The sequence below is a fragment of the Phaseolus vulgaris genome, chromosome 2 (assembly GCF_051622355.1).
Source record: "Phaseolus vulgaris cultivar YP4 chromosome 2, ASM5162235v1, whole genome shotgun sequence".
NCBI lineage: Eukaryota > Viridiplantae > Streptophyta > Magnoliopsida > Fabales > Fabaceae > Phaseolus > Phaseolus vulgaris.
Genome location: NC_143499.1, coordinates 41,963,785 through 42,016,265, shown reverse-complemented (window position 1 = coordinate 42,016,265; position 52,481 = coordinate 41,963,785). Strand labels below are relative to the sequence as shown.

Genomic DNA, 52,481 nt, shown 5'->3' with positions numbered 1-52,481 from the left:
TTTGACCTTAACTATTTTTTTTATAAAAATTGAGACTATTGAAAACTCATGAGAAAACTTCTCATATAAAATAGTTTTAGAAAAGCCTATTTTTTTTTATAAAAAAGTTATATATGCAAAAGACACGTAAAAGTTTGAGATACAAAAAGAGAAAAAATATAAAAAAAAATTATATAGTCAAACCCATTCTATTTTTTCTTCTCTAAAAGCTTTTACGGAGAACTTCGTATAAACAAGTGAGTTAATTTTAACTTATAAAAGAAATCTTTTTCTTTTTGAAGTTCTTATGATAAGTTTAATATAAATTTCCTGAAATAAATAATAATTTACATGCATACGAACTGGTTTAATAATTAATTTTTTTTATGGATAGGAACCATAATGAGATTTTATTATAAGTTTAATCTAAAAGAAAAATAGATAAATTCAAATATTTTATAGTTTAAAATCTGTTCTAGAGACGAAAAGTAGTTAGATTCAGTAGTACTAGAAAAATGCTGTAATAAGCAATGAAAATGTCAAAATATAATACTAAAATTAGCAGTAAAATATAACAAATCCAATAATAGAAAAAAAAAGTTAATTTAATATCCAATAAATTATACTTTCTCTAAAATAATTTTCTTATAAAACATATGTGCATTAGAAGTCCTTTCTTTGAAATATAAAGTGTACCATGTCAAGAAAATTATTTGTTCAAGAGAATGGGAGTGATGAAACATAAGTTAAAACCAAGTTAGTAGCCCCAGGGCTACTCTGGCCAACTATACATCCACCTACATTAATTTTCACATAATATGTAATTAAGTTTTATTTTTTCCTCATAATTTAAAATTTAAATATATACTGAAGAAATTGAGGTTAATAAATAGTAAATAATTTATAGTCTGGTATTAAAAGATATGAATGATTTAGAGAATGTAATTATTGAAGAAGTAGAGAAGAAGATGAACAAAAATGAAATAAAAAAACAAAATTATGAGTGAAATAATAGTCACAGGTGAGATAGCTATAGAAATAAAATAAAATATACCACATTTGTACACTAAATCATTATTGATTAGGATAACCGCATAAAATATGATTACGCTACATAATCACTTATGATAAAAGATATCAATTTTTCAATTGTTTCTCTAACTTTCAGCATAATAAATTATGTTATGTAGGATTCATAACTTTTTGGAATATAAAAAATATTCTATATTAATTCATTTTTTATTAAAGGATATGGTATCAGATTTAATGTCCATAAAATCAGCTTATAAAATGAAGTTTGCACCGATTTATATATTATGAAATTTTTTAATCTTTAATTGATGTAGGATCTCCAACACATTCTCTCAGTGACAGCTCATGCGTGGACTAACATATTATGGGTAGTCCGATAACGGGCCGACGAATGATAAGTCCAACAAACACCGATAGAATAGGTTTGAAATGACTCTGATACCATATTAAGAAGTAGACTTTAAGTCTAACTCAATCCCATAAAATTGACTTATAAGGTAAGGTTTGTACACACTTATATACTATGAAATTTCCTAATTTCTAATCGATGTAGGATCTCCAACTTTTTTTTTATAAAAAAAAATGTTTTTGTTGTGCTTCAAGCATTCTACTATTCCAGTGATAATCTGGCCTTCAAGCATTCTATCATTCCACTGATAATCTGGCCTTGAAAATTTCACAAACAGGAAATAATATTGTGGAAGTTGATTCCACAGCATTCCTTTCAAGTTTCAAACTAATTGTTGTTGAAACAGCGAATTTGTGTCACGATATTACAATTGTACAGTAAGAAGCACATGTAGTGGTAGTGTAGGTATTTAAATTAAGCATACTGAAGAAGAAATTGCATGTAAAAGAGGTTGAAGTCATAGTAAGTGAGATGTGAAGAAGAGTATGTTATGGAAAATCAAGAACATGGTGCAATCTCTGTATTCAGAGCATGAGTATACATACTAAACAGTGATAGAAGCTTTGACATGGTTACACGGTAGCTTATTAAAGTCTACAAAGTCACAACATAGTAGATAGGGGAATACTTGAATGAATTCCACCTATTCAGTTTCTGCATATTTCCTAGGCATTAGCATTCCTATAGAAAATCTTAGTATTTATCCTTCGCAACCTTAAACTCTTCAACTGCACAAGATAAAGGAACAATATTAACTCAAATGATAATTTATGTACAAGTTACATAATGAATGATGTTAAGCCTATTGCAAGAGAGAAAGCTTACACAAATTGGAGGGACATGTGGTCTTGTCCAGCATATTGGTTATTATTGGGTTGTAATCCAGTGACTTGGAAGAAGCCACGAGAATCAAACTGAGATTGCATTGATTCGTAGCTTGTGCTTCCAGACAACACATTAACATTATGCTCACCCCTTTCCCTTTCTGCCATCTACACTCTCAAACCAAAACACAATCAATAATTTCACAGTCCTAAAGATCCATGAACTTTACTGATGCTGTTCATTCTAACACCATTAGTGTTACCAATCTTCAAAAAAACAAACAAACTTTCTACTATAGTGAATCAGGCTTAGAATAGTAATAATTGGTGCTTGCATGTTACTAGAATTGAAGATTTTTTTTATCACCAGCATATTCCTTGCTGGCCTTTTAAAAATCACCTACTTTTAACATAAAAAGTTACATGTCTATTTTGTCATACTGATATTGTTTTTCTCCTCGAGGTGAATAAAGTTAATCTCTTGAGGTATCCACCTAAATTGAGATACTACGATTTCAGACTAATACATACTATGTTAGTTTTATTAAAAAAACACAAAAAAAAGAGTGAAAATTAGTAATAGAGTGACACTGACAAACCTTTGCTCTAAGAAGCTGGTTGTTATTGTGCAAGTCTGTCTCCTGTAACGTAAATAGAAGGAATAAGTACTATAGTCAGCCACACTTTCATTATACAAATTTTCCAAACTGCAATCCAAAACCTAAAAAACAATCAGTTTCACAGAAATGATAGACAAAAATAATTAACAGTGGCCAAAGATTACTGCTGTAATTTGTTTTTTGATCAGCAATAATACTGCTGTACATACGAACATCTAGTTCATATTATATATCATTAATATATTTTATGTAAATGGTCATATAAAATATTCTTATATGAATTCGAATGTGCAAAGTTCACAGCCTATTTTCCACAAAGGATTAGTTTAGGAAACCTCCAAAATTGACCAAATTAAAAGGAAACTGAACAATAAATGCAAAACATTTGAAAAGACCGAATAATACAGATATTTGTGAAACCTATCTGACACCACTGGGCTAAACCTATAAATTATAATAACACTCAATTTTGATGTGGAGCCAAATTAGAACGCAATTACAAACTAATATATTATTCACCTTTCAAAACCAATGACTTAACTAGTTATGTCCCACATGCAGAAAAAGACAAATTATGCAAAAAAAAATAACCTTAAAATTTTGAAGATGAGTACAAGGAAAACATTTACCCTCTTCTGCATGTACTCAATTTCTGCAAATAGCAGCTCATTCTGATGTACGTGTTTGGAAAGTAGCACAAAAAAGAAAAGAAGACAAAATTAGATCAACACACTAATAAGCTAAATATAGATCACATTTAATTCTTTAAAAGGATGCAGAAAGAAACTTCTTGTTACAAGAAATACCTTCTTGGAACGAATTCTGCTGATTCCTTTTTCTAATTTAGTCTCTAGGTTTTTGAGATCCTTGGCATTCATATTGCTCAAAGCCTCACCCATCATTTGCCTGCAATTGCAAAACATATTTGAATAACACTAATTATAAATAAAAATATTGATTAAAGTACTTGAGATATCTTCATTTTTTATTATAATAGTGAAACTTTTCTTGTCGTAATCTTAATATACAGGAATGACTAGTTCAACTTGCCTATTGTGATTCTGCAGATTGCTAATTTGAACTCGCAGTTTGGCAGCTTCTTGCTGGTAGAACTGAAATTATGAAATAATGGTTACAAAAGTTAGTTTACTCATTTCAATTTCACTCAAAATTCCTTTTCTGCAATATATTTGATGTATCTATTCTTTAATTAGGTTCAAATAAAGCTGATGGGTTCAGTTTTAGCTCTCTTGAAAAAGTTTAGAGAAGGAATTAATAATACCTGAGCATTAGCCTCAGAAGCAGATCCACCACTAGATGAATCTGAACTTGCTTTCTTGTATCTCTCAATTGAAGCTTTGACACTATAATAACAATAATAGCTTACAATAACAATATGAAAATGACATCTAATGAACAAAGAACTTTTTACTTTTATTTAATAATCTGCAAGATTATGACCTCGTTATGAAAAAAAAATCTTATATGCATTCAAAAACTTTCCTGTTACAAGATTATAAATGTACAACCCAAAAGTCAAAGAGCAGGTTTCTTACTTTGTGCATAAATGAAAGAACAGAAAGGGGAAAAACAAAAGTGTGTTGGATTAGTTTGAGATTAACCGTAGGGCTTGGCCATGGATGATGTCAAATCATCCAACTGGTTCAGTCAACTAACCCCGAACGCAACTTTTCACAAAAGCAAAATCACACTATCTATTACTCACAAATCTCCATGTCAAAGTCTGATTGGATGTGATAAAAATAAAATCTTAAAATAACAAAATAAAAACTTGTGATAAGAAGAAAATTAGAGTAGAAAAAGAAACTTTACAGTTTTCAATGGACTGATACCTTAATATCCTCGAGCCATGATTGGGTGCTGCTGCCACGGTGGCACAGGTTTCCACAATATGATTGGTTCAACCACTTCTAGGCCTAATTTTTCTCTGCCACTAAAAGGAAACCCATCTCACAGTGGATAATGCCCTCAGCCACACCTCATTGCACACCTCGATTCTAACTTCTAATTATTTTCCGTGTTAGCCTTAAGAATATTTTCCAATCATGGATAATAATTCCTTGATGTAGATAAAAAACAGTGAAGTACGTTCCTTTTTTCATTTGACTCACATTATAGTTAAAGAACACAACTCTATTATAACCATTTAACTCTACCGATTGAACTAAACTTTAGTATAACCATTTAACTTTTGGTGCACGCTTTTGAAGTCATATGGTACAGCATATTATGTTATAAAATATGAACTTTGTGTTCTCAGTTTTTTCTGTGTGAAAGTGTGTGTCCATCACAGCCGTTCATTTCAGCTACTGCAATTATCAACAAGCAGGAGCAGTAATTGTACGCTTCACATTGCATGGAAGAAGCCAAAACGCTCAGAACTCTCTCATTGGCTATCTCAAATTGTCGTACGTTGTCTCTGCCCTCACTTGCACTCTCTCTCTCATTTAGCCAAGAAAACCCTTCTCTTTCTTTTTCTTTCTCAGTCTACAACTTTCACAAATATGTAAGTGTAAGATCTTGAGCAAATGCAGACGCTCCAACAGCTAGCAGTGAAATTATGACGACCCAGTTTGGACCCTCATTGTTTCTTCACTCTATTTAATTGTCTTTTTCTGTTTCGAAGCTATGTAAAAGAATTTTTACTCTAAGATGAGGAGAGAGTTTCCCAGTTGTAGAAGATCCAACTTTAGGGTTCAGATGCACGAGTTAAAGAGATACCAATTCCAACTTCCAAGTATGACTTAGTTAAAATCTTCTGCCAAAAGTCAAGAACTGAAAAATCCCGTGTGACGTGTCCAAAGATTCTTTCTACAAAGACAAACAAATCCTTGTCTAGCCCCTCCTTATTCCTAAAAAGCCCTAACCATAGTTACCCAAACTTCATTTCCTAAAACAAATCAGCGACAAATAAATGCAGTGCGATTAACTTTGAATGTTTTCAAGTTTTTGTCACTCTGAGATTAGAAAACAGTTTCTTTTTCCTTCTCCCTATGCTTAGTTATGATAAACTATGTTTCAGTCACTAGTAAAACCCTAATTTCTAGGGTTACTTTTAACCCAGACTGGGATCTTGCAAGTGGGTGTCAAATGCCGATGTTTCAGAGAAGATTTTGCTGTAATGGGTTAAGCAATAACCATTTTAATTTATTTTTACTCGTTTATTTATTTCAGTTTAAGTCTTTGACTCATGACAATTAATTTGTTGAGACTGTAGTGTGATATTTTGTTTTTGTTTAACTAACTGGATTGTTATTAAGGAAGTGTGAAGGTGCTTGGACTTAGGCTAATGGAAACATGACAGCTTTAGCTGTTAGATGGGTAAAGAAAAAGAGAGAGAAAGAGGCAGTGGAAGTGATAGAAGGAGAAAAAGGAAACAAAAAATTCAAGAGGGAGTAGTTTTAGGGATTGGCTGATATCACAGACCTTCATAGCATCCCCGGATCCTTTCCTCTTGCAACAAGTTAACAACCAATGCTTCTATATCAATCTATTACACCAGATCTGTGTGCCCACCAAATCAAGAACTAGGAATATAGTTGTCATAACAGAAAAAAAATAGAGAAGGAGAATGAGCTTAAAAGCTCATAGAAGGAAAAAGGCCAAAATAAACAAAGACAAGTGAACCTTGGTTACAGATCAGACAGACGAAGAAAGAAAGATGAAAAATTAATTCTACCCTAGCTTCTTCATCACAAAAATAATTGGTTGGTGCATATCTATGCTTCAAAAGATTCTTAAGCAAGAGAAAAATTACAAATTTAAAAATTCCCAAAAAAAAGCAGCAAAAACTGAAGGGAAAAATTGGGAAGAACAACTAAAGGTTGAAATAGGGCAGGGTATCAATTAATGAAGAGATTGAAAGAAAAAGAAGAACCTGTTATTAGCATATTCATAGAGGCGGCCACGGTTTGAAAAGACTATTAGAGCAACCTCTGCATCACAAAGGACAGATAACTCATATGCCTTCTTGAGCAAGCCATTTCTGCGCTTGCAGAAGGTAACTTGTCGACTGGTGGTGTTCTCGATCCTCTTGATCTCAATCTTTCCCCTTCCCGTCTTTCTCTCGGGAGAAACTGATGACACGGATTGGTTTGGAAAAGCCATGGCTGGAAGCTGAATCAAGTAAAACATCATTATTAATTGTCCTCAGAAAAAAAAAACACTTCAGAAAATACTAAGCAAACTTTGATCGTTCAGCTACTTTTGTGTGGTTAGGAAGAATCTAAAATGTTAAGAACAACAAATGGAAGCACCCCTAAAGGCCTCAGCCAAACTTTTAAATCTTTAGCTATACGTATGCACATATTTAGCTTCAAACTTTCATTTGCTTGTAGTAATAGTTCACAATCTAGCTATAGTTGTGTTACCAAATCTTGGTATCAAGGGAAAATGTGTTTGATTGACCCCAAAAAGTGGTGAACCATTGAGAAGGGATTTTAGATGATGTTTGAGTATTTTGCTCACTAACCTGGTGAGGAAACAAAATGGAGAAGTTATATTCAGGACAGGAGAGCAGGTTCAAGACATTAGCAGAATAGTGGGTATATATATATGTGTGTATATATTTTTTTTTTTCTCTCCCTTTTTTCCACTTAGCAGATCAAGCAGATATCAGAAAATGCAAGCAAAGTGACCAAAGATGGGTATTTATAAAGTGAAAAACAATCTTTCATAGTATAATGGTTTATGCATATGAAACAAAGTGTTTATACACTTACAATCTCATCTGCATCTGTATATATATATATATATATATATATATATATATATATATATATATATATATATATATATATATATGTTCTATTCACTTTTGTTTTTCTAATTCATTGAATCACTTGTGGTGAATCAAATTAACTTAACTTTGTTAACAATATTTTTCACTTTTAAAAACCCGATTCACGAGTGAGGGAAGTAGGGCATGAGAGAGAGGGTGTGGTGGAAGCGATTATTAATGGGGTGAAAGGGACGTGGAGCGAAGTTTCAAAAACATAGCATAAGAGATATTTCGTGATATGATTCAGTGATTCAGTGAAACAGTCAGTGGAAACTCTTTTAATTTCTCCGTTTACATATTTGTGTGAGGTTTTAAATTGTTGTGATTTTTATAGGAAAAAAATTGAACAAAAATGACTCAAAACTCTTCATGTTGCAATTGTGATTGTTGCAAAATTTCTTATTCATCTTAATATAAGATCGGTTTTTTCATATTGATCTTGGATTACTTCTAAATTATTTTCTGTTTGTTTTTCATTTTTGATTGGTATCTTAATCCGTTTGTCTGTCTTTATTGATAAAAGATGTTGTCAGGATTATACTTAGAATAGATGTCTGGAAAATTTTATATTGTTAAAGTGTACTTGATTTATTTGTATATGAGTTTGATCATCCTTAAGTGGTCCATATGAATATATCATTTTATTGTTGATTAATATATATATAGAAGTTCAATTAATTAATTATTAATAAAATTGATAAATAGTTTACATTAATAGCATGATGATTAAGAAATAAACTAAATTTTGAAACTTTTTCCAGAATTAAAATTACAATAAGTAAATATATGGTTTTTTATGCCTTAACAAAATGCTAGTCAAATAAAAAAAATTATAAAGTTACAATGTTACAATAGTTTTAAAAAACAGAAACAAACAACTACTTGCAAACAGTAACGCAAGTCAGCATAGAATAATTGTACTCTAAGTAACAAACAGATACGCAGTTTTCATTTGGCAAAAGGAATCAGTGTCGTTTAGAACTTTGTTGCATGTTTTTTATTTTACTTTAATTACAAAAAATCGTTTTATTTTATATCTTGTTTTTAAAAAATTCATATGAGAAATATAATTAAGTAAAATTTTAAAAATAGGGTGCATTGAATAATTAGAAAATAAATAAAAGAAGTAATTAATAGGAGTGTTCCTGTTGGAAGTAAAAAATTGGTTGAAGTTGGAGATATTTAATGCATGATGTTGGTAATTTTCCATTTAGGGCAAGCTACAGCTACATAGAAGTGCGTCAAAGAATTCTCATTCTTGGGAGTATTGTTGTATTAACTTTTGTAACAAACTGACAATACAACAAAGTTTTATTCATTTTAGTCCTTTTGAAGGTTTTCTATATCTTCAATCAATGTCATTAACCTCTCCTTAATTAATATGTTGGTTTGATGTTGGAATTGTATTACTTATAATTCAGGACATTTTTTGTCACTGTCACGTTTTTATTGTACCTCAATGCATTCAAAGGCATGTGACAGCTCATCTCCTAGTGTGCTTCTTTCTTTGCTGGCATGCAATGTAGGGCACCCTTCTTTATTATATTTTACTTTTCTCTTCTTAACATGCTTCATTTTTATTATAAATCAATCACTGTCATTATCCATATTTTTAAATCAACTTAAAGATGTAATCAAATTAGTATATAAAGATCTCAGCTAATTATAATATGCAAGTGAGTTGCTAATTTTACATGAGTTTTAATTAGACTTAAAACTTCTTTTTCTAACATGGATTCAAAGCTTATTAGAATATATCTTAATATATATAATAATAAATTCATTCAAATCATTTTTTTTAATATTTATTTGTTCACGAAAGAAAACATTTTAGTCATAAAAAACTATCTTTAAATCTTAAATTTTAAAAAAATATTGTTAATAAAATTAGTAACTCGCTTGTCATAAGATAGTTTGGCGGATCCACCACTTTTCAAATTTTTTTAGTTTTTTTTATCTACTTACTTGATTATAATCATTAATATCACTATTTAAACAATAAAAATATAAGAAAAAGCAATAAAATTGAATTAAACTTTGATAACTAATCAAAGAAGATTTAATGTCTAACAAAATAAAGTAAATATCAACAATACAATGATGTATAAAGAAATTAATGTAAATAGAGTTTTATATACACTACAAGAAAATTATTAAATAACAACCAAATTTAGGAGACAAAAAATAATTAGTCACTATATTGATTAAATTAGATATTATTTTAGAGATTAAAAAAGTATTTGTATCTAAGTGGTTTCTATTGTTAATAAAAATTTATAAAATGGTTTCTAAATTGGTATCTAAATTAACTACCAAAGTTTTAGCTAATAATATATATCTTAAATTATAAATTAGTCTCTAAAAGACTAATAAAGACTAATTTAAATAAAAAGTAGTAAGTAGTTAAAACCTTGGTAGTTAATGGTTAGATATCAATTTAGAAATTATTTAATAAATTTTTATTAATAATATAAACTAGCTCAAATACCAATAACTTGTTTATAAAATGATTTCTAATTTAGTCAAATAATAATTAATTATTTTGGTGTGTAAAAAATAAAGAAGAGTAGACTGATAGACTAGCTTGCTTCGCCTATGGTCCTATCGGATTAGACGAATTGAATCACGAGTTCAAAAATTTGACTTTTCTATCTAAATGATAATGGTTTGACAGATCGGCTTACTAGGCCTGACCTACTTTATCATTCCAATAATAATTTAGTTAAGAAGAAAAATTCATATTAAAGTATTTAAGTGGTGTATATATATATAAAACTAGGATGGATTGTAGTAATTAGTTTTATTGAATGGAAGAATAAAGAGAAATTGAGTGATGTCTAACAATAGTTGATTTGATGATAGGTTGTTGAGTGAATTCCTTTTTGGTGCATGGTTTCAGAATAGCTTATCTCAAGCTGAGTTTACCATCCATGCCCCAACTAGGCATGCAACTCAACTCTCACATATTTGAGTTGATTGGACATAGCAAGTGAAATTGTCTAGTGGGTACAGATTCGTCTATTCATGGATTCTGCTTCATCACTCATTCTGCCACACAACACCTATCCACCTCCTATTGCCAACACATGTTAGACATATATAGCATTCATAATACCAAGCACATGCTCCATCAACACCCACAAATCACCATTGCAATTATACTTCATAAGCTCAAATTAATTAACTACTACTTTATTATACTACCACTAATCCAATCTGCACTTTTCTTTATCTTAGTAATTGCTACTTCTGTGATCTTCTAACTAAAACTGGAAGCGTTCAAACCGTATCAAATACTCTTTTTAATTGGAAAACTGTACTGATATAGTATTTAAGTTGGTATCTATTTAATTATTTGTTTCCTCCCTCTTATTTTTCCCTTTTCCAACTTTCTTGTTTTAGGTCTGTGTCATCAATATAGAATTTTGCTTTTCAATTTTAAGAGTTTAAATTTGGATAAATGTGGGTTTTAATTACTTTTTTGTCGTTTAAAAAAATAAATCAAGTTCGTTTAATGTTTGCCTAAATTTGAGCTACTGGAGTAGTCACTGTAACTTTCATTCATATTATATACTGACATGACTATGGTCAAAAGGATTGGAAACTGCCATTTTATTTTCTTGCCTGATTGATTAAGTTTTTATTGTTTTATTGCTTAAATTTATCAATTATTCTAACATTTAAGAGTTCTCTTCCTCTCCCTTCCACGTGCGTGTGTGGTTATTACTTTTAACTAATTTGATAGTGCCATAATTAAAGAGGATTTGGTAGTAGTGAGTCAGAAAGAATATTTGAGTAGCTGATAGAACAAAAATGTTCTAACTGTGTCAAAAAAAGTATGCCATATTAGAGAGAGATGAACACTAATTATAATATAATATAGGAAATATGTTTTTATCCTTGTAGAATAAGATAAAATTATTTTTTTTTCTCAAAATTTATACCGTTTAAATACTTATAGTATACAAATGATTGAAATGAATTTATATATGAAATAATTATTAGTTTTTTTCAAAAATTAAGTTTTAGTTATACATTGATGATTACTGTAACTAGTTTTAGTGGATTAATGAAAATGAACTTCAAATTCAACAAATTTTATATATAAATCAATCATTTGCAAAATATGAATAATCTAAAGTTTGGAAAAAAAAATTGAAATTATTTTGATGTTATAATACAGACAAAAATATATATTTAATTCTATAATATAATATGATTCGATTCTGTTGGAAATCCCATATCAACTAGAAATAAGGACATTTCATTATAAATAAAGACATTTCATTATATATGTGAATGCAAATCTCAATTTCATGAATTAGTTTTATGGAGTTGAGTTAACCTTAAAGTCCATTTCGTAATATGGTTTACTCTTTTATTCATCTCTATTTTATTTTGTAATAGATTCAAAACTTACAAACTGAAATTTTAACTATAAGAACAAATTTCGATGGTCATACGTCCGAAAGTTCATAATATCATATATTCACCAATGAGTAGATTACTCAGTTTTTGCAAAATGAAAATATGCCAAAACTGCCAAAGAAATAGTAGAGGAATATTTGAAGTTTTATGAGTAGAAAACTCAAAAATTAAAGTTGTAATATCTCCCATTTTGGTGCTTTTGCTTATTTTTTTACGCATTACGAATTTGGTAAATATCATAAAGGTGTATGGAAAAATATTCTTGCTCATAAAGTATTGGAGAAATTTCTTGGAACGATGTTAATGAAATTTGATTATCCGGTGACTACAATAATTAAGTTTTATGACACAAAAACCATAATTGTAACAGATTTGCAAGAAAGCATTGAAAATCGCGTAAACAAAATCCTAGAAATGACAGAAAAAGTAGATGAAGAAAGATTAAATAGTCAAGGGAATCTCAACATTATTGCAAAATGCAGGAGGAAGAAGTTGTGATAATTTTAATAACCAACAAGGAAGAAGAAATTTTAAAGTTTAAGGTGAAGAGAATTTTAGGGTAGGAGGATGGGAAAATTTTAACCAAGGAAAACACAACAATTTTAGATAATTCAATTATGGAGTTGCCTTCCAAAGAAGAGGATATGGTACATATCAAGACCAAACAAATTTAATTTGCTTTACTATTGAAAATTCTTGTCATATGTGGTTAAATTTTAATTGGTTTCACTATTGAAAATGGTCAACCTTCTATAACTTGTCTACCTGCACTTGAAGAGTGTTTTTGCTTCTAGTTTCTATGGGAAGAAGAACAAAAAATCTATTCTTTATTCCATGTCTCCATCACAACCATCTAAGTTCATGGAGATTTCTTGAAATGATGAGTACATCCTATTTATGGGATCAATCAAACACGAGGATAACTATATGCAGCTACTAGAGACCATCAACCATCTAAGGTCATAAATATGTTTATTTTCAATCTCTTTGTTATGATGCTTTGATGTTCATTTTATACTTATCTTGTAAACATTCATACCTCTTTTAGAAGATTATGGTATATTTTAAGTTGAAAACTAATAATTCTTTTACAACATAAAAATGAGAAAAATTGGTAGATCCAACCTCAATAAATAATATTTGAAATTTTGATTATTGCAAATAAATATTAATTAATCACATTAAGTAAAAATAAAATTTGTTTCATGCTTGTATGTATAGTATGTTGTTGCGTCTTGTTTCTCTAGGGAACAACTTTTGCATGTTCTTGTTTAGCAACATATTCTGTGTAATAAGTATCAAGACTTATTATATGTTTTAATTCTTTATTTAAGAATATGGAAGCACTTGATTTATCTATTCTTTTATGTTGAAAATATCTTTAAGAAGAAAAGTAAATCAAAAGTAATTTTTATACTAAAAGAATGCGATTTAAAAAGTATTTATATAAATCTCTACATAAAAAGGTGTGCTCGATAAAAATAACATAAATACGTTATGAAAAACTTATTCGTTCGGTATAAGTTCGTCCTGCGTTTGACCTGCAAAATATGGGTTGGATTGGTTCGTCTCGTGCAAGGAGTGCGAACTTATTTCACTTATCCACTTCGCATAGACTTGTCCCGCATTTGACTTGCAAAATGTGAATCAGGTTAATCCACTCTGTGCAAAGAGTGCAGACTTATTTCATTGGCTCGTCCCACATAAAGCGAGCCTGCAGGCCAGCCCGCATAAGAAAAATATTTTTTTCAAAAATTAAAATTTCATTAATTATAAAAAAAAAACTTATTTCTATTACTGAAAAAATTATAACTTTATCATGTTTCAATTCATTCAATTAAGATAAAAATATAAATTCAAGTACAAATGTTGTTAAAATGCTTGATTAAAAATAACTAAATTTTTACTTTGCATCTATTTTTTCTATATATGTAGGTAAATGTATAAGAGTATCTTATCAAAGTTTTCTACAAAATATTTTAATGAAGATGACTAATTTTTTTAACTATCATATTAAAATCTCTTCTTTATATTTTTTTTATTAACAAATTTTAAATATAAGACTTTACTTAACACTAAATTTAATATCCCTCTTAATACTAACTTTTTTAGATGATCAAAATAAAACATTCATTTTTTTAGTACATTAAATTCAATTTTTTAAAAATAAAATAAAATATGTCATATTGCAATAATGAATGAATGAGATATGATTTTTTTTTACAAAAAAATAAAATAATTATTCCGCCCCACCCAACTATTAGGTCGTGCGGATTACGAGTTATGCGGGTCGAACCTAAGCACACTTTTTGATAGCGGACTGTGGATCATCTAGTATGGCCCGCCCCGTATTGCAAACCCTAAATTCAAGTACAGTGCCATACCACACAACTCACGAATTGAGTTTTGAACACTTTGTTGATATTTAAATTAATTGGGCAAAAGATGTAAGAATGATATAAGAAAAAAAAAACCACAACCCTATTTTTCTCTCTCCCTTTCTCTTTTCTCCCTTCTCTCTTCATTTTCTCTCTTATATATCATTTATTCCAAAATCTGATCACTTCATGTTGTAGCTGAAGAGTCGGGATACATTTCTACCCAAATCAGATTTTCAAACCAGATAAGTTCATTTTTTACTCTAAAGATCCTTTATTCTCTATTTTTTTCTATGATTTAGTCATCAATCTTAGTGAGGCCAGATGTTAGTCTAAAGATCACTCGATATTGAATGTTTGAACTTATCCTGGTCCTTTCTTTTGGATTCGCTGATAATCTCTAGGTCAGATGTTAGTCTCTGGTAGGGGCATACTTAATGAGTCTTCCGGAAGATGATGGATTCATGTGTAGTCATTGGGATTGAAATGAAATCCAATGATTGTAATTGAAAATATATTCATGAGTGGTCTATATGAATGATGGAATTGGTATTGAAATTTTATGACAACATTTAAAGAAATGTTTAGAAATGATTAGTTTGATTAGTTCTTTTTGCATGAATTAAATATGTTATGGAATTTCTTTTTATTAGTTTATCCTTGCTTTTCTTGTTTTGTTGTGAACTACTGCGATGACTATACTGTGGATACAAGCATATGATCATACAGGTGTCAAGAGACTCGGGAGGGCTTATGATGTAATTTTGAACCTTATATTGTTAATATTTATACTTCTATAAGTCATAATCTTGTAATAAAAATATTTTGAAAAATTCTAAACTTGTATAGGAATATGTATATTGTAATAGGTATATGTATCTTCGGAGTGTTACAAAATAGGATTATTTTTTATCATAAAATAAAAAAGGAAAAAAGTTATAGAATTGTTTAATAAGTCAAATTAGTTTATACTTTCAAGAAGATCGATTCTATTCAGAACCTGAAACATGCATAAACAAAACAGAAGCATGAATGGGAGAATATGTCCAATGGGATATTTTGAAAATAGCTTTACTCTGTTTTGTGCTTTGACTCGTCCATAAGAACTACTGCACATAACTTATTCATGACAAGCTGGGTATAATGGACTGATAAGACCGTGTTAGGAATTAACTGATAAATTAGTGTTCTAAAATAAAGCCATGAATCATAAACCATTGAACCACATACGGAGCTTTACCCTCATCAAACATCACTGCAACTGCTCTCTCACTGTTGTTCCTCGGCGACTTCCTCTTCATCTAATTCATACTGAAACCTTTAAAAGAGAATTTTAATACAATACAGGTTTAATAGTTTTTTCTTCAGACAAAAAGATCTCGTGGAAACATTTTTTTCTCTTATATTAGTCCTGCCCTTGGAGTATTTTGAGGAGAGTGATACTCTCCGGAATACACATTGGTGTATCCAGCAGTACCTAAAGAGAGACCTAGTATTACTTATATTAAGGCTCTTGGGTAGCGTACTTTAACTTGGGTCTCAATAGTTTGAGAATGAGAACAACCAAATGCCAAATGAGATGCATATATTTGAAGAGACTTACATGAATGTGCCCAATAAGAAGACTATGTTGAAAATAGAACATAAAAGATTGTGTTCCATTCCAACTTCCAAACATTTTCTCATGTTACAACAAAATGTAATAGTTGCCTAGAGGAATCATGTGAAAAAACAATCTTTTGAAGAAGGATGAATGATGTTGCCACGGCAAAACTTCTGCAGATTAAAGGCTTCACAATCATGGGCCACAAAAAAATAGACAGCAAACACATTTTTAGTTGTTATTTTAAATTTTTACATTGCTGCATAGGAGAAATATTTGAAGTATCAGTGCCTTCGTTATTATGTATGGAATATGGAAATTGCAAAGCAAAAAGCATAAGAACGAGAGAATAAAACGGAAATGAAGAAACAAGAAGTAGTACTGGCATTGAAGTTGAGAAGCTAATTTGGAGTGAGAGTGCATTCAGCAATTTTCTCCCAAGATTTGAGCGTTTTGTCTTCAGTGTCGGTTTTGTACAGGGCAATACGAGATACCTGAAAGGTCAACCCAGCGAGAGTGTGGTCGATGGCACTAGCCCTCTCTTGAGCCTTTCGCTTCTCCTCATCGCTCAAATCTCCGTAGAGAAGACTCAAGTGCGGCATGTAAGCTGCAGAAACAGGAATCGAATCATCAATATTTCAAATTACGAAGTTTCTTTCTCTAATAGGAGAGTGAAAGGAAGAGTTACGGGTGGAGCTGGCGTATCCGAAGTGCGTGCAGGAGTGGGCGCTGGCTTCGAGGAGGTGAGGGTCGGGGCGGAGGAGGAGATAGACGCACTGGTAGAAGAAGGTGCCGGCGGCGACGCGGTCCACGGTGACGTGGAAGGGCTTGAGGGCTTGGGAGGCTGATCGGAGCTTGGCGAGGGCGTCGTCGGCGGTGAGTTTGATGGCTCCGACGAGTGTGATGTGGGGTTGGAAGTGGGGCCCGCCGAAGTCGGATCGGAGGGCGGTCATGAGGTTGGCGAATCTGGCGGCCACGTCCTCCGGTGGAATCGCCCACACCGAATACACGGCCTGGCTTGCCATAATCGAAGTTCAATTGAATGAAAGTGGAGGAAATTGATTGGGATTGAGATTTAGGGTTGGTTGATTTGGATTTGCAAACCGAGCTATGATAAGGTAGGAGAAGATTGTGAGGGAGAGCGATAAGGGGAAGAAACTTGGTGAAGTGAGAATACGAAGAATCATATAACAAAATGGGAACTCTACACGCAGGTTCCACAATCGATGAAAAAATACAATTGGTATGTTTTTTCTAAATTATTTACATAACTGCAGTTCCTATATATGGGTAAGAATTGGCCATTAGCTCCTAAGTTTACAACAAATAGCGTAATGTCTTAATATATAATTTAATCTCAAACATGTTGTCAGTATTTAATCTAAATTAACAAACCTGACAGAGCAAATCATGTTCATTAACATAGTTATAAGAATATAATAGCGACATATCAGGCACAAGAACTGGGTCAAAGTTTTCGTTGTTATATGAAGATGTATTACAGAGCTTCTTGCTCTTGTATGCAGAATGTAACATTTGGGTTGGGTCTATCGATGTATACCTAAACCCTTATACGTATTAAATCTCAATGATGCTATTCATTCTTAATTATAAAAACATGATACGCAGTACATCTTCTCAAGAGACAATTGGAAGAATTCATATGGAATTCTCCATGACAATAAGCGAACACGTGAAGAATAAAAAGAGAACAACCTAGAGAGTAAAAAGAAAGAGATAGAAAAAAAAGAGAACAAAACAAAGAATATATCTATTTTTTTATGTTACGACAAAGAATATATATACCATTAAAAGACAATCAGTGAAAAAAGGTCGTCTTATTCTACTAATTTAAAGTATGTGGCCAGAAAAAAACAATTATCTTGGAGTTATGTTCACAATTGCATACTTTACGACTAGAAAACTGTGGCCAAACCATTGTTTAAATTTTAGGCCACAGTTTTTATGTTTCAGATTATGATTTTTGTTATTGCATAAAGTAAAAAATAATATAGTACATGAAATTCTTCATGACAGCAGATAAAGAATAAAGAGAGAAGAAAAAAAAAAAGAGAACAAACACAAAGAATATATGTGTATCATTTCAAGTTATCAAAATCAAAACAAAGAAGGTATATATAAAGCGAAAAATATAAGCAAAAGAAAATTTAACTTACAAATAACAAATAAGATGGTTTAATCAGCCTATTAACAAACTAGACGGTCCACGGTTAAATACATATATTAGATGGCCCTATATTAAAAATGCATATGAGACTATTTAGTGTGAAATAAGAGGGTTTAGAAGGTTTGTCAACAAACTAAACAATTTAATATAAACAAATAGTTTAGACAAATTTATTATTATATTGTCTAGTCTGTTAACTCAAATTGACTAAACTAATAAACATGGTTTAGCGAAAAATTGTTTATATTAATACTAGACGATCTAAGGATAATTATCTAATACTAAACAATTCAACGAAAAACTATTTATAAAATCGTTTATAGTAAAAGACTATCTAGACAAATAAATTATATCAAATCAAATAAAACAAATTTCATGTATTTTGAATCTAAAATTATAATATTTTAATTTATGGATCTTTGACACTCATATCAGGCAACTTTCATATGTGCATACAATGTTCAGTTTAGCTTCCTTAAACTTTAAAATCTCAATAAAATTTGATTGACACTTTTTTTCTCACTTATATTTGAAAGTACTTTTCATAATAAAATATTATATTTAACTAATAAAAATAAATGTAAACAAAATTTTAAAATAAAGTAATAATATTATTGGTAGTGATACGAGAATATGAAAGAAATTAAAGTTTCAAAATAAATGATTGTCCATAAAACCCACACATCTAGTCTCATCCTACACCACCTATCCAAAGCACTAATAAAAGATGATTGAAATAGTTGGATAACGTCTTGAAACCTGCACTAACAAGGGCCTACAAGTAGAGCCTAACGAAATGTTTCTTTCTTGTCACTTTTCATACTTTTGATGTGAAAAAGACATACGTTATTATTCTTACAAACACCAACTAAATCTCCATAGGATTGGAATGTCTTCTTCTGGACTGCTACATAGTGCTTTCTTCACAAGTGCTGATATTTTGATATTATAAAACAAAAAACACTCACTTCACAACTTAATATATATATATAAATTAATTTCTTTTAATATTAGTGTATTGCAAACTATATGTTGGGGTAAAACACTTTTCTTAGAACACTATAGTTAACCATAGTGGTATTAGTATACCCTAAACAAAAAAGGCAACAGTAATTTGCAGTTTTTATCATTAGGAAATAAGCCAATTGTTAGTTTATTTCAATGGAGATTCTCATATTTATAGGGGGGGAAGATAAAGGTTGACATGAATGAAAAAAAAAGTGCACTGAGAAGAGAATCTACTGTAGTTTGTGTCAAAGGTTAACGCTGTCATGATTATTCTGTCTAACTTCACTAACTATCTTAATTGTATATCAAATTTGAAATACATTTTGAGCTACACCCCACCTCTTAAAAAAACTACAAAGGGCATTTTGCCTGTGATCGGGATAAGAAGCAATTGCGCAAACTAACTCATCCCAATAAGCCTTAACATTATTTCAAAGGTTAAACCAGAATAGTCATTCCCCAAGAACTGGTTAAAAAGGCTAGTCTGATAGGCAAAACTCGTTTTAACAACCATTGTGAAAATGAAGGAAGATTAAAACAAATATTAAAGAGGTGAAAATAGAACTAAAAAATGTCCAAAGGCATGAGGTAAAGTAAAAGTTTGATATAGATTTCTTGGAAACTATAGCTCTAACTAAAGCCGTTACAAGGAAAAGAAATGTGAAATCCTATATTTTCTAGCATTCATTTGACAAACGATGAGAAATACAATGCACTAATTTTTCACTCCTTATAGATGATTTATGATATCTCATCTTAGTATTCAGTCCTCTGAATTGCCACCGGTAACTACAGGGTGTTGAGGCCTGTACTTGTACCTCTTTGAAACCAACAAATAGACAGAGAAGTTGGTCAAGCTCAATATGGAAAGGAACAAATAGAACAGGTTAAGATGGTTTCTGTTAATATTGTTCCCTGCTAACCAGCCTCCACTTGTAGTAGTATTCTTGGTGGCAATGTTCACGATTTTTACCAATATGGAACTTAGGAAATAGCCAGTGGCCATAGAGCACCAGAGGAAGCAGGTTGATGTGGATTTAAGCCCTTTTGGTGCTTCTGAATAGAAAAACTCAAGTAGCCCCACGTAGGTAAACATGTCTGCTATGCCAAATATAAAATACTGAAACGAAAGCCAGAATATACTCAGTGGCAATGGCTGCTTTACTGGCACTGCATCAAGCATGTTGTTGTCTCTTGCAACTCCTTTTCTTTTCACCTCTATGATTGCTGCAATTGCCATGGAGATGGAGGAAAGTATTAGGCCAATTCCTATGCGCTGCAAGTGTGTAATGCCGGTGGGAATACCAGTGCATTTACGTAGAAAAGGAACACAGATGCGATCATAGAAAGGGATTATAATGATTAAGAAGGCAACTGGGATGATTGGTAGGGATGCAGGTGGGATGTTAAAATGCTTGGTGATCCTTGTGTCCATGGTGGAGCCTTGTTGGACAGAGAAGGTTTGGAGTTGTGCTAAGCATAGGGTCATTATAATTGAGCAGCAGAATACAGGGAGCATGCTTAGAATGATTTTGGCATTTTCTACTTGTGTCACTCTGCATAGTTTCCATGGGTTTGAGGCCTCTTGCTTCTCATGTTGCTCATCAGATTTTCTTTGAATAGCTGCTTTGTCCAAGAACCTATGCAGAAGGAACCTCAATGTTAGAACTAAATGCACTGGAATTGGAGTAATATAGTTGGCAGAAGAAGCTTTTTTTGTTTATAAAAGATGAAATCTAAGGCCTTTTACTCTAACCATGTATCAAGTTTAGTGCTAAAGCTATCATGAAGTAAAATATATACATATCACTAACTTCAGTCACAACTGGGATTAAACCTGTAAATATCTCTATGAGGTTGATACTCTACGTCCACTGCAGCTTCTTTGTCCTGTTCAATCTCGTATAATTCCATAGGATCTTCAGGAAGGGGAAGGTTTCTGTTGCGAGTGGCTGCTATGTAGACCTGGAAAATAAAGCGAACAATTTAAAACAAACAGTTTGATCAATGCAATGTTGAAACATTAATTTGATACAAGAAATAATCTATAACTGAAGGCTCATTATATAAAATTCATGTGTGTTGCCATTGTGTTCAGAATTGAAGTAGTGACATAATATTTGTATAAGCACTAATTAGTAATTAGAAATAATGTACATTAATGAAATCTAGACAAAGATACAAGAATTTTTGTACTGATACATGCAGAACAACTTAAAACAAGAAGGTAATTAGTAATTGAAAAGGGTGTGTTTATACCTGTATGATCTCAATGATGCCGTTTTTGGCATGTGCAACATGAATTCGGTATAGTGGTAATCCAAAGGCAAAGATTATGGTGGCCAGAACAATAGCAACAGTGGAGATTCCAAAGCCCCAGTCCCAGCCATTGTGGTCTTGAACATACACATTAAACGTTAAGCTCACTGCTCCACCGATGCAAACTGCTAACAAGAGACTGTTGAAGAAGCTTGACATTTGTTTTGCTTCTCTGGGGTCTCTCTCATCGAATTGATCAGCACCATGTGATGGCAGGGAAGCCTTCAAACCTGAACTGCCAAAGGCCAACAAGTAGAGCCCTATGAACAGGAATGCTTCTTTCTTGCCACTCAGCTTTTCACAATCTGCATTTTTCACATACACGTTGCAAATAAGGGGCTTCAGGCTTTTCATGTGTGCCTGAATTGTAAGCAGTGACAGTCCCTGCAACACAATTCACAACATTATTGCATCTGTTTAAGATTTTAATAAGCCATAACAGAAGAGCTTTTTCGGTGATCCTCAAAATCGATTTCGAAACTATACATTTATATATACATTTTGGCTCACTTTCTATTCAATTATTTTTACTTCAGCATAATTTTTTCTTACAAATACTTCTTATTTGATATTTCTTTATCTTTTTAAATTACAAAAAATTAATTGAAATACATTGATTTTGATGAAATGTGTTTCAAAATTAAAAGGATTCGAGCTCTGTTTCGATGAAAATGTTAGCTGTTGGCTATGACTTCTGTTCTTCTGCTTAATCTGGGATACGCTAAGACAAGCATTAAAGGGTGGGTTTTTCTTTATGCACCCCAGATTTTTTTATCCACCACAGGTTTTTCTTCATGTACCTCTCTACCTTTTAAAATTCCCATTTAATCTTTCTCATTTTTTAATAAATATAAAGTACTAAAAGTATCATTTTAGATTATATATTTCAGATTTGTTTTTATTCGGAATTATGTAAAAATAATACTTATCTTGCATAATTCTGAAATAGACTTTTAAAATGTATTATCTCTATTCAGGCATGATTATTTTAAAAGATATTTGATCTTATTTTGAAGTGTATAAGTCAAAATGTTTGTGATACTACTTTAGGTTATATATTCTAGAATTTCCTTCACCACTATTCTAGAATTAATTTTATAAGACATTATTTGATTCTATTAGGAATACATAAGTTGCAATGTGTTAGATACTATTTCCTGTTATATGTTTAGAAACACTCATACGGCTTCATATTTGTAATCTAAAAGCTTTTTAATACATTTTTGGATAATAATTTTCAGAATGTGTAAAGGATTCTAGAAAGACATTTAAGGTTTTTGAAATTAGAGTGAGGATCATAAAAAAATATAAGAAAAAATTATTTGAACTGATGTATGCAGTTATGACGAAATTTATCAACTCCGATGATCCAACAACAGTTCAATAAAAAATGATATATTTTATTAAAAAACAAATTTTAATTTTAATTCAATTTTATAAAATTGATTGATAAAATAAGATTTATATTTTTTTTTTAGAAAGATAAAAATAAAGAAAAGTTTGCAAAAAGAAGTATGTGTACATGCGAGAACAATTAATGTGTATAGAATCCACAGTAAACAAGAAGAATAAGTTCTATTCTACACTAAAATCCACTTCAAAATCCAATTCGATTCGATACGCATTTCCTTAGTGATGCTACTCACTGATCACTGGCTACATATCTTTTCACACTGAGGTTTTCATATTTATAGTACACTATTTTTATCTTTATTCTCCTTTCCAATCATTTTATCTTTTATGTTTATCATTTTTTCTCTTTCTCTTCCCACTATACACTCAGAGTCAAAAGACGATTATTCCTTATCAAAACTTGTAATTTCACACTCACATATGATGCTTATAATGAATGACTAATAACTTGTATTATTATGCAAAGGAAAGGTAATTTTGGATCTTACCAGTGACTCAAAAAATCCAGAAATAACAACGCATTTGTATCTGCCAATCCAAGTATCAGCAAGAACAGCAACCACAATGGAGAGCATGTAACTAACACCCATGTAATTGGTGACCATGTTAGCTGCATCTGCTAGGTCATAATGCATGTTTCGATTGAAGTATGATACCAAGTTCACTGCTAGTGACAGAGTTGCCATGTTCTCGATAGCAATTGCGGCTGCATCCAAACCCAAATAACACTACGTACAATTAATTAACCGATTTAAACATTAAACAATCAAAGTTACATGGTTAGTGGTCACTAAATTAAGGATTTCTCCTTTTCTGTTTGTTTTTTTATTAGTGGTAATGCTATCACTTCACCAATTCTCAAACTAGACTTTGATTCCAAAAGGAAAAGAGAAAAAGTGAAAATGGTATTCATGTTTCTTTCTCTTACTTTGGGATAAATATATAATTAATCCACTCACCTTAATTTGTATTGTTACATTTTCATGTTACTCTTTAGGAAAATGTTCATGAACTTACTGCATCCGTTTTAGCTTACCTAGTATGAGCAATGAAACTTTAATCCCTCCATGTTTGTGCTTCAAAGCTTTTCTTCCTTTCCAATCAACCTTTCCATGAACTACCTCTGCTCTCTCCTCCTGCATCCACTTCACATTCCCATCAACAACATGATTTTCCTGCATGCAAATGATGATCTGAATAAGTGGCATGCAAGAAACTTAGGTATATAAACAAAGAAAAAAAAATGAAATACCATGGTTATGCAGAAAACTTTTGAATAGGCAATTGAAAAGAAAGAGAAGTATAGTAAAATACTATAGGGGATAAAACCATTATCTTCTTTATATATACTTCAACCTTAGCGATTTATATGTATGAAAGATAATTATGCACTCATCAAATGAGTGATGGTGACTCGTAACAGGGTCACCATCATTAGTTGGCTGATGACCAGTTCTACGGAAGGAGAATATGCACTGTTCTTGGTTGATAGCAAATTGAGTTACATGGAATTTGCCGACTCTGCAACAGTAAGATTCTAAACTGGTTTCAAACAGCATCAACACAAGAATCATAATTACGAGTACAAAATGCTAATTTTAGAACATATGTTCACAAGTCTGAGTTCAAGTTTTTCTTCTAGTTTTAACTTTTGCAAAATGTCTTAATTGGTAATATACATTTTTAAAATGCTAAAAGTCCCTAGTATTATAACATAGAGTTTATACAATACTTTATCTATGTAGCGATATTTTTGAAATGTTGCTAAAAGGATCTTTGTTGTTGACACACAGATTTAAGAAAAAGTTCTTGAGTTTTTTTTATTGTTTGACAGAAACACATCTCATTTGTACCAAATAAAAAACATATGTTAATGGAAAAGTAATTCAATCTATACTACAATAAAATCATTAAATAGTAATCAAAGTTAGAGACAAAAAATAATTAGTTTTGTATTAACTAAATTAGATACTAATTTAGAAATTAAAAATTATTGATATTTAATATGGTTTCTATTATTAATAAAATATTATAAAATGATTTCTAAATTATTATCTAAATTAGCTACCAATGTTTTAGATACTAATATTTTATATTCTCTTTTTAGAGACTCGTTTAAAACATAAGTAGGTAGTTAATAATAGTTAGGCACCTATTTAGAAACTATTTTATAAATTTTTATTAACAATAGAAATGATTTTAGATACCAATATTTTTTTTAGTTTATAAATTATCTTTAATTTAGTCAATATAGTGACTAATTATTTTAGTCTCTAAAATTAGTTTCTATTTGATGATTTTCTTGTAGTGTTACATTAATTTTTCTAATGAGATGTTTTGTTAGTTTCTCAATATTATATTAATTACACTTTCTTAAAATTTTATTGAGTTAAATATGTTTTTCTATTTTTATACAAAATTGATTTTCATTCTTAATCCAAACTTTATAGATACTTGTAGTAAGGAAATTATTAGATGGATCATTGCCAGTTTTTCTTTTAAATGTCAAACAGATTTTCCGTATGACTTAAAATGTTAAAATAATTTCATGTTGATTCATGGTTGACGTGAATGTTATAATATTATAATATAATTCACGTTATAAATTTATTACTAAAAAAACACGACTTATTATAATAATTTTTTTACTACAAACACACAATAAATTTAAAATTTGTACTAGAAACAAAAACGAATATAGTATTATAGTATAAGAAAAAAAATGTATGTCATCCATTTTTATTATACTTTTAAAATGTGATAATTTCATCTTGAATTTATTTTTTTATGGAGGTTGCACAAAGAGAGGTTCCCTCTTAAACAAATTATAATGTAGGCTCTCTCACTTGGACAGATCTTAGAACAACACCCCTTCAAAGTGCAATGAAGATCACTGCTCTAGGCCATAGGCCTTCATGATCACCATTGACCCCGTCCATCGTGAATTTTATAAAGCTTCATTTTGTATTAAAATATTTGTATTAGTAAAATTATTTAATGACTAAGATCTCATGTTCCAGGATATTTGGTTCTCTTTGTTTTGTTTATCATATGTTACTATCAATTAAAGCTGTTTTAAGTACAAATAGGGAAGCAAAATGGAGGGAGCTGTTCTGCTGAAGTGGAATGTGGCATAGCAATATGTGAAGTTCGATTTAGGCAAAGCAAAATTCTGGAAGCGACGATGCCAAATTACCAAAATGCTCGGTTTTAATTTTCTGCAGAATTGTAATGCATAATGATGCAGAATTTTTTGGAGTTAGGCAAAGCAAAATTCTGGTTTTATTCTAATCCTTAATGTTGCAGAATTTTTTTATAGGTAATACATATTCCAATATGTTTTGGTATGTGTTTGTCTGTGAAGATAGTTTTATCTATGTCTGGTCGGATAGTAGATTTTTATATAAAGATTGAAACATTCGTAAAGCATAAAACTATTATGATCCCATAGAAATATCATTATCATTATGAGGTATGAGGTGGATGACACTAAAAATCACATAAAATCAAATTTAACAAAAAAAAAAGTTAATGCTTAACACTTGAGTGCTTCTATTTAATTCTTTTCCTCCTTTCTTGGACAAACTCAGGGTCTAACTAAGCAATAAATTAACTTAAAAACTCGGGTATCATGAGTGTCATCACACGAAAAAAAAGTTTTGTTGCTACATTTTACATAAAATCTAAAAGAGTAAATCATCAAGTGTTCACATCATAGTATATATATAAACTTTGATGATGGTGAAAATTATACAATAGTAATTAAATTTGGTTTATTGACATATCCATTTGTTTGTTTGTTGGAGTCACTTGTTGATGTCTCAATCTGACACAAATTCAAGCCGGCTATGGCTGCTAAGACCACTTCACTTTAATTCGTTGTCTCCCCACACTTGATTGAATAAATTGCCTTATCATTGTAATTTTATTTTTCTGTGTTTTGTACGAATATAATGAAATATTTTTAATTTTTTTATTAGTATATGATTATTTATAAATAAAAACAAATTAAGAAGGAAGAATAACACGTATTTTAATTAATAATATTTTTATTATATTAAGGTTGCATGTAGATTTTTTTTAAATGCAATAACCTTTATTAAAAATATTATTAACACGTATTTTAATTAATAATATTTTTAATCATAACTATCACATCAATCATATATTTTAATAAAAAGTTTCATACATCCAGTATTAAAACATACACAATTTCTTCACATTTTTATTTTAAAAAATTTTACACTTATATTTTCTCAAATCTTCATGCTTTCACTCTTAAATCTAATCCAATATTAAAAAAAAATTATAAATAAGTCATTATATCTTAAATGACTACTACTGACTTTTTTTTAAATGGAAATTATTTTTAAGTGTTATGTTTTATGTTGTAGATAATATATATCTTGAGGATAGATGTTCTCTTTTAAGGAAAAAAAAAAACTGTTGATCATTATAAAAACACGTGTGTATAATAAAAGAACACATTTGCTTTACTGAGTTATTAATAATTATTGTAATTTACAAATAAAAAATATTATTACACGACGTTAATTTATACACTACAAGAAAATGATGGATTTGCGTGGGCCAGAAACGGACGCAAAACTTGAAAAACGGACGCTTATGCGTCCGTTTTGCGTTCGCTAAGCACGCAAAAAGCGGACGCACAATTTATTTTTAATTTTCTTATTATTACTAATTACTATTTATATTAACCCAGGAAGGCATTAACCACTAAACCAAACAAATTCTTTGGTTATATTATCATTTTTATTATACTTATTATTAATATAATTTATACATATTAATATAATTATTATTAATAATAATAAAATAAATTATACTCATATTATTAAATTATTATTAATATTATTATTAACATTATTATTAATAATATTATTAACATTATAATTAATATTATAATTAACATTATAATTAATATTATAATTAACATTATAATTAATATTATAATTAACATTATTATTAATATTATTATAAATATTATTAATATTATTATACATATTATACATATTATACATATTATTAATATTATTAGTATTAATATTAATATTTAATAAATTTAATATTATTATCATCAATTTAATAAATTTAATTTAACTAATTTATATCATAATTTCAAAAATAAAATAGTTATGACAATATATAAATAAAATAAATTTAAAATAAATAATATTTAAAATAAACAAATATTTTATATAACATTTAAATAATTTAAATATATATTTTATTTTAGTCAATTAATTTTAAATCAAACGCTTATTTAATTTAATAAATCTAATTTAATTAATTTATATTCAAAATTGATAAATTAAATAATTTATTATAACATTAAAGAAATAATTCTAAAATAAATATAATAAAGAATTCAAAATTAAAATATTTATTATACATTAAAAATATTTAAATTTTAAAATTCTAAACATGCGTGGGCTATAGCGGACGCATATGCGTGGGCTATAGCGGACGCATATGCGTGGGTTCTGTGGGCAACGCAAAACGGACGCATATGCGTGGGCCGCGGCCGACGCAAAACCGACGCCTATGCGTGGGCCGCGGCCGACGCAAAATTTTTTTTTTTAAAAAAAAAATTAAATCAATATATGCGTCCATTTTGCGTCCAATGTACATCTTGCGTGGGCTTTTACTCATTTTGGCCGACGAGAGTAGCGTCCGCAAATGGCCCACGCAAAAATTTGGAAGCTAAATCAAGTTTTTCTTGTAGTGATATATGACAATTTATTAGTATTGTGATTTTTTTCCAAAGGTTATACAATTGTAATTACAAGAAAATAAATATTTAGTGTAAATAAAATTCAACCCTAAATAGAATATTGATGCGACTCTAAAGTTATATATGGTACTTCAAGTCAACTTTAAGTATTGTTGGTTAAATTAATATTAATTATTAATTGAAAAAATTTAGTGTTAATTAATCTAATTTTAAAATGTAAATGCATTATCGTCAATTAAGTTGATATTTATCAAAAAAAATATTTTAATATTAACGGTTTGATCGAAGTTTAATACCTTCTCATGTAAGACTTCCATTTTTAACAAAAATAAAATACAAACGAAAATTAAAAAAAAAATGTAATTGATGAATGAGATGACTATGAATGAAAGTGATTGGTGTTGGTGAAGAAAATGAACATGACGTCTAGAGCAGATGAGTATCAAGATATTTATGAGTCTGGATGAAAAAGATAGTGTTAAAATATTTATATAAAAAGTGAGAGATAAAAATTGTGAGTGAAAAAGTTTATCTTCTTTAAATTTAGGTCATTAGATTAAAAATATATGAGAACAAATTCATTAAATAAAAATTAATTTGAGATATCAAAATAATTAGTATGACTAAATTAAAAATCATTTTATAAATTAGAAAAATTATTGATATTTAATTTTTTTTTATTATTAATAAAAAATTATAAAGTAGTTTATAAATTATACTCTCTTTTATCCGATAAATTTTTTTCTTATAATATTTAACTATGAATAACATTATTTAGCTTTTTAATAGTGTAAACTTTAAATTTATAATTTTATTAATTAAATTAATTTAAACATTAAATCTTATTAATATTATATTGTAAAGATCACTGGAACATATTCATGATTATGAGTGTGCAACAAAGAAAAAAAAAATATTGAGAGGAGGTCCTACAACAAAGCTAAAATATGAGAATAGAAAAAAAATCAAAGAAATTTGCCAAACAATAGATTTTAGATTGGATACAAATTTTACAGAAATGGGTGCAATAGGGTAAAATAATGAATCTCCTTCAGAAATGAAGTTTCTTGTTAATTATATTTTGCATAAAGTACAATAAATTTATCATAAATTTATCATCAATGATAGTTTATCTTTTAACATAAAAGAAACTAATTAACTTTTGTGTTTCTATGGAATATTTGTACCATTTTTTTCTGCCTGCAAGTTAATTTTATTTACATATTATTAATGAAGACATATTATCTTTAAAACAAGACGTCTCTTATAACCAACCTTTGATAAAGATATACAGTTTTTCATGAAAAACACACCATGTGAATGAATATACACACTTTTCATGAAAGATTTAACTCACGGATTACATTTTACAAACAAAGAAAAGTACAAACCACTGTAATTTTCACTGGTTACACATTAACATATTTAGGTTAAATCTTATCTTGCAGTATCATTCCTCTTAATTGGCACCAGTAACTGCAGGGTGCTGTGCCCTGTACTTGTACCTCTTTGAAACCAACAAATAGAGAAAGAAGTTGATCAAGCTCAATATGGAAAGTAACCAGTAGAACAAGTTAAGATGGTTTCTGTTAATATTGTTCCCTGCTAACCAGCCTCCACTTGCAGTAATATTCTTGGTTGCACTGTTCACAATTTTCACCAAGATGGAGCTCAGAAAATAGCCAATGGCCATGGCGCACCACAGAAAGCAGGTTGATGTGGATTTAAGGCTTTTTGGTGCCTCTGAGTAGAAAAACTCAAGAAGTCCCACGTAGGTAAACATGTCAGCTATGGCAAATAAAAAATACTGAAAAGAAAGCCAGAATATGCTCAATGGCAATGGCTGTAGTACTGGAAATGCATCAAGCATGTTGCTGTCTCTTGCAACTCCTTTTCTCTTGACCTCTATGATTGCTGCAGCTGCCATGGAGAGGGATGAGAGTACTAGGCCAACTCCTATGCGTTGCAAGTGCGTAATCCCAGTGGAAATACCAGTGAATCTGCTTAGAAATGGCACACAAATGCGATCATAGAAAGGGACAAAAAGTATTAAGAAGACAACTGGGAAGATTGGTATGGATGCAGGTGGGATGTGAAAATGCTTGGCGATCCTGGTGTTCATGGTGGACCCTTGCTGAATAGAGAAGGTTTGGAGTTGTGCCAAGCAAAGGGTCATTATTATTGAGCAGCAGAATATAGGGAGCATGCTCAGAATGATTTTGGCATTTTCTACTTGTGTCACTCTGCATAGTTTCCATGGGTTTGGAGTCTTTTGATTCTCATCTTGCACATTAGATTTTCTTTGGATGGCTGCTTTGTCCAAGAACCTGTGCAAAGGAAAATTCATGTTTAAAACTAGCTAGCTAGATTTACATTGGAGCCAGAAGAAGCATCAACTATTAACAATATATGCATATACCATCATAAATTTTTTTAGGCACTAGGTGAAAATTCAGCAGTTCATTTGGCATTATTCTTTAATACTTAAGCTACAAGACACAAAGTAGGATTGAACCTGTAAATATCTGTATGAGGTTGACACTCTATTTCTACTGCAGCTTCTTTATCCTTATCAATCTCATATAGTTCATTAGGATTCGGTGGAAGGGGAAGGTTTCTGTTGCGAATTGCAGCAACGTAGACCTGGAAAATAGTAGCCAAGAATTTGAAACAAACAGCTTGATCAGTGCAATATATATTGTATCAGATCATAACTCAATAAACAAACCGTTTAATTTATTATGTTCAAATTCACTAATTTTTGTAAAGATTACTTTGAAAGACGTTATAAAGAAAAAAACTATTCACAACACCTATATAAAAGCTTTTACAGTGGCAATTCATATATACCTGTGCGATCTCCATGATTCCGTTTGTTATACGAGCAACATGAATTCGGTAGAGTGGCAAACCTAAGGCAAAGATTAAGGTGGCGAAAACAATAGCAGCTGTGGAGATTCCAAAGCCCCAGACCCATCCATTATTGTTTTGTATGTAGACATTAAACGTTAAACTGACAGCACCACCAATGCAAAGTGCTAAGAAGAGAGAGTTGAAGAAGGTGGACATTTGCAGTGCTTCTTTGGGGTCTTTCTCATCAAACTGATCAGCACCATGTGAGGGCAGGGAAGCTTTCACACCTGAACTGCCAAAGGCCAACAAGTAGAGCCCTATGAAGAGAAAGGCTTCTAACTTCCCACTAACCTTTTCACAAACTACGCCTTTCTCATACACGTTGCAAATCGGTGACTCTATGCTCGCCCTGTGTGCCTGTATTGTAAGCAATGCCAGTCCCTACAAACACAATTCACTTCATAAATTTTACTTTTAAGTTATATTCAATGTCTGAATATATAACAGTGTTTAGATAGAGCTTGTTGTTATTGTTTCTCTTTTCAAAAATCAAAATAACAATATTAATGGACAAGAAAAATCACTAAGATTACAATCAATTTCAATGGAGCAACGTATGAGTTGTTAAAATTAATCTCAGTATTATTTTTTCACACTTTCTCCAACATATTGTTTTTTATATTTAATTAATGTCATTAATTTTCCACTCTATACATAAATTAAGGCAACAATGTGGAATGGATAGTGTGCTGCAATCCTAGAAACGCACAGACATAGTATTTTGGTTTGATGAACTTATATTTATCTCTCAAAACTCGCAATCTTCCATGGATATGTACAGAGTGGTTCAACCCGCTAACTGTATAATAATAAAAAAAAAGTGTTTTTTTCTTGCATCTTTCAAATTTTTTCTTCCACTCAATCAATTTCAAAATTGAATTTCACAAGTTAAAATAATTGTTCTAAATTTAAAATAGTTGTTTTGGAAAGATTATTTTAATTTTTTTTTCTCCTCTGAATTTTTATTTTCAAAATTGATTTTTATGTTATGAAAATTAAATTTCAAAATTGAAGTGTTAGAAGAAACTTCCTAATAAAAAAATACAAAATTGACTCTTTAAGCTTTTGTTTTCTATATATATTACAAGTATATTAATATTTTTATTTTTAATAAAAAATTAATTTTCTGTTTACATTACAAGGAGAATATATTGTTTTTATTAAGATGTATGTACATTATATAATTTCTCTATCAAATTATTACATTGAAAATTAAAAATTATTTTCTTAGTAAGATTTAGATTTTAATTTTTTCTTAATTTTTTTAACTTATTCTAAAAAATAAGTTAAAATAACTTACTAGTCGTATTATAGTATGAATCTAAAAGTTAAAAATTTCTAAAACAAATCAAATCAAATCTGTATACAAATTTAAAAAGTGATTCTTTTTAAGGATGATGATACAATAAATTTATACATCCAGTTGATATTTGCCAAAACAGTATATGTCATCTTCCACATACATATATTTTACTCTTTTCTTTGTCTCTCCACCAACCAACTATGCACAGATAATCAGTCCAAGGTTTGTTATTCCTTATGAAAAACTTATAATTTTGGCTTTACCAATAATGATTAATATAATAGTTTGTATTATGATGTAATGAAAAAAAGGTAACACTGGAGCTTACCAAAGACTCAAAGAATCCAGAAATAACAACAGATTTGTATCTGCCAATCCAAGTGTCAGCAAGAACAGCAACCACAATGGAGAGCATGTAACTAACACCCATGTAATCGGTCACCATGTTAGCTGCATCTGCTAATTCATAATGCATGTTTTGATTGAAGTATGATACCAAGTTCACTGCTAGTGACAGAGTTGCCAAGTTCTCCATACCAAATGCAGCTACACCCAAACCCAAATTAATTATGGTTAGTACTCATGTATAATTAATTAATCAACACCTTAATTAATAATATAGTTACATTTTCATGTTAATCTTTAGTAAGTGTCCATGAACTCATACTGTGTCTGTGTTAGTCCTAGCTTACCAAGTATGAGCAATGAAACCTTCATCCCTCCATGTTTGTGTTTCAAAGCTTTTCTTCCTTTCCAATCAACTTTTCCATCAACCAGCCCCTCATCTGCTACCTCCCTCTGCATCCTCTCTACATTCCCATCAACAACTCCATTTTCCTGCTTGCAAATGAAGTGATGAGATGAATATGCAAGGAGCATGCAAGAAACTTGAAAATGCATGTAATAATAGTAAACAAAGCAAAAATAGTACCATGGCTCTGAATGGGAATAGTCTATAGTAAAATACAGCAGGGAAAGACCATTATCTTCCCTTATATATACATCATGATCCAACTAATTAAGCAATGTATTATGAGTAAAAGATAATTATGCAGACTCCAAATGCCTCATAATTAATAAGGTCACTGTGTATCATTCATTTGACTATGACCAGTTCTGCAGAATGCTCTGTTTTTGGTTGATAGCGAAATTGAGATGCATGGAATTCGCCGTCTCAAAGAACAGCAAGATTCGAAGGTAGTTTTCAATTGGCATCAGCAAGATGCATAATGACGACTACAAAATGGCTATAAAATATTATTATTGGTGGAACTACCTCTTACGAATCTTCACTCAAAACTTTCAAAAAAATTAACACAATCTACATTCTGCCTCAATCAAAATAGAACATTAAATATACCCTCAAGATTTGTGTGAAATATATGTCGTCACTAGTGGAAAATCCTTTAGAACGATTATCAATATATTTAGTTCTGAAGACTACGGATTTAGAACGATTATCAAGAAATGTAGTTTGTCCATGTAATACTCAGAGATACTTTTGTTTATATCAAATACATCATATCGAAGAAAATGTATAATTTAAAAAATATTTATTAAATTTATGATAATTCTAACACTAACATAATTTTAAAAATAAAAATATATTAATTTTTTAAAATTTTAAATTTATTGTATAAATTTTTATTAGGATTATAAAAATAAAAAATAAATATTTTTGAATAAAAACATTTTTCTCGTAAAAAAATATAAAAAAATTTATTGTCAATTTATATAATTAATAATTATATAATATATAGATTTGTGTTTCTTTTTTTTATCAGCAATCAAAATAAATAAATGAGAACCACTTCAAGAGTGGTCCAACCTTTATACAGAAAAACACATTATCATACTCCTACCTAGAAACGCCTACCAAATTGATTAAGGTACAACCAAAACAAACACTAAAAAACATTAATGAACCAACCTCATACAAACCAAAGGGTTCAAAACCCAATTAAAATACGCAAAGGAAGCACAACGGGACTTTGCATAAATCAAAGACCAAACTTTTACTTGTACAAATACGAACACTTCAAGCACATCTGCCACACCCCTATCGAAGATGACAGAATTCCTGTGTTTCCAGATTTTACTCACAACACCAACCCAAATTGCATCTCAAATATCTTTAAGTGAATTTGAAACATGTATCAATTTGTGTTATTGTATTTTATATTTTAAAAATTATACGTATTTTTGTATCAATGTAAGTGTATATGATACATAACTGCTACCAAGAAAAAGACTTGGAAAGCATCCAAGAGTTTCCCAACATTTGAGTGTTTCTATTTAACTCTTTTTCCACCTTTCTTGAACAACTCCAAGTCACTAATTGAATAGTTGTCACACACTCAAGGGTTAAAATATAGAACACTCACACTTCTTCTTTGGAGATTGTTTATTAAAGATAAACATTTGGCAGAAAACAAAGTGTTTAGTAACACTGACAGACCAATAAATATATATTAACTTAGAAACTCAGTGTACCATGGGTGTCACAAAGCTAAGAGTTTTTGTTCTTGCATTTTACCTAAAATGTAATAGAGTGCCAACAGATATACACATATCATGGGTTCACATCATACAATTTATAAAGTTCAATGATAGTGATGAAAATTAAATTTCAATAATTTGATTTGTTCATTATTTTTTTGAGGTACGTAGGGTAGCAAGTTGAAGCCATGGTGTTTGAAGCAATTACAAATTCAATTAGCTAGCTAGCCGGCTAATTAACTGTATTACTATCAAGATGACTTCACTTTGAACTGATTTGTTAACCCTGTTTAATCCTAAATGGATATATAATTACGGAACAATTTTTTCATGCTATAAGAAAAATAAGAAATAAATAAAAATTGTTTTTTTTTATAAGTTCAAAAATTGTTTATATATGAGTTAAAAAAAGAATAATAAATTAATTTCTATAAATTAACTAATTTTAATTTTATCGAAAAAGTAATTTTATTTTTCTCTCCTAAATTTTTTTATGATTTTACTTTTAAATAAACTCTTAAATTACTACCTGTAATTTTCCTTTGCGTGTGTTTTTCTTTCATGTTATCAATGTAAAAAAAATATTTTATCAATTAATTAATGGACATTATTTTTTGTATATAAAACTATTATTACAAAAATTAACAACTTTATCGCGCAAAAATAATTTATAATGAAATGTAGTATATTTAAATTATTCTTTATGGATGAAATATTACTAATAGTTTTTAGCATTGTATGATTATTCGTAAATTTATATATTGGAATTAGTAGTGATGTATAAATAAATAATTGATGATTAATATTTAAAATGATTCATATTGAAAGGAGATGGTGATGGAAAATTATTGATTAAGTAAAGGAGGAATGTGATAAATTTGATATTGAGGTAATGTGTCGAATGCAATCACATGTTATTACAAAAGAAGCCTTGAAAAGATTGTTAATTCTTTTATGAAAATGGAAAAAAAAAAAGATAAAGGAGATATTTATCAAAGAGAAGTTGCTTAATTTATTGCATCGACGTTATAAAAAGATGTAAAGTAGTTAAGTTCAGCAGCCTTTATAATTTCTTTTGCATATTCTTGTTTTTATTTTTTATTTTTAATATTTCAAAATGCTCATTTTTTTAATTTCCTCCAATGTTATCTAATTTAGATTTTGTTTTTCATAATTTACAAAACTTTTCTTACATTATAAAAAAATTTCTTCTACAAAGTTTTTCCCCCGAAATACTTTAAATTGTTATATCTTTTATTGTATTTATTCTAAAAACTTCGTCTTTCTAAATTACTTCAAATCCAAAATATATTTATTTTACATAATAAATAAAATTTATGTTATTATATATGTGAAAAATCAATCTTTTACAAGTTTATTATTAATAAAAATAGTATTAATAGAATGGACTAGTATTGTAGAAATAATTATCTTTAATATAATTTAATATATTTTAAATTGAAAATTTAGGTTTTTTTTTTATAAACAAAAGGAACAAAAAAATATTTTATTTGTTTTCTTTAAAGTTTTATTAATCCATTTTAATATTTCCCTTTTTCCTTCTAAATCCCTGAAACTAAAGAAATAAAGAAGAGTGGTTCTAGTTTATGCGAGAACACATCACCAACCTTACCCTTCAATTGAACTTTCTTCTAGTTCCCACCCAGAGAGACTTTTATCCAATCAAAATTAAGATTTAGCACTGCTGCAACCAATAATTTTCTTCTTCTTTTATGTGAAGCTTTTCCCCACTTTTCTTTCTTCATGTCTGCTAGTCAACAAAATAATCCAAGTCCTCAGGCGGAAAAGGTATAATACATGAGAAGAAAAGGTCAACATCTGTCAACAATATCACTATGTACAATAAATAAACAAAATTGAATTCAAAGTATATCAACTAAGCTGCTGAGTAATAAATAAATCTACTTAAAAAGCAATTCAAAAGATTTTCTGTGCAAAAGAATGCTAGACTACAGTTTCTGCTGGAAAGGAGGGGAAAATAACAAAACAATAAAAGAAGAAAAAACCAATCAGTAGTTAAGCAAAGAGTACTTTATCCTCAATACAATTTTCCCTTTTTCCACTCCAAGCTTAGCCCCTATCACTAACCAATGGCCAGGAATATCTTGAGGCCCCTTAAACATTTCTGTCGTGTCCACAATTTTTGCAAGTTTTCCAATGTGGGTTGAACTATCCTCCTTTTTGTCATCAGAGCCTTTCTTTGTCAAAGATGATGAAGAATCAGGTCTCTGTGCAGCAGCAGGAGTGGAGGGGTTATGATCCCAAACGGACCGTCTTATTGTACAACCTGGTACTTTGGAGAAAAGGAGCTTGAGGTGTAACACATTTTTGGCTCCAAAGTCCCACACACCAAGTTGAGCTCCAGTGACAATGTGAACACCAGAGAGGTCCCCAATACTAGTTTCAGTATACTCAATTGGCGCAGTACTTACATGGGAGAAGTTCTTCCATTTGATCGGTTCAAACCAACGGCTGTCTTGTTCTTCGGGACCTTGCCACTTGGGAGCACCTATGGCCACGTGCGCATCCCAGTGAGGTAGAAGATTCTTTGGGAGGGAGACAAAATGTTGCAGATGAATTGCAAGTCGATTTTGTTTGTTGCCTTCTAGACCAAGTCTCAGTCCAGTCACAGGCTTGCGTCCAACTGTTACCTGCATATCAAGTCATGTCATAATGTTAACTCCATCATATGTTGTTTTACTTTATCTTGTCTATAGATTAGTATCTATCAATATTTAGAACTGCTTGTTGAATTATTAAATAACATTCACTGTGAAAAACTATTGTTACTATTAAACATAGCACAGGATCAACTTTATTGGTTGAGCTATCCAACTAATGCCACTTAAGAGGTCCTCACTCTCATCTTCTCCAGTCACCCCCATTAGATTGAGACTTGTTAGCTGATCAGAAATATAGCAGTTTCTACCCACAGAGAATAATTCACTCTTGAGATCAAAGGGAAAGATGGATCATGCATGACCTTGAGGCAGTTACACAGTTTCAATTTCAACACTTGATTTTCCATATATATGTCCAGTTTTAAGTATCTATACATCACAACTTCTAGGTTATTTACTTATTTTCCATCATTAGAAAGATACACGTCAAAGAGAGAATCCAACATAGAGACATAAAAATCTCATTTTTTGCAAGGGCGAACTTTTATCATTTGATTAACTCACATTAAGGAGTACAAACTTTGATTTCCTATTGAGATGGGAATAATCTAATTCTAGTTTTATTGGTTTGCTAGTTCAGCACATTGTCAGCAATACTATCAGTACATCAGGGGAATCTGAGCCATCTTGATAAATATCTTCAGTTCTCTCCAATAGGAATAGAAAGCCAGTTTTAATACTTTCACGAATATTTCATATTAGAAATTTGTGAATAAGCATGTTTGGGTAAATAACTTATTTAAGTACTTATTCAAAAGGAACTTACTACATGAGAATTTATTCATATGCTTGTGACTCTGAAACATAACTGAAATGAGCTTTCAAAAAAAAGTTATTTTGACAAGGTTCTCTATGAAGCTTATTCAAATAAGTCAAATGGAACTTATAGGCAGGTCGTAACTTATAAGGCACCCTCATAAGCTAAAATAAGCTCCACAGAAGCTCTTCCATACGCCCTCTAATTCTATCTGACAAATTTGGCTGAGTTCAATCAAGCTTAGTTAACATTACCTGATCTGAACTAACAAAAAGTTTTGGTCCCATCAAACTGAACTGGAGGGATGGACAGACAGGTTCCTTTCTTTGTAGATTGCTCTGCTCAGGTGCCCAAACTCGAGCTATCTGGAAATCCAAGAAATACTGTAGATCTTCGATGGGTGGTTTGTCTGGTGGATATAGCAGACAGGTGAATTATCTACACTATATGAAACAGCAAAAACATGCAGCTATATTTTTTCAGTATTGTCTGTCAAACTTGTCTTGAAATTATCATGTTAGATGTGAATGTCCTTGCATAAGTATATTTTTAGCTAGTCTTTTGATTCACTGAATCGAAAAATAGTTACTACAATATTCTAACAACACCGGTGGAAACCCCGTATATACATATGCACGTATAAAAGTAAACAAATATAGTAAAAATGATAATTTTCTAATTTCCACAAACTTATTGGGGACTGCATCATATACACAGGCAAGAGGAAAAATCATCAAAATGTTGTCTTCGTGAAAGCTATATCCATCATCTTAATATCATTAAATCTCCATCATGATCTGATACTCAATTTAATCAATAGTTTAAAAAAGACTAACTTGAATGAATTTAATAAATATGAATCGCTACCAGACCACTTGGAGGCTGCGTATCTAAAATGTAAAAGTCATCAAATTATGCACAAGTTTTTTTTTTATAAATTTACTTATTTACTATTTTAAACTTTTCTATTTTGGTTGAGGTTTAGAAGAAGACTAGTAATCTCTCCAATGAACAAGGTAGATCAAACTGAAGATAGCTGATCAAAAGTAGCAGAGGATGAAATAAGAAAATATTGGGAGACCAATAAACCATTAACAATACCTTGTTTAAATAGCTTTACTGAAAAATTGGATTTTCATGCCCAAAGGCATTAATCGATTCTAATAACCTCACTTGGTGGTGTAAGCTTTGGCTCTTATTTGGTGAATTTTCTAGAATATTTATTTTACTTTTTAGACAATAAACGTTTATTGGAAAAAAGTAGTTGATGATTGATGCATTAAAGTGAATTTAGACAAACTAACATGCCCCTGAATGTTTATGAATTTAAGGCATTTAAGTAAATCTAGATATGTTTTAACAAAGTTTATGAATTTAACAGATTGTATATAAGTCACAGTGTGCATTACCCTTGATACTTATTATAACCAATTAATTAAGTTAACACCAGTCTTAATATTTAATATCTGGTCTAGAACTTACATTCAAGATATAAATCAATGGCACGGGTCAAATGGTTAACACCGGGTACTCCTTCAAGAAGAGAAACAATGGGAGTAAATGTCATGTTAATGATATCAGGTGCCATTTTTACAGTCTCCACCCATTTAGAGTGATTTTGCTCAAGATCGTTCCCACCTCTCCTCCTAAAAATGACAGTGACATCCTGCAGCAAGAAATCAGTGACTAAAAGGTTGCCAATGAGATAGAGAGTGCAATAGGAAGAAAGGACAAATGATGCAACAAATATGGCAGAACCTAATTTGCATAAAGAAGAGGAAATTGAATACATAATTACAGGTAGAAAAATATTGTGTGCTTGGTGAGTAATAACGGGGAAAAGGCATTTCTTATACAAACCTTCTCCTTGTATTTTAAAGGACCAGGACCAGACATATTTTTCCCATCATTAAACCTATCATCTCCAATGTCCTTTACATAGTTCTCAATGTCTGAGGCAGACAAACTAGATGATTGGTGCTGCCTGACGTATATGACATCCCTCCCACCAATTGTTGCTGATGTAACAATATGGGTACCATAATTCTCAATAAAACTGAGAAGAAAGGAAAGAAATTTTGTATTAGTACTTGTCCCTGTATATCAAATCTAACATAAAAATATAGAAGTCAAGTCAAATTACAAAAAATGGCTTGTACAATCTTTACTGCCACAACTAGGTAAACTTCTTCTTCTACTACATAAAATTTTGGGAGGCAACGGCAAATGCATTTAACAGTTGAAATGGTGATCACAACTTCAGCAATGCATTAGTAATCATTTCCAAATCAAGTTTTAGAATTTAGAATTACTAAAGTAAGTTGGAAAGAAAATCTAATCAAAACCAAACCTTAAAAGCCCAGGACTGGAAAGAGCCAACACAAGATAGCAGCACTATTGTGCACTACTAATAACTATTTCAAATAATAGTTTTTTCTTCTCTTTAGTGCAAGAAGTGAAACCTGGCACAAGTGTATATTTGGTAGTTTGTGTGTACATGAATAAAATCTCCTCAAAAAATTCTCAGTATTCAAAAATACCAAACAAAAATAATTCTAAGTACTCAAAAATACCAAATCAAAACCATTTCCTACAATAAATTACCAACTGAATAAACATTATTTACAGCAAAAAATAAAATATGGTTACCTAGCCAAGGATGCTGGATCCCAAGAATGAGGAACAGAACGCTTAATTTCTTCATTCAAGACTAAATTTGGATTGGTGAGTTTAACTTCAAACAGCCGAATGAAATACCCAACCATGGCAAGGGATTTTGTGGCTGCTTCATCGACAATGCAGGAGCCAGTAAAATTGAACATTGAATTGAAGCTTCCAAGAGGAAATTCTTCTGCCAGGCCTGACTTCTCATTGAAAACTTTTGCCATCTGGAAAACCAATCATTAAATACAGTAAAGAAAAGATGGTCAGATTTTGTCGAAACAAAGCACAAAGTTTATAATATGCAAGTATAACATAGTCTGTGAAATATACAGGCTCTTAAACCAACTAGATAGCTATAGGATTGTTCATCTATCTTCTCTCGGATGAGATTTTTCACAAGTAGCAAAACAAAAGAAAATTGAGAAGAAAGAATTCCTTATATCCCATATGTTTGAAGACAACTCAAATAGAGCAGATTGTGCTTGGAGAGCTGAGATGCTAGTTTGAAAAATCAGTGCCACTAAGAGGAGCATAGTAGAAATATGACAAGGTTGTAAGATAAAATGTGCCTTGCTGGTGATGAGAAAGCATACAACTGCATATAAAATGCATCCAAAACTTGAGTCAAATGGGTCATTTTTCTCAAGTAACGAAATAGGCCTTATCCTTTTAAAGTGCAAATTTTAGCCAACTCCCTGACACGATTTTCATAACGCTTCCCTAGATCCCAAATTAATCCCTGGTACCACTTAATATAAGCAGTTTATATAACTAACTGGCCCATGATTTGCCAAAAAGAAAACACCACTCAGAAGAGAACATAAAATAGTTTATTTAATCACCAAAATCCCAATCTCATGAAACTAGGAACACTAACAGCACTGTCATTGCAAGTTTCCCCACCAAACATACGCTCCCAAAAGCAAACAATAAAATTAACAAAAAAAAGAACTGCATAGATAAATAAAAGGGAAACCCAGCATTAACTGCTACACCCCATCAAAATCTAGCAAGCAAGAGCAAAAAAAAATCACCTCATGGAAGGTGCAGACAGGGATCTTCTCCATAGAACTCTGCCCGGGGGAGCAACAAATGTCAGAAGAGACATTTGGAAGAACAAGAGCACGAGAGAGAACAAGATCGGTGGCATGCTCCTCATCAAGATAGACAAGTCTGGAGCCGGGTGCCCCTTTGCAGTATAGAAGGCGGAAATCAGAGGTGACATCAAAGCCACGACCCAGAGCTTGGATTGAGTTGCAAAGGGTAGAAGTGAGAGAATCTGAGGGTGTTGGTGTTGGGTTTTCCATTGAAATGTGTGGGTGGGTGGGTGGGATGAACAGAAGAAAGAACAAGAAATGGGTTGTCTTGATTGGTTCTTAGTTACACTTTTATGTGTCCAACAACAACATGGAACCTGAAGTTCTTGGTATGTTGGGTAGAGTAGATTAAGATTAGATTGTGTTGGTTTTGTTGTGCCTGCTTCTTCTCCTGTTCTTCTAAAGAGACGTGCGTTTGACTTTAATAACAATCATCTCTCAAAACGCGTCTTTTTTATTGTAACCTCTTTCAGAGTTGACGGCAAATTTCTTAACTTTTGAATTTTGCCTGGCCCATCAACTTTCAATAAAGTCACTGCAATTGCTTTTCGCACGCTCCATAATTCCTTCCTTTACCTCCCCCATCACTCTATAATAATAAAAATGCTTTTTAAATTTTTTTATACTTTCTAAAATTGTGTTACTTTTGAAAACGTTATAAAAAATATTTAAAATGTATAATTCAGAATTAATATTCAATTATTTCTATACTGTTTATTGAAAAAGAGTGACCAAAAGATTGGAAGATTAAAATGCTCTACGATGACAGGATCTTCTTACTTTGTTCAATCATAGCACGTGTTAATTTTTTTTTTTAGTTTTTGATATAACTAAAATATTCTCTAAATTACAAGTTAATTATATAGATCTATTAATCATGAAATTCTACAAGAAAGTTATAAAAAATAGAAAATGTTATCAAATTATTTTTTTATTATTACTAATTAATGCTTAACATAATTCAACTTAGACATTATAAAAAAATTAATTAAACGGTAATCATTTCTAATAATAACAAATCCACAATCTTATGAAGTTCATATCACCAAAACAAACACCATATCAAGAGCAACTGCACTTTATCAATAGTGATCTCACAATTGCCAATTCACTGCTATATCACTCATTCTCCAATAACCCTTTTTTATCTCAAAATTTCTATCAGCAAAACAAGCCATTATATCTGTAAACTAAGTTGAATCAAAGAGACAAACATGTTATAAAAAAGACTCAATTCCCTATCTACACCATTTACATCTTTATTTCCCTATCTAACACCCTTTTGTTTTTATTTCCCTATCTAGCACCCTTTTGTTTTTATTTCCCTATCTAGCACCATTTTAAAAATAAATAAATAAGTAATAAATTATTATTTTTTTAATAATTTTAATTTTGAATGCATTAAAAAATAAATATTTTTAATGTTTAAAATAATTAAAAATATAATTAATAAATAAATAAATGATTTTTTACAAAATAAAAATAAAAAAGTAATAAATTAAAAATATTTAGTTTAAAGTTATTTTTTTTTACAAATGTTACACTTATTTTATTGTTGTTGTTTTTATTTTCTAGACTTATTTATTTTTGCATTTTTTTCTTCTCATTTTTAAGCATTAAGTGTAACATTTGTATTAGTTTTTTTTAGAATTTTGCATTTAGGTAAACACTTCAATATTATTTATGTGTCCACTATTAATTAATACTAATTGACTTTGGTTTTTTTATAAATATGTCCTGTATTTTTTAGTTGAAATTAACATGATTACATCATAAATAATAATCAAAATAAATAGTAATTTATGTTTATAGATTCAACTTTTATGTTGTTGTAAAGTTTAATTTTTTATTTTCTTCATTTAAAAAAAAAATTTAAACTAAACATTTTTAATTTATTACTTTTTTATTTTTATTTTGTAAAAACTCATTTATTTATTCATTCATTATATTTCTAATTATTTTAAACATTAAAAATATTTATTTTTTAATGCATTCAGTGTAGCAATAAGTGTAGCATTTGCATTAGTTTTTTTTTAGACTTTTGCATTTAGGGTAGACACTTCAATATTATTTATGTGTTCACTATTAATTAATACTAATTGACTTTGATTTTTTTTATAATTATGTCCTGTATTTTTTACTTGAAATTAACATGATTATATCATCAATAATAATAAAAATAAATACTAATTTATGTTTATAGATTCAAATTTTATGTTGTTGTATAGTTTAATTTTTTATTTTCTTCATTTAAAAAAAAATTAAACTAAACATTTTTAATTTATTACTTTTTTATTTTTATTTTGTAAAAACTCATTTATTTATTCATTAATTATATTTCTAATTATTTTAAACATTAAAAATATTTATTTTTTAATGCATTCAAAATTAAAATTATTAAAAATAATAATAATTTATTATTTATTTATTTATTTTTAAAATGGTGCTAGATAGGGAAATAAAAAATAAAAGAGTGCTAGATAGGGAAATAAAAACAAAAGGGTGTTAGATAGGGAAATAAAAACAAAAGGGTGCTAGATAGGGAAATAAAGATGTAAATGGTGCTAGATAGGGAATTGAGCCTATAAAATATGAATAAATAAAACTGGTTTTATTTTTAATTCAGTTTAATATATTTTAATCTAAATTATTTTTTATCATATGCATTATCACTGTGAATAATGACTTTGATATATCAATATATATGTGATGATCTTTATTGGATGAGTATTAATATATCTCATTTATTACTTTACAAATATAGATAATAAACATATGAACCTGATTATTCAACTATTAAATGAGATTTCCTAATCTCTAATACTACCTTATAACGTTGGAAAATCTTAAGAAAAAATAAATATTTTCTTTGACCTAAGATTATTATATAATTAACAAGTTATTTATTACATTTTAATTTCACATCTAATACTTTCAAACACGAATATTATATAATTATATGTTTACGAGATTAATGATTATCAAAGAAATTATCTATCAACCTTCCTAGGATACGGTGAATAAAGGAAGAAAAATGGATTTGATATTAAGTTATTGGGTTTTGGCATTATATTGATTTAAATTTGCAAAGGAAGAAAGAAAATATTGTGTTATTTGAGTAAAATGGTATTATATTATGCTATCCGGAAATTAAAGCATTATTTTTAGATACTCAATTTTAATTTATATATTTTATAATATTTGTAAAGAAACTAAATTTTAATTATTAAATTAGAAAACATAATATAATTAAATAAATAAATAATTTAAATGAAATATCATTATATTGTTTGCTAACACATGAAATATAATTAATATAAAAAATATTTTAGTTGGAATATTTGATATACATATGTATAATATTGTTATTTTTTAATTGATTTGTTAGAATATATATATATATATATAGTTTTAAAATATTTTTTATATTTAAATGTTATGTAGTAACAAATTATATTTAATATATATATATATATATTTAAAATCTCATTTTAACAAATTATCTGCATTTGAACTGAAGAATTGTTTACTGTTTTCCGCTATTTGATTTTCTATATTCCTTTCTTCTGTGTTTGCTTTAAATATGGGTGACGTTTTTCTGTTTTGAAATTGAATGCAGAAAATATATTTTGTTGTTACTAACTTTGAAATCGCCCTTTCTTCTCTTTCTATTTCTCTCATTTCTGCAACCAAAATCAAATTAAGGTTTATTGATCTTCTTTATTTCCCATTCCTCTCACCATTTCAGGGTTTTACCTTCCTAACGCAGACACAGGTACGTCTTCTCTCTCTGCAATCTGCATATCAATTGGTATTCGTTGCTTCGGTTGCCGTGATATTTTGTTCTTTTTGTTTGTGTGTCTCTTGAAGACATTGTGATTGAGTCAAGAGTTATTACACGAACCCCAATTATATTAAAAGAGTTATTACACGAACATTGCCTCTCACTCTCACGAAGACGCACTCGAAACCGAACGGAAAACTCTTTCTCTCTCTCAAACTCTTCTTCTCAATCCCTCTCTATCCTGACTTTGGTGTTCCGTATGTTTATACCATTGTTTTTATTATAATGATATATGATAGTACTCTTCTATTTGTGAGTGTTCTATATTTATACCATCATTTTGATTATAATGATATATGATAGTACCCTTCTATCTGTGAGTGCTATATATGTATAGCATCGTTTTGATTATAGAAGCCTCTTGTATCTGCTAGGTTTTAAGTTCCATGATATAGGTTTTAAATTTTAATGATAAATTAAAGGATTTTTTGCGGTAGTTCAAGATTTAAGATATTGTTTTATCTCTATAGAAAATAAAGAGAAAAACAGTGATAACTGTAGTCCAAATTTATTATTCATGTTGTTTTGATTTTGTTTTTATATTCTATAACATCATCTCAGATGGAGAACTCTGAAGCAGACAATCAAAAAACATTAGAACAGTTAGTCCGTGAGGACATATCATCTTTGATAGAAAAACTTGATCAAGAAAGGTCATTGAGAAAGAAAATTGAGAAGCTCCAGCAGGAATATTATGACATGGCTGAGATTGAAATCACAGCTCAAAAAGAGCTAATTCAGCTCCACAATATTATGATGCAGAGAGAGCAAGAGCTAATTCAGCTCCACAATATTAGGATGCAGAGAGAACAATTCCATTTGCACAAAGAAAAAGATGAGATGATCCAGCAACATCAAACAAAAGATAAAGATGAGGTGGTGATCACAAAAGATGAGGTGACTCGTGATTCTGAGTAAAGAATTTCAAGCAAAAATCACAAATTGCAAATTTGAGAGGCAAAATACTTTTGAATAAGAAGTTTTTTCTTTCTTTTTGATACATCTCATCTTACAACTTCCCACGTTCCAATAAGAAAAAAACATGGCCGGGCATACACCAGCATTTATTCGTACAATTCTAGCATATACTATAAAAATCTCACATGTAGAAATATCTGCTTTGTTCAACCCATTGTAATACTTTTCAAAACCATATACACAAACTAATTTAATCCAACAGTTAACTCCAAATTTCATTGTACTTTTTAGCTTGTAGTCTCGTAGATATTTTATTTTTACATAGACTCTTTGAACAAGAACAGGATGAAATGCTACAATCGTATTACACTTGTAAAACAGTAGTAAATATTATAAAGTAGTCACTTTGGGTCGTATGTACTGGTTATTTGCAAATAACTTTAATTCATAATCATTAGGGATGGCAAAGTGGGGTGGGCGGGCCAGCAGTGGGGCGCGGGCCAGCAGTGGGGCGCGGGCTTATCCGAAAAAAAAAAATGACTTTGGCAGCAGTTGAGTAAATGTTTTGTTTTTCTTTCTTTTTCATTTTGGGTAAAAATTTACAAGGGTTATTGGAGTTATAATTTTCTTAAGACTCCTTTTTGGTTTTGGAATAAATAATAGTGGATATGTTAGGTAGTGGGTAAATCAATAATATTAAAAGGTTGATACTTGAATTATGTAACATTCAATTAATGTTTATTGTTGTATTAATCCTAATAACTTTGCTTTTATGACAATTTTTCAAGAGAAAAAGTTAAAAAAAATTATTAAATTTCTAAAAAAAAAATTGAATGCGGATCAGTCCTTATACGGGACGGGAAGTCTAACCCGCACTCACTTTGTGGGACAAACTATGCGGGACGGGCTGTCCCACTTTGCCATTCCTAATAATCATACCTATTATATATATATATATTTGGACATTCCACATTAATTACTTTTACTTTATAGATAACATTAACTTATTTATTAAGATATATACATCGGAACATCAATTTTATATATATATATATATATATATATATAAATGCAATAACTAAGATATTTATACGGTTTTACAATTTTTTTTAGAAGTAATACCAGTTATAATGTACCTTCTTGACTGCAAAAAAAAATCCTTATATAAATTAATATGTGTAATTGGAATATTCAGAATGTTTCTTAATTAATACGGGAGCTAGGTAATATATATATATATATATATATATATATATATATAATTTGGGAGTTATATTTTGAAAAAAAAAGTGTAATAAGTATATCTAATTTCATAATTTAAAAAAAAATAACGATTTATATAACTTTATTTTGTATAAATATTATATAACTTTTAATTTTTAAAAAATGTGTTTTTCTTTGCCATTTCCTCTAAAATCCCATTCCCAATCATAACACGTTTGAAAATCCAATTGTAGAACTGTTGTTGAACTTGAGAATAAGTAATTTTAGGAAAGAAAAATAAAAATATTTTTAAATTAAGATTAATTTTTATATAAAATCATTAAGTAAGTTTTGATATAGTTTTCTATAAATTTTTATTTTTAATTCAAAGAAAATGCTCTTTTACTATGTTCAATTTTTATAGATAAAAAATTGTATACATAACTAAGTTTTAGCTTTCAAAAGAAGATTATTTTTTACCTTTTAACTTATTTTTTTCAAAATATTTATGAATTAACTTGTTCAAATATATCCAACGAATTTGACAGATAAATTTATATCTATATCTAAGGGGAAATACTTTTGTGGTAAGCATTTCATACAAAATTTAAGAGACTTTAGTATTTTTTTTTATAGCGTCTCCACAAATTCTATCATAAACCAAAGAAGAAATTGATTTAAAACACACTCCCAATGGGATTTACACATTCTTGTTTTAAGATTAGCATGAAGCAGAAGAAAAATATTGAATTGAATTAAATTAGTAATGACTTAAATTGAATTTCTTTTAAAAAACTTGTTTATTTTTTAAAGATGACTAAATTAATTTTTTTAATTTTTATTTAAAAAATTACTGATAAATAAACTTTCTTATAATAAATTGGATTATAACTTATAAAAATATGTTTTAAAATAAATATTAATGGTTAAAAGTTTTAACAATTTAAATAGTTTAAACATCTTAAAAATAATCTGATGTAGTTCAATTTTACACTTTAATTATGTTTTTTTATCAACAAAGAATAAATAAAATAAAATGAGACACTTCAGGGGTGTCTCAGCCCTTATACAAAACCCCGACACCAAGTTTCCTAATACCCTGCCAACTAGGAAGCCGACAGACATCGCACTACAGATCAAAGATAAAAATTCAGACAAGGTACAAAAACCCACCAAATACAGTTAAAAGTTTTTGGCAACAGGTTGAAGTACCAAACCCAAGCGTCATACACAGCAAAGCCAGAACACGACATAACGTCTAAACAACTAATCCTATCTTTGTGACAGGCTGAGTTGTACCAAAAAAACCCAATTACTAACATCAACAACCCGATCCTACGAGGAAGATGCGTACACCAGAAAAACCCGCAAAAGACACTGAAAATTAATTGCATAAAAAATAATTGCATGTTTAAATTAAAATAACACCAAATTGGATAAAAATAATTTAAATTAAATAAATATATATAATTAATTGCATGTTTTTATGATCATGTGAATATATGTTAAAAAAATTATACCAAATTGGATAAAAATAATTTAAATTAAATAAATATATATAATTAATTGCATGTTTTTATGATCATGTGAATATATTCGATACCTTACTTCCATGATATATAATCAAACAATTGTGAAATATTTTAAAATTAACTCACACTAATTTTTTTTAAAATGATATCAAAATTGGGTTTCAAGATTATATTGAAAAGTTTGGATCTTTATAAAAGTAATTTGGAATAGCTTATAAAAAGTTATTCCGTAATAAATTTTATTAAGGCGTTGAATAAAATGAAATAATTAAAAACTAGTTTTAGATTATTTTAATATATTTTGAATTTTTTAAATATAATTTTTTTAGAATATTTCAAAATATATAATTAAAAGAATTGAATACATTTTTAAAAGGTGTAAAAGATCCGTTATGGAAGATAAAGTTAAATTATTTGTGATTTAAGACGTGAGCATTGACTCAAGTTTCTCATAAGAGAGATTGTTTTTTAGAGCACCAATAGATGTACACTATAAAAATGTCATACACCAACTTGGTACCCATGATATAAACTTTTTTATAATTAAGTTATTAGGTCTTTGATTAGGTGACATGATTTTGTTTTTGCTTTTAACATAATAACAAAATTAAAATGGTATAAGGGTATTTGGAGGAGAACGTTAACCTATAAAAATGCAATTGTTATTCAATAGATTGAGACAAAAAAAAATACCTATTTCATTCTTATTTAGTTAAGTCATAAAAAAATTATAATCATACTAGAGCTTTGAAATCTAAAATCTGATTTTTATTTATTTCTTGTGTGGATTGGGTAGGGCGAAAAATGTGAACACCATATGATAAAAAATAGTTAATTTTTCTACTAATCAAGTTAGTTTTGAGTTAACCTTTCATCATCGACAATTTCATACCATAACTATTAGGCTTCCATAAATAATACATTATTGTCATAAAAAATGAATTATTAGGTATGTTTCTTGTTCTCGACAAACTGGAGGTCAAGAGTTTGGAGATGGTCTTTGAAATGATTTTCTTATAACCGCAACTTTGAGCTGATGAATTTACTCCGACGATCAAGTCAGTGAGAAGATAAAATATTTGGGTGTAGTATGTATTGCATAGAATAATACATCTTATTTCTTTTTTGGGGTCATCATCTATTTATATAATTATATCTTTGTGTAATATATATTGCATAAAATAATAATTCTTCTTTCTTTTTGGGGATCATCCTTTATTTATAAAGTTTTTCATTGGAATAATATTACAAATTTAAATAATAACAATTATATCTCTTATCTTTATAATAATATCACAACAAATTAAATAATAATAATCATTTTCTCAATTACATAATATTGGATTTATATCTAATTAAAATCATATCAATCATATTATCAATATAAACTCAACAGATAGTACAAAATAAAAATACTTTGCTTTAGTAACTCACTATCCGTTAAGTAAATAAAAGTTCTTATAATAAATATTTTTTTATTCAATAAGAAACATGACTATTTAAATTTAAAAAATAGAGTAACATTTTTAAGACTTGTTTGATGGTTAAATATATTTTTAATTTCTGATATTTGACAAACTCATTAACATGTTCTGTACATAATTTTGTAAAATGTAAAAAATCAATAAAACTACATTTTCATTGAGGAATGAAATACTATTTTTTTAACCTAAATTTAAAGATTAAAAACATATTTAATTCAATAATTATATTTTACCCAATAAACAAAACACGACTCTTCGAACTTAAAAAAGTATCTTTCTAAGATTCGTTTGATGACGTAAGTATGAATGATTCTGTTTTAATAATTACAAAACCTTCTCATCTCCTCTTTTCTCTATAACCTATATTTCATTAAAATTAATGCAAAACCTATTCCGCATTTATTCTAATTTTTAATTTTTGAACTTTTCTTCTTCTGTAATTCCTGCTTTTTCAGTTGAATTTCTCATTTACCAAACAAACTTTTCAATTCCTGCATCTTATATTTGATGTTTGGTTTTGTACATAACAAGTTATTTTTCTGGGTTTTATTAGATTTTTAAACTTTATAGATAGTTCATGTATAAACTTTTTTTAGTTGTTTTGAACATATAAAAACTGTTTAAAATTTAACTATCATTTCTACCAAATAATTTACAGTGGATAAAAGAATCACAAAATATAATGAAATAGTTAAAAATTAATGATAATATTTAATAAAAACTAAAAAAATATAACTAGTCCAATTTTTATTAAGAAACTATTTTTTGTTAAAAATATTCAACTGTAGTCATTATTCATCTATGTTTT

At 29.4% G+C, this 52,481-nt stretch overlaps 5 protein-coding genes and 1 non-coding gene across 16 annotated transcripts; all 6 read right to left on the bottom strand.

The window, feature by feature from the left end:
- Positions 1-1,906: 1,906 nt before the first annotated feature.
- Positions 1,907-7,603, bottom strand: LOC137812185 (floral homeotic protein AGAMOUS). Of its 8 annotated transcripts, none has more exons than XM_068614102.2 (9): positions 7,357-7,603; positions 6,763-7,001; positions 4,147-4,228; positions 3,915-3,976; positions 3,671-3,770; positions 3,494-3,535; positions 2,844-2,885; positions 2,246-2,412; positions 1,907-2,148 (listed from the first exon to the last, which is right to left on the bottom strand). In XM_068614102.2, the coding sequence occupies exons 2-9, from the start codon at positions 6,990-6,992 to the stop codon at positions 2,145-2,147; spliced, it is 729 nt and encodes a 242-aa protein (XP_068470203.1). In that variant the 5' UTR covers positions 6,993-7,001; positions 7,357-7,603; the 3' UTR covers positions 1,907-2,144. The 8 variants fall into 8 exon arrangements, with proteins under 8 accessions (XP_068470203.1, XP_068470200.1, XP_068470201.1 ...); XM_068614099.2 differs by having other exon boundaries at positions 3,456-3,535; positions 7,357-7,566; XM_068614100.2 differs by having other exon boundaries at positions 3,456-3,535; positions 7,256-7,392.
- Positions 7,604-16,039: 8,436 nt separating this feature from the next.
- On the bottom strand, positions 16,040-17,398 carry LOC137812182 (cyclic phosphodiesterase). Of its 2 annotated transcripts, XM_068614097.2 has the most exons (3): positions 16,763-17,398; positions 16,457-16,681; positions 16,040-16,333 (listed from the first exon to the last, which is right to left on the bottom strand). In XM_068614097.2, exons 1-2 carry the CDS (start codon positions 17,097-17,099, stop codon positions 16,476-16,478), a joined length of 543 nt encoding a protein of 180 aa, XP_068470198.1. In that variant the 5' UTR covers positions 17,100-17,398; the 3' UTR covers positions 16,040-16,333; positions 16,457-16,475. The 2 variants fall into 2 exon arrangements, with proteins under 2 accessions (XP_068470198.1, XP_068470197.1); XM_068614096.2 differs by having other exon boundaries at positions 16,040-16,681.
- A 2,457-nt stretch (positions 17,399-19,855) lies between these two features.
- Positions 19,856-24,365, bottom strand: LOC137809779 (protein NRT1/ PTR FAMILY 4.5). The gene is made up of 6 exons (XM_068610859.2): positions 24,255-24,365; positions 24,039-24,177; positions 23,491-23,708; positions 21,530-21,973; positions 21,108-21,235; positions 19,856-20,910 (listed from the first exon to the last, which is right to left on the bottom strand). Exons 1-6 carry the CDS (start codon positions 24,255-24,257, stop codon positions 20,034-20,036), a joined length of 1,809 nt encoding a protein of 602 aa, XP_068466960.1. The 5' UTR covers positions 24,258-24,365; the 3' UTR covers positions 19,856-20,033.
- Positions 24,366-25,789: 1,424 nt separating this feature from the next.
- Positions 25,790-25,950, bottom strand: LOC137813112 (U1 spliceosomal RNA). Its single transcript, XR_011081350.1, has one exon. It is a non-coding gene; the product is annotated as a U1 spliceosomal RNA (small nuclear RNA).
- Positions 25,951-30,077: 4,127 nt separating this feature from the next.
- LOC137812180 (protein NRT1/ PTR FAMILY 4.5) lies at positions 30,078-33,805 on the bottom strand. The gene is made up of 5 exons (XM_068614094.2): positions 33,666-33,805; positions 33,302-33,519; positions 31,608-32,051; positions 31,273-31,400; positions 30,078-31,084 (listed from the first exon to the last, which is right to left on the bottom strand). Exons 1-5 carry the CDS (start codon positions 33,775-33,777, stop codon positions 30,217-30,219), a joined length of 1,770 nt encoding a protein of 589 aa, XP_068470195.1. The 5' UTR covers positions 33,778-33,805; the 3' UTR covers positions 30,078-30,216.
- Positions 33,806-37,312: 3,507 nt separating this feature from the next.
- On the bottom strand, positions 37,313-43,163 carry LOC137812181 (MAC/Perforin domain-containing protein). 3 transcript variants are annotated; one of them, XR_016518775.1, is made up of 6 exons: positions 42,630-43,118; positions 41,581-41,819; positions 40,792-40,987; positions 40,414-40,597; positions 39,186-39,374; positions 37,313-38,144 (listed from the first exon to the last, which is right to left on the bottom strand). XR_016518775.1 is itself a non-coding variant. In XM_068614095.1 (6 exons), the coding sequence occupies exons 1-6, from the start codon at positions 42,900-42,902 to the stop codon at positions 37,503-37,505; spliced, it is 1,689 nt and encodes a 562-aa protein (XP_068470196.1). In that variant the 5' UTR covers positions 42,903-43,163; the 3' UTR covers positions 37,313-37,502. The 3 variants fall into 3 exon arrangements, 1 of the variants encoding a protein (XP_068470196.1); XR_016518774.1 differs by having other exon boundaries at positions 39,186-39,369; XM_068614095.1 differs by having other exon boundaries at positions 39,186-39,340; positions 42,630-43,163.
- Positions 43,164-52,481: the final 9,318 nt, after the last annotated feature.

Bases quoted from the DNA above. Each gene is read 5' to 3' on its own strand.
- LOC137812185 (XM_090298872.1), bottom strand. From the start codon at position 7,192: ATGTGCATACGTATAGCTAAAGATTTAAAAGTTTGGCTGAGGCCTTTA. The intron at 3,771-3,914 runs GCAAGTTGAACT...TTGCAATTGCAG, and splicing joins AATCTGCAGAATCACAATAG to GCAAATGATGGGTGAGGCTT. The intron at 3,536-3,670 runs GTATTTCTTGTA...CACGTACATCAG, and splicing joins GCAGAATTCGTTCCAAGAAG to AATGAGCTGCTATTTGCAGA.
- LOC137812182 (XM_068614096.2), bottom strand. From the start codon at position 17,099: ATGGCAAGCCAGGCCGTGTATTCGGTGTGGGCGATTCCACCGGAGGAC. The intron at 16,682-16,762 runs GTAACTCTTCCT...CTGTTTCTGCAG, and splicing joins CGGATACGCCAGCTCCACCC to CTTACATGCCGCACTTGAGT.
- LOC137809779 (XM_068610859.2), bottom strand. The intron at 23,709-24,038 runs GTAAGCTAAAAC...GTTTGGATGCAG, and splicing joins AGTTTCATTGCTCATACTAG to CCGCAATTGCTATCGAGAAC. The intron at 21,236-21,529 runs GTATAAACACAC...TTTATTTTCCAG, and splicing joins GCATCATTGAGATCATACAG to GTCTACATAGCAGCCACTCG.
- LOC137812180 (XM_068614094.2), bottom strand. From the start codon at position 33,777: ATGCAGAGGGAGGTAGCAGATGAGGGGCTGGTTGATGGAAAAGTTGAT. The intron at 32,052-33,301 runs GTAAGCTCCAGT...TTGTGTTTGTAG, and splicing joins CTGGATTCTTTGAGTCTTTG to GGACTGGCATTGCTTACAAT. The intron at 31,085-31,272 runs GTTCAATCCTAC...TCCTTTGCACAG, and splicing joins CCTCATACAGATATTTACAG to GTTCTTGGACAAAGCAGCCA.
- LOC137812181 (XM_068614095.1), bottom strand. From the start codon at position 42,902: ATGGAAAACCCAACACCAACACCCTCAGATTCTCTCACTTCTACCCTT. The intron at 41,820-42,629 runs GTGATTTTTTTT...TTGGTTTTCCAG, and splicing joins CTGTCTGCACCTTCCATGAG to ATGGCAAAAGTTTTCAATGA. The intron at 39,341-40,413 runs GTAAGTTCTAGA...TATATCCACCAG, and splicing joins CATTGATTTATATCTTGAAT to ACAAACCACCCATCGAAGAT.